The sequence below is a fragment of the Apium graveolens genome, chromosome 2 (assembly GCF_009905375.1).
Source record: "Apium graveolens cultivar Ventura chromosome 2, ASM990537v1, whole genome shotgun sequence".
Lineage (NCBI taxonomy): Eukaryota > Viridiplantae > Streptophyta > Magnoliopsida > Apiales > Apiaceae > Apium > Apium graveolens.
In genome coordinates this window covers 245,282,423-245,354,511 of record NC_133648.1, presented here as the reverse complement: position 1 = coordinate 245,354,511, position 72,089 = coordinate 245,282,423, and the positions used below count along the sequence as shown (strand labels likewise).

Genomic DNA, 72,089 nt, shown 5'->3' with positions numbered 1-72,089 from the left:
GCGTGTTCCACATATCAATGTTAAGGAAGTGTAATTCGGATGCCAGACAAATAGGGGCATATGAGTGCATAGACATGCAACCAGACGTAACCTATATGGAGCAACCAGGAAGGGTTATAGAGTGAAAAGGAACAAGTGCTTAGGAGAAGGATTATCAAACTAGGCAGATTTTGGTGGTAGGACCACAATGTGGGAAAATTTACTCGAGAGTTAGAAAGTGCAATGCTAAGAGAGTATCCCTATTCATTTTCTATCTGATTCCGGGACGGAATCCTTTTAAGGAGGGGAGACTGTAATAACCCCAATTTTTGGAAATTTTTGAAACCCTTATGAATAGTGTTTTTGCTGAATGAGAAAACTTTTCATGCCACACTATGTAGGGGTTCTGTTATGGATATTCTAAGATCGTATTAGTATTCCATAAAGTAAATAAGTGTATGTAAAGATCGTCAGAATCCAATTCCGAACACTTTGATTTTTCTCGAAAATCCACCAGATACCGAAAGAATTGAGTATAAGGTAACATGATTAAAGGGATTTAAATTCAAGGATTATAAGAGAGGATTATAAAAAGGAATATAATGTATTGAGAAAGGTTAAGGAAACCCAAGTAATAAGATCCCGGGTATGATCCCTCAAACGATCAACGAGAAAGAGAGTTAAGCGAACCGTAAAATAAATAAACGTCCAAGGGGCAAGCACATGCAAGTAACATGAGAAGGAAGCTTCTAATATAAGCTAAAACATGTGGTTAGAAGCAAGGTGACATCATCACACCACAAGAATGAGACATGTGGCAAAGTAGTGATGCAAGCAATGACATAAGCAAGTGAAAACAAGATATTTAGCCAATAATTAACCACAACCATGCATTCTTTGCACAAATATCAAGGCAAGACAAGCAAGCAAAAGCTCTCCCCCATTTCTTTCTTCTTCCATTAGGCCTTTTCAAGAAATGAAGAAATAGATTTTCAAAACTCAAGTTCTAGGCCATGGAAAATTACAAGGTTTGTTTCCTTGGATCCTATATTTCATAACTTAGTTATACAATGAGTTTAAGATCAAGATTCCATGGTTTGCATAGCTAATCCACTCATCAAAGATGATGATGAATAGTAGTGAATAGTAACTTACTTTGATTTTCTTGATTTTCATGAAAGCTTAAGGTTGATTAAGCATAGATCAAGGTTCCTAGAGGCTTGTTAGTGACTACCCACTCTCCAAGGAAGGTATAAACTCTTGAACCCTTAGTTTTAAGTTTGGTTTGTTTGGATGATAATAGTGCTTAGATGAATGGGTTTAGTTTGATGTTGATGGATGTTGGATTGTTGTTGAATTGGTGATGATTCGGTGTAGTTTAAACTTTGGAAATCGTTAGGTTATAGCCGTCGTAACGTCCGATTTTCTTTGGACTGTTTTTGTGCATAGCATTAGGACCCGAGAACCCCCTGTTAGATTATGACCACTGCCATGTTTAGATAGCTCATGTTACGAGTTTCGTTTTGATATGTAGTTCGTTCGATTCCGATGCACGGTTTAGGAGAAACGACCGTTTCAAGTAACGGCGTTTCGCGAACGAAACTTTTCCCCTCGCCTTACTTTGAAACATAGGTTAAAGACCAAAAAGGGTTAATTAATGTATGAAACAATTATGGTAAGTGTGTTAGGCAGTTGGTAAGACACTCGCGAAGGAATCGCTTTAAAACTCGTAAAGGTTAGTGGAGCCGAGGGTACCCGAGTGACTTAAGCGAATCAGTGAGCGCAAAACAAGCGTTAGAGTCTAAGTTAGTTAAAGTATAGATTTACAAGTGACTTTGGTTTAATTCCAACTTACTTGTTGCTTATAGGTTACCAGACTCGTCCCGAGCCATTCGTAACCCCCAGTCGCTTAGGCAAGTTTTCTACCCGCTATACTGTTGTTGTGATGTAAATATATGTATATGCATTATCTTGTGATATTGCATGATTGTTATTAGCAAATTTTGCGATATATTGGAGCATGCTAATATGGTATATATGCATGTCTGTTTCGTAATCTGGTTATCTATCTGTTGATTTCAATGCTTATAGTTGCATAATACCTATGCTAGAAATAAGCAAGTAGTTGCGTATACCCTTAGTATAGGGGATAAAAGGTGAACATATTTCTAAACCGGGAGTCGATGTTCCCGAGTATATTATATATATATATATATTTATTTATATATATATATATGGATATAGTTTTTAAAACTATTAATCGAATAAGGTTTATTCGATAACTTTAACTTTATTTTATTATTGAATATTATTTTGAATATTATTCGAAGGCGTATGACTCCTTTATATTAAATGAATATTATTTTGAATATTCATTCGAGGACTTATGACTCCTTTTACTTTATTAATGAATATTATTTTGAATATTCATTCGGGGACTTATGACTCCTTTTATTTATTTATCTGAATATTATTTGAATATTCATTCGAGGGCTTATGACTCTTTTATATTATTTATTGAATATTATTTGAATATTCATTCGAGGGCTTATGACTCAGTTTATATTATTTAATGAATATTATTTGAACATTCATTTGAGGATCTATGACTCCGATTATTTGCTGAAATATATTCTTTATTTTATTAAAGAATAAGGTGTTAATAATCAAACTTATTTTCGATTATTCAAATAAAGATAATACTTTCATATAAGTATATCTTTGGTTATTTAATACTCGTTTCAAGTATAAGTTTTAATACTTCTACTTCAATTATTTTTATAAAGATTATTCTTTATGGGAATATTATTTAAATAATAATATTCAGTCATTTTCTAAATATTCTGGGGACTGATTTACTTCATTAAATCAGCTTTACTCCAAACACTCTTTAAAGTATTTTCGAGTCTTCAAAATGATTTTTAAAAGTCAGAGTGGATCCCAAAACTCTTTTTTTATATTTAAGATCTTCCTTTTAAGGGGATTTAAATACTCGCTCAAAACCTGGGGAATCCGGCTCTGTGGTGTATTTTATATTCGCAACGAGGTTGCAGTTTTGGTAAATGAATTGATTACTTGCCCAACGTTCGGGAAGTAAGCCCATCTAATTGAGTCGGCATAAGCGACAGGCCGGGGTACGGTCTATTATTGTGTAAGTGGCTGGGTGGCAGTCCATCAACGCGTGAGGGGCCGGGTAACGGTCTAGCGCGAGGTCCTAATGCGGCCAGGGTGATGACCGGTGAGGAATTCATCCATCTACAGTAGAAAAGGTTACTTATTGGTATCTTTGCCTGATCAGCAAGATATCTGGTTTATGCCAAAATTCTTTTCCTTTCCAAAATTCATTGGATGTTTCAAACTCTGTTCATACTTTACATAACAGAGGTTCCAGGAAATGTTTTAGAGATATATATATGTGGATATATATATATCGGGACTAAATAAAGTATCTCATAACTTTTTCATTCAATAATATTTCAAAGATTGAATCTATTCAAGTCTTATCTTGTGGTCTCATCAGTGGGATGAACTTTTGAAACTAATTATAACTTGAACGGTGGTAGTTCAAGTAGTATTTGGGAAAGATATAAGTATATTGGGGTATCTTGTAACTTCATCTTTTAAACTTATATCTAATTAATAATTGTCTTATGAATGACAAAGATTTTCAGAAAAATATTGAGACAAGGTTAGATATATGAGATCACTTTGCAACGATATTTTTTTTATACAGTTATACACTGGGACTTTGTGTATATTGTGCATGGAAGAGGACTTCCAATATTTTGAAAAGTATATATGTATATATATACTGAATATTTTGCGACTTCATCGCATTAAGATATCAACTTGGTTCATTTCTTTTGACCAAGACTTTCATGAGTACTATGAGAAGGCTCATATATTGTTAATCATTATACATATTATTTTGGTGGGCTTGCTGCTCACCCTTGCTTTCTTCTTTCATCACACAACATCAGATAGACAAGATGAACCGGACCAAGCTCCCGATTCGCAAGAGGTTAGGAGACGTTCCGCAGTTTTCTAGAAGCACTGATGCCGCCATAGCTGAGGTAGGAACTACCAATAGGCTAGGCTTTCAACTTTTGATGTATCAGATTATGTATATTTATGAATTGTAATAATGGCAAAGAAATGTAAATTTATTCAGAAACCTGTTTAAGGTGTATTGGCATATAATTGTGGAATAAAACGACTTGTGATTATTTTTGGATATTCATCTCTGAGACTATAACTTGTGGTGTGTGTGTTTATTGTGGGGTCACAGTACAGAGTAGTTGATTATTTATTAAGATTGGGTGTTGTTAAGGGAAATGGAACTCGTGACAACCCGGATCCCCGACCCCAGATTTGGGGGTGTTACACCCTACATAGTGTGGCATGAAAAGTTTTCTCATTCAGCTAAAACCCTATTCATAAGGGTTACAGAAAGTTGAAAATTTTGGGGGTTATTACAGTCTCCCCTCCTTAAAAGGATTCCGTCCCGGAATCAAATAGAAAACAAATGGGGGTACTTTTCTAGCATTGCGCTCTCTAGTTCCCAAGTTGATTCTTCCACATTATGATTCTGCCATAGCACTCTGACTAGCTTGATTACTTTGTTCCGAAGCACCTGCTCCTTCTTATTGATTATCCTTACTGGCTTCTCCACGTAAGTCAGATCTGGTTGCATATCCACCTGCTCGTACTCCACTATGTGTCTGGCATCCCGATGATACTTCCTTAGCATTGACACATGGAACACATTATGAACTTGTTGCGAGTTAGGGGGTTAGGCTAGCTCGTAAGCTAACTTTCCAATCCGTCTTAATATCTCAAAAGGTCCAGTGTATCTTGGGCTTAGTTTTCCTTTCTTTCCGAACCTCATTAATCCCTTCCAAGGGGATACCTTTAGCAGTACTAAGTCCCCGACTTCATATTCCTTGTCCTTTCGGGCTAGGTCTGCATATTTCTTCTGTCTGTCTTGGGCTGCTACAAGCCGTCCTCTGATAAGATCCACTATGTCTTTGGTCCTTTGGACCACTTCGGGTCCGAGCATCTTCCGCTCTCCTACTTCATCCCAGTATAAGGGAGATCGACACCTTCTTCCGCACATGGCCTCATAAGGCGGCATTCCGATGCTAGCATGAAAGCTATTGTTATAAGAAAACTCGATCAACGACAAGTGGTCATCCCAACTTCCTTTAAGGTCTATTGCACAGACTCTCAACATATCCTCCAGTGTCTGGATGGTCCTTTCACTCTGCCCATCCGTCTGGGGATGGTACGCGGTACTCATATTTAACTTGGTCCCCACACATTCTTGAAAGCTCCTCCAAAATCTGGAGTTGAACCTGGGGTCTCGGTCTGAGACAATGGACGCTGGGACTCCATGTCGCGTCACTATTTCCTTAAGGTAAATGTCCACCAGTCTATCGACTGTGTATCTCTCATTGATAGGAATGAAATGAGCTGACTTTGTCAGTCGGTCTATAATTACCCATATGGCGTCATGATTGGCTTTCGTCCTTGGCAAGCCTACAACAAAATCCATCGCTATCTGTTCCCATTTCCATTCGGGAATCTCCAGGGGTCGTAAAAGTCCACTGGGTCTCTGGTGCTCTGCCTTTACCCTTTGGCAAGTCAAACATTTGTTTACCCATTCTGCTACGTCCCTCTTCATGTTGGGCCACCAGTAATATTCCTTCAAATCCCTATACATCTTGGTACTTCCCGGGTGAATGGAATACCTTGAACTATGGCTTTCATCCAAAATCTCATCTTTAAGTTCTTGAACATTCGGAACCCAAATCCGGTAGGAGTACCTCATTATCCCTTTATCATCTTTCTCAGTATGGATCTCCTCTCCAGTCATTGACTCTCTGCCTTCATTCATTATTTTCTCTTGGCACAATCTGATCTTTTCCAATAACTCTGGCTGCATTGAGATCTCAAAAAGCTTTTCAGTTCCGGTTCCGGTTACCTTTACTTCTATTTCCATTCTCTCAAAATCCCTTATCAATTCTTCCGAAGTCGTTATCATTCTGAGTCTTTCCTTTCTACTAAGGGCGTCAGCCACCACATTGGCTTTCCCCGGATGATAGAGAATCTCACAATCATTGTCCTTGATTAGTTCTAACCATCTCCTCTGGCACATGTTGAGCTCTTTCTGCGTAAATATGTACTTGAGGCTCTTATGGTCTGTGAAAATCTCGCACTTCTCTCCATACAAGTAGTGCCTCCAAATTTTTAAGGCAAATACTATTGCCGCGAGCTCAAGGTCATGAGTAGGATATCTAATCTCGTATTCCTTCAGTTGTCTCGACGCATACGCAATCACTTTACCGTGCTGCATAAGCACACACCCTAATCCTTTGTGCGATGCGTCACTATATATCACAAAATCTCCTTTTCCGTCCGGCAATGCCAACACCGGGGCCGTTACCAACCTTTTCTTTAATTCCTGAAAACTGTTCTCGCATTTCTCCGTCCATTCAAACTTCTCTGTCTTACGAGTAAGTCGTGTCAAAGGGGCTGCGATCTTCGCAAAGTCCTGTACAAATCTACGATAGTAGCCGGCCAATCCTATGAAACTCCTTACCTCTGTGGGTGTGGTTGGCCTTTCCCAATTTGAGACCGCCTCTATCTTGGAGGGGTCGACCAATACTCCTTCTTTATTGATCACATGTCCTAAAAACTGTACTTCATTCCGCCAGAATTCACACTTCGAGAATTTGGCATATAACTGTTCCTCTCTGAGTATTCCTAGAGCTATCCTCAAATGCTCTGCATGTTCTGCCTCAGTCCTTGAGTAGATCAAAATATCATCGATAAAAACTATCACACACTTGTCCAAGTACTTCTTAAATACTCTATTCATTAAATCCGTGAAAGCCGCTGGGGCGTTGGTTAATCCAAAGGACATTACCAAGAACTCATAATGCCCATATCTGGTACGGAACGCTGTCTTGGAAATATCTTCGGGTTTAATCTTTAGTTGGTGATATCCAGTTCTCAGGTCGATCTTGGAAAAATAAACAACATCCTTTAGCTGGTCGAACAGACCGTCTATTCTAGGTAATGGGTACCTGTTCTTTATGGTTAGCTTGTTCAACTCTCGATAGTCGATGCACAGCCTCATGCTCCCATCTTTCTTCTTAATAAATAAAACTGGTGCTCCCCACGGAGACACACTGGGTCTTATCATACCCTTATCCAAGAGTTCCTGTAATTGGATAGCTAATTCCTTCATTTCTAACGGGGCTAACCGGTAAGGTGCTTTTGAAACTGGCGCCGTCCCGGGGGCCACTGCAATAGCAAATTCAATCACTCTATCGGGTGGTAATCCGGAAGGTCTTGTGGGAATACATCTTTAAATTCGTTGACTACTGGAATATCTTGTAAGTTGGGCACCTCCTTCTGCGTGTCCACCACATAGGCTAGGTAGGCCTCATTTCCTTTTCGTAGCATCCTTCTGGCCTGGGCCATAGTCAAAAATTTCTGCGTCTGCCTCTTTCCTCTAAATATAACTTCTTTCTTCCCTGAGATATTTAACTTAACTTTCTTCCCTTTACAGTCTATCTGAGCATCATTGCTAGATAGCCAGTCCATTCCCAAAATTACATCAAACTCCCCTAATTTAAAAGGAATCAGATCAACACTAAAAGATTGCTCCCCTATGCCTATCTCACAGGCGGGGTGAATCTGGTTAACATGAATAATTTCATGATTGGCTATTTCTACTTGTAAGGGTTCTATCAAGGGTTCAGCTTTAAGTCTTAATTTACGCGCAAAGTCCCTTGATATAAAAGATTTAGTTGCTCCCGAATCAAATAAAACGTTTGCACTGACTGAATTTAGAGAAAGGGTACCTGCTATCACATCTGAATCTTTCATAGCATCCTGGACTGTCATGTTGAAAGTCCTTGCAGTAGGTGGCTTATTGGAGGCAGCCCTGCTTGCTCCCGAAGCTGCTGGTTTGTTCATTGGGCATTCCCTCTTCCAATGACCCGGGCGTCCACACTGATGACAAGTGGTGGTTGGAATGACGGCAGGGGTTGATGATGGGCACTTAGTTGAATAGTGACCTTCCCGACCGCACTTAAAGCAGGTTACTGGCTTTCCTTTACACTCCCCAGTGTGCATCCTTCCACATGTGTTACAGGCTGGCAATGGGGGTCGAGACTGGTTGGAATAGGACATTCTTGACTTCTGGCCGCTCTGGCTCACACTCACGCTCATTGGCCGCTTAAACCCAGTGTTCTTTCCCGGTAGGGACACTGCCCCTCGATTAAATCTAGTTGGGAAGCTTCTTCCTGCGGAACCTCCACCCATGCTCATACTTTTCCTCTTTATTCCCTTCTTCTCTCTTTCCTTCTGCATCTGTTCACTTCCGGCTTCTACAATCATTGCCTTTTGCACCAGAGTGGCATAGTCCGTAAGCTCAAGGATTGCCACCCTATTCTGAATCCACGGTTTCAGTCCCTGCTGAAACCTCCTAGCTTTCTTTTCCTCGGTGCTCACAAATTCCGGCACAAACCTTGATAACTCAGTAAATTTCGCTTCGTACTCTGCTATAGATAAATTATTCTGCTTTAGCTCCAAGAACTTGAGCTCCATCTGGTTTTCCATAAACCTCGGAAAATACTTTCCCAGAAATAACTGACTGAACCTCTCCCAGGTTATGATAGCATCTGTCTCCATGTTTTTCTTGGCCTCCCACCAGTAGTTAGCCTCTCCTTTCAGAAGGTAGGTAGCAAATACAGTCTTCTGTGCCTCATCGGTACTCAGAATCTCAAAGGATTTCTCCATTTCCTTTAACCATGCCCTTGCCTCAATTGGGTCGGCTGATCCGTGGAACTCAGGGGGCTTAAGGGACTTAAAAGCCCTGAAAGTTTGCCACAGCATTGTTATTTCCTTGAGGGGGTGGGTTGGGTTGACGTTCCAAATTCTGCCTTAGGAGTTGCATGAACTGGCCCATGAGATCCATGCCTGGGTTTGGTACTGGTTGCTCAACCTCAGTTTCTCCTTCTTCAGCCTCTATCTCAAATCCCTCAACATCATATGTTTCCTCTTCCTCTTCATACAGGGAGTCATCCTGTTCCACATAATCCTCATCTTCCTCTTCACTGTGTTCCTGGTTTCTATTGTCCTGATTATGGCTTCCCTGGTCCTCAGATCCAGGGTTCGCCCTAGTTCCAATCTTTCTTGGCGGCATGATTCTGATAATAAAAAAAATTATTAGGAAATTCAACGTTAGGTCACAATCATATACAACATTGTGCCTTGCACAGCTCTTATAATGGGGAGAACGTATATCGCAATTCTATTATTTTATGAAAGTTCTAATACGAAGTGCAGTAATAATAATGATAAAAACAGTGATCTCGTCACTAAGGAACTGAACCGAAGGAAACAAATATATACATAATGTGAGAAATACATAGTTTGATCTGGTCAAAAGTACAACAGTACTACAGCCATCTGTCCCAAAAGTGATACACAAGAGTCTATCTGTCTAGTCAGAAAAAGGGATGCTATATACAAGTTAACTATCCCGGAAAATTGGCTCTTACTAAGGCCTCGGCTAACTAGACAGCTAGACTATTCCATCGTCAATCCTGAATCACACACCGGAGCGGGTCAGCTCCCATACCCTTTCCATCGCACGACGGAAGATATAGTCGGCCTGCCGCCTGGAGATCCTACCATGCCTGTCCCCCTGGAGAGATATGAGTCTCGCTCGGGACGTGAGCTCTATCCCCGTAAGCTCCCTCCTTAAGGATCGGGGTATAGAAGCCCTAGTCTCATAAGCTCGGGTACGCCTACCCGCCCTCTCCGCATCCAACTCCCTCCTGGCCTCATCCAGTCGGGCCTCAGCAACAGCCACTCGGGTCCTTAGTACATCCTGAACATAGCCATGGGCTAACAAAGACTGCCTGTGGGCAGGGTCGAGGGGTGGTGAATCCGGAGCCGCTGGGGGCACCTCCTCAGTCTTCCTAGGCTCGGAAGTATGGGTCTCTGAGTTGTCATCATAGGTGCTCCAGGATGGTAGTGGCGGGGTAGAGGCTCTGACCACAGGGAGTGCGGGTAAAGGGGTACCAGTGTACACTACCATAGCTCCGACACGCTCCTCAGCCACTGGGACCTCATCCAGGTCCTCCTCGTCTAAAATAGTAATGACCTCCGTCTCTGACTCCTCTGAGGGGTCCTCCTCATCCTCCTCCATCTCAGGCTCCTCCTGATCCTCGACATCTAGCAGTGCCTCATCATGCTCACGCTCGAACATCTCAGGGTCCACTATCTCAGGCGCCTACACATTAAACGAGCTAAGTTACTATCATGATACTTATAAGGGTTCCCGTAAGGGTTTTAACTGTCAGCACTACTTTAAGTAGTCCGACCATGAACTTGGCAAGAGTTCTTATTATCTTTGTGAGTTTGTTATTATATCGTCGCATCATTTCTGAGGTTTATAACGCTTGGCTCTGATACCATTTCTGTAACACCCCCAGATCCGGGGTTAGGGATCCGGGTCGTAACGGTCTTTCTTTCCACAATATCACTTCACTTAATTAATAATAAATAACCTTATGTTGTGACCCCACACTAACACACACCACAACCCGTTATAGTCTCAGAGATGAAATTGAAATAAGTACAAGTCCTTGAATCCACAATTAAAAGTTATTACAACCCAAAATGATTACTTGATAAATTTACAGTTAATTTCCATTATCTGCCACAAGTTATAATTATACATAATTTGATTCTCAAAAGTAGAATGCGTGATCTACCAATAGATCTACCTCTGCAGCTATAGCAGCTACAACATCAACGGGAAGACGCGGGACGCTTCCCACGCGCTTGCGCTGGGTCTGCTGGAGTCTGGCCATCTTTCCTAACTGTTGTTGTGTGATGAAGAAATAAAGCAAGAGTGAGCCTTACAGCTCACAAGATAATATATAGTGATAACAATAATACAAGTATCTAAATGGATACTTACTAGAATCTTTTATCATGTGTAAGATAATTACTTACTAGATATAAGTAAAAACAAGGGATGAAGTTACCAAATACTTCACTATACTTATATCAATTATAAAGTTACTTGAACTACCACTGTTCAAAGTATAACGAGCTTTCAACAGTTCATCATATAGATGAGACTACAAGACAGATTTGAATAGATTAAATCGTTAAAGTAGTATTGAAGGAAATGAAGTTATGATATACTTCATTAAGTTCCGATATATATATCCACATATACATCTTCCTTATACAGTCCCTGAAAACCTCTGTCATGTAAAGTATGAACAGAGTTTGTAACATCCAATGAATTTTTGGAAGGGAAAAAGAATTGTGGCATAAACCCGATATCTTGCTGATCAGGCAAAAATACCAATAAGTAACCTTTTCTACTAGTAGATGGACGAATTCCCCACTGGTCATCACCCTGGTCGCAATAGGACCTTATGCTTGACTGCCACTCAGCCACTTATGCATTTGATGGACTCCCACTGAGCCACTTACACTATCATGGACACCCACTGAGCCCATGTTGCTTATGCCGACTCGATAGATGGACTTACTTCCCGAACGTTGGGTAAGTAATCAATTCATTTACCAAAACTGCAACCTTGTTGCGAATATAAAATACACCATAGAGCCGGATCCCTCAGGTTTTGAGCGAGTATTTAAATCCCCTTTTTAAAAGGAAGATCTTAAATATAAAAATGAGTTTTGGGATCCGCTCTAACTTTTAAAAATCATTTTGAAGACTCGAAAACACTTTAAAGAGTGTTTGGAGTAATGCTGATTTAATGAAGTAAATCAGTCCCAATATATTTAGAAAATGTCTGAATATTATTATTTAAATAATATTCCCATAAAGAATAATCTTTATACAAATAATTGAAGTAGAAGTTGTAAGACTTATACTTGAAATGAGTATTAAATAACAAAAGATATACTTATACGAAAGTACTATCTTTATTTGAATAATCGAAAATAAGTTTGATTATCGAAACATTATTCTTTAATAAAATAAAGAATATTATTAAATAACAAGCGGAGTCATAATACCTCGAATGAATATTATAAATAATATTCATTAAATAAAATAACGGAATCATACATCCTCAAATGAATATTCAAATAATATTCAATAATAAAATAAAGGAGTCATAAGTCCTCGGATGAATATTTGAAATAATAATCAATAATAAAATAAAGGAGTCATAAGTCCTCGGATGAATATTTGAAATAATATTCAATAATAAAATAAAGGAGTCATAAGTCCTCGGATGAATATTTGAAATAATATTCAATAATAAAATAAAGGAGTCATAAGTACTCGGATGAATATTTGAAATAATATTCAATAATAAAATAAAGTTAAAGTTATCGAATAAACCTTATTCGATTAATAGTTTTGAAAACTATAACCATATATATATAAAAATATATATATTATACTCGGGAACATCGACTCCCGGTTTAGAAATATGTTCACCTTTTGATCCCCTATACTAAGGGTAAACTCAATACCGCTTATTTCTAGCATAGGTATTATGCAACTGTAAGCATTTTAACCAACAGATATATAATCCAAGAATATGAAACATGCATGCATATATACCATATCACATGCTACAATATATCGCAAGAACTTGCTAATAACAAATATGCATTTATCGCAAGATCATGCATATACACATATACATCACAACAACAGTATAACGGGTAGAAAACTTGCCTGAGCGACTGGGGATGATAAAAGGCTCGGGACGAGTCTGGTAACCTATAAACAACAAGTAAGTTGGAATTAAACCAAAGTCACTTGTAAATCTATACTTTAACTAACTTAGACTCTAACGCTTGTTTTGCGCTTACTGATTCTCTTAAGTCACTCGAGTACCCTCGGCTCCACCATTTTTAATAATTTAACCATTACGAGTTTTAAGGCGATTCCTTCGCGAGTGTCTTACCAACTGCCTAACACTCTTACCATAATTGTTTCATACACTAATTAACCCCTTTTGGTCTCTAACCTATGTTTCAAAGTAAGGCGAGGGGAAAAGTTTCGTTCGTAAAACGCCATTACTTGAAACGGTCGTTTCTCCTAAACCGTACATCGGAATCAAACGAACTACATATCAAAACGAAGCTCGTAACATGAACTATCTAAACATGGCAATGGTCATAATCTAGCAGGGAGTTCTCGGGTCCAAATGTTATGAACAAAAGCAGTCTAAAGTAAATCGGACATTACGACGGCTAGGTTTACGCGATTTCCCAAATTTAAACCATTCAAAAACCATCACAATTCAACCTCAATCCATTCATACAACCAAAGTCCATCCTTATCACATCATAACAGCCCCAATCAATTCAATATTAATATTTATACTTATGCTTAAGCTTGAATTTAACTATACTTAAGTTCTTTTAACCAAAACAACAAGATTCACCATTCCATTTCACTACCACTCCAACCCAAACTCTAAACCACAAGCATTAAGCTACTATATCATCATAACAATCAAAATCATCTTATTATACAAAGGAATCTAGGGTTTGGAGATGATATACCTTCCTTGAAGTGGTGGGAGTAGCTAGGAAGCCTTAAGAAGCCTTGAGAAGTCTTAGGGATTCTTGGATCTTAAAGGAAAACAAGAAAAAATCAAGTTAAAAACTTTGAAATCACTATTCATTGTCTTCTTCATTGATTTCTTGAAGAAGATTGAGAAAGAATTGAAGGCTTAAACTCATAATATAGCCATAACTATGCATAAGGATGACTAGGGAATTATCTTACCAATTTAGGAAGTCTTGATCTTGAGTTTTGAAATTTCTTTCTCTTTGAAATAGTAAAAAGCCGAGAGCATGAAGAAAATAAAATGCCTTGTGTTCTTGTTTTGATGAAAAATGAATTGTTTGGCTTGGTTGGTTGAATATTTGATTTGTTTTTGGTTAATTACCAATTTAACCTTGGTTTTGTGTGGTTAACAATCCACCACATTTCCTTCCTTCTTATGTCATGCTTATGTCATGCTATGATGTCATCTTCCCCTCCTTGTCCTCTTCCCATTGGTTGGATGACATCATCCCCACTAATCTCTTTGATTAACTTCCTAATTGTTTGCCTAATGACCGCTGATCTGTTATACGGTTCGCTTAACTTTCGTTTTCGTTTATCGTTTGAGGGATCATACCCGGGATCTTATTACTTAGGTTCCCTTAACCTTTCTCAATATATTATATTCCTTTTATGATCCTCTCTTATAATCCTTTTTATCCTGTTACCTTATACTCAATTCTTTCCGTATCCAATGGATTTCCGGAAAAAATCAAAGTGTTCGGAATTGGATTCTGATGATCTTTACATACACTTATATACCATGTAGAGTACTAATAAAATCTCAGAATATCCATAACAGAACCCCTACATAGTGTGGCATGAAAAGTTTTCTTATTCAGCTAAAACACTATTCATAAGGGTTACAAAAAGTTGAAAATTTTGGGGGTTATTACATGGATCCTTTGGCCTCATTAAGTTTGTTAACATTTGCAGCGGATTTAACATCAGAGTTTATGTTAACATTTTTCTTATCAGAATTTACAGTATCAGACTTTGCAACAGAAATTATACTAGAAGGAATAATGCTAACTTTCTTTAAAAAAGATTTTATTTGATAATAATCATAGTACAAACTATGATATTCCTTACAAGTATAAATGGAATGCCATAAACTACCACAATGAAAACAAGGATTTTGTGGTTTAAACCTAACAGATTGACTCTTAACTCCTGATTTAGGAGGTAAAGAGTTGATACTCTTATTCTTCCTGCATAAAGAAGCCAGATGGTTAGAATTTCCACAGTTATAGCATTTTTCTCTAGGAGCATTAGGAATATGCATATAATTATTGCTTTTATTCATACCTTCCTTTCCATTCCTATTTTTCCTTGGTGGCTTTACCTTGTTTACATTCTTAATCTCTTTCAGCTTATACTTAAGCTGCTTCTTTGTCATTAATCCTATGTTAACTTCAATTGGCTGATTAGTCTTTTTAACAATAATTAGCTTAATTTTTTCAGTTCCTGTTTCACTTTTATCATCTCCATAACCTAAGCCCTCTTTCCAGTTTCCACTACTTAGCAAATTTGAGTTGTTCTGCCAGAGTTAGTCCAAGTCCTGATAATCTCTCTTTCCTTTTCTAACTCAGTTTTTAGAGATTGATTCAATTTTATAACTTCATCTCTAACATAAAAAGCATAATCTCTTTCTTTCTGAGTTTGATGGAACATAACTAACTCGTTTTCTAAATAGTCATTCCTTTTCTTAAAAGCCAGATTTTCAGAAGTTAACCTATCACATGTTAAAGTCTGATCTCTATAGCTAATCAATATGGTTTTAAGATAAGATCTCAACTCAGTAATATAATCATTATGAAAATCATAAGTTGTTTGAGGTACCTTTAAATTAGCAGCTTCAGAACTGCTATCAACATTTGCCATCAAGGCATAGTTCACCTCATTCTCAGAATCTGAAGTGCCTTCACTTTGTCACCTTTTCCTTTCTTGCAATTAGGAGATATGTGGCCTTTCTCACCACAATTGTAGCATTTAACATTTGAGTAATCTCCTCTATCAGACTTTCCAGCTTTGCCTTCAGATTTTCTGAATCCCTTCTTATCAGAACTTTCATTTTTCCTGGAAAACTTTTTTCTCCTTCTGAATTTCCTGTAGTCTATCTTTGTGATACCCTTCACTATAAGAGCACACAATTTCATCATCTCTTCATCAGCATTTGTAATAACCCCAAAAACTTTGGACTTTTTGTAACCCTTATGAATAGAGATTTTGCTAATTAAGAAAACTTTTCATGCCACACTTTGTACGGGTTCTTTTATTGATATTCTGAGATCTTATTAGTACTCTATATGGTATATAAGTGTATGTAAAGATCGTCAGAATCCAAATTCGAACACTTTGATTTTTCCCGAAAACCCATAAGATACAGAAAGAATTAAGTATAAGGTAACATGATTAAAAGGATTTTAATTAAAGGATTATAAGAGAGGATCATGAAAGGAATATAAAATATTGAGAAAGGTTTAAGGGAACCTAAGTAATGAGATCCCGGGTATGATCCCTCAAACGATAAACAAGAATGAAAGCTAAGCGAACCCTATAACAAATCAGCGATCATTAGCCAAGTAATTAGGAGTTAATCAAAGAGGTTAGTGGATGATGATGTCATCACACCAACAAGAAGAAGACAAGTGTGGGAAGATGACATAAGTGAATGACATAAGCATGACAAAATGGGAAGGATTTGTTGGTTGATTGTAAGCCACACAATTTTTACCGTGGTAACAATTTAATTAACAACAAAAGGAAGCAACCAAGCCAAAAAGAATTCATAACACAAAAACACAAGTTGATCTTTTATTTTCCAAACAAGAAGCTCTGGGCTTCTTCTCTTTTCCAAGAAGAAAAAAATCCAAATTCAAGTTCCAAACTTTGATAATTTGTGAGGTAATTATCCAAGGTTCCTTAAGCATAGATATAGCTATCCTATGAATCTAAGCTTCCATTTCCTTCACAATCTCTTCCAATAATTCATGGAAGAAGAGGGTGAATAGTGTTTTCAAGATCTTAAAGATTTTGATCTTGTGTTTTTGTTTAGATATAACTTTGGTAAGGACTTTCAAGGGTGATTCCAAGCTCCTTAGTTACTTTTACTCACCAAGGAAGGTATAATCTCATACCCTAGCCATACTTTTGTATATTAAGAGTTTTTATGATTGATATGGTTCATGAGAAGCATGATTCTTGTATACTTAGAGTGTGGTTGGAATTGTAATAAGTTTGAAGTTGTAAATCTTGATTATTGGTTAATGAACTTAAGTATAGCTTTTAGTTCATGATTGAGAGTAGTATAAATTAGAAATCTTGAGATGTTGGGGCTGTTGTAGTAAATTATGGATGGAGTTTGGTTGAAGTAATGATTTTGGGTTGATTGTGGATTGATTTGGAGTGATATAAATTTGGCAATCGCGTAAACATAGCCGTCGTAATGCCCGATTTACCTTAGACTGCTTTTGTTCTTAACATCAGGACCCGTGAACTCACTGTTAGGTTTGGATCATTGCCATGATTAAATAGTTCATATTGTGAGCTTCGTTTTGATATGTGGTTCGCTTGGATCCGATGTACGGTTTAGGAGAAATGACCGTTTTAAGTAACGGCGTTTCGCGAACGAACCATTACCCCTCGCCTTACTTTGAAACCTTGGTTAAGGCCCTTAAATGCCTAATTGGAATATGAAACAATTATGTAAAGTGGTTTAGTCAGTTGGTAGGGGACTCGCGAAAGAATCGCCTTAAAATTCTTAATGGTAAATTTATTAAAAATGGTGGAGCCGAGGGTACTCGAGCGACTTAAGTGAATCGTTAAGCGCAAAAGCGGATGTTAGGGTCTAATGGGTTAAAGTATAGATTCTTAAGCGACTTTGGTTTAATTCCAACTTATATGATGTTTATAGATTACCAGACTCGTCTCAGGCCTTTTATCACCCCCAGTCGCTCATGCAAGTTTTCTACCCGTTATACTCTTGTTGTGATGTATATATGTATATGCATTATCTTGCGATAAGTGCATGATTGTTATTAGCAAATTTTGTGATATATTGGAGCATGCTGATATGGAATATATGCATGCCTGTTTCGTAATCTTGATATTTAATTGTTGATTCAAATGCTTATAAGTTGCATAATACCTATGTTAGAGATAAGCAGTAGTTGCGTATACCCTTAGTAAAGGGGACCCAAAGGTGAACATTTTCTAAACCGGGAGTCGATGTTCCCGAGTATATTATATATATATATATATTTATATATATATATATATAGTTTTCAAAACTATTAATCGAATAAGGTTTATTCGATAACTTTATTTTATTTAATAAATATTATTTTGAATATTCATTCGAGGACTTATGACTCCGGTTATTTTATTAAATAATATTCTTTATTTTATTAAAGAATAATGTTTCGATAATCAAACTTATTTTCGATTATTCAAATAAAGATCGTACTTTCGTATAAGTATATCTTTAGTTATTTAATATATATTTCAAGTATGAGTTTTAAAATTTCTACTTCAATTATTTTTGTAAAGATTATTCTTTATGAGAATATTATTTAAATAATAATATTCAGATATTTTCTAATATATTGGGACTGATTTATTTTATTAAATCAGCATTACTCCAAACATTCTTAAAAATGTTTTCGAGTCTTCAAAATGATTTTTATGAGTTAGGGCGGATCCCAAAACTCATTTTTATATTTAAGATCCTCCCTTCGAAGGGGATTTAAATACTCGCTCAAAACTTGAGGGATCTGGCTCTGTGGTGTATTTTATATTCGCAACAAGGTTGCTGTTTTGATAAATGAATTGATTACTTACCCAACATTCGGGAAGTAAGTCCATCTAATTGAGTCGGCATAAGCGACAGGCCGGGATATGGTCTATCAAAGTGTAAATGGCTGGGTGGCAGCCCATCAATGCGTAAGAGGCCGGGTGGCGGTCCAGCACAAGGTTCTAATGAGGCCAGGGTGATGACCGGTGGGGGATTCATCCATCTACTAGTAGAAAAGGTTACTTATTGGTATATTTTCCTGATCAGCAAGATATCGGGTTTATGCCAAAATTCTTTTTTCTTTTCAAATTCATTGGATATTACAACTCTGTTCATACTTTACATGACAGAGGTTTTTAGGAAATGTATGAGAGATATATGTATGGATATATATTGGGACTTAATGAAGTATCTCGTAACTTCATTTCATTCAATAATATTTCAAAGATTGAATCTATTCAGGTCTTATCTTGTAGTATCATCTGTGTGATGAACTTTTGAAACTAATTATACCTTGAACGGTGGTAGTTCAAGTAGTATTCGGAAAAGATATAAGTATATTGGAGTATCTTGTAACTTCATCTTTTCAACTTATATCTGGTTAATGATTATCTTATGTATGACAAAGATTTTGAGAAAAACGTTGAGACAAGGTTAGATATATGAGATCACCTTGCAACGATATTTTTATACAGTTATAGACTGGAACTCTGTGTATATTATGCATGGAAGAGGATTACAAAGATTTTGAAAAGTATATATACATATATACTGATTATTTTGCGACTTGGTCGCGTTAAGATATCAAACTTGGTTCATTTTTTACTTGACCAAGACTTTCATGAGTACTATGAGAATGCTCATATATTGTTAATTATTATGCATATTATTTTGGTGGGCTTGTTGCTCACCCTTGCTTCTTCTTTCATCACACAATAACAGATAGACAAGATGAACATGACCAAGCTCCCAATTTGTGAGCAGATAGGAAACGTTCCGCAGTTTCCTGTAGGCGTTGATGCCACTGTAGCTGAGGTGGGAACTACCAATAGGCTAGGTTTTCAACTGTTGATGTACCATACTTATGTATATTATGAATTGTAATAATGGCAAAGAATATGTAAATTTATTCAGAAACCCTTTTAAGGTGTAATGGTTTATAATTATGGAATAAAATGACTTGTGTTATTTTTTGTATTCATCTCTGAGACTATAGCTTATGGTGTGTGTGTATATTGTGGGGTCACAGTACGCAGTAGTTGGTTGTTTATAAAGATTGAGTGTTATTAAGGGTAATGGAACTCGTGACAACCCGAATCCCCAACCCCGGATTTGGGGGTGTTATAGAAATGGTATCAGAGCCAAGCGTTATAAACCTCAGAGATGATGTGACATTAAAATAATAAGTTCACTAAGATAATAAGAACTCTTGCCAAGTTCATAGTCGGACTACCTAATGTAGTACTGACAGTTAAAACCCATATGGGAACCCTTATAAGTATCGTGATAGAAGCGTAGTTCGTTATCGTATATGGTAGCGGGACTCCGAACCCTGAGGTTGAGGAGCAACAGTGCGATGATGTTTTATTACTTATTGGAGATCAGATTATGGATCCGATAGAGCGCCTTAACAAGGGACCGGATGATGTTCATATTGAGGATGTAGCGGTTGAGGATATTGTCCTAGAAAGGATTATTGCTAAGGAGGATCTCGGGAAGGATCCTAACAAGACTGAATAGGCGATCGCTAATGAATTAATGACCATAGTCAGAGTGACTACCAGAGATAGGATTGGCAGTTACTATCGTAGGTTCGTTCAAGTTTGCAAAGATAGTAGCCCCTTTAACGCAACTACTCGTAAGACTGAGAAGTTCGAATGGACAGAGAAATGCGAGAACAGATTTTAAGAACTGAAGCAAAGATTGGTGACGCCCCCTATGATGGCGTTGCTGGATGAAAAAGTAGATTTTATGATGTGTAGTGATGCTTCGCATAAGGAATTAGGGTGCTTCTTATATAGCACGACAAGGTAATCGCGTACGCGTCAAGACAATTAAGGAAATATAAAATTCGATATCCCCACCCATGAGCTTGGGCTCGTGGCAATAGTTTGCCCTAAAGATTTGAGGCACTACTTGTATGGAGAGAAGTGCGAGATTTACATAAGCCGTAAGTGCTCTAGTATATTTTCACGCAGAAAGAGCTCAACATGCGCCAGAGGAGGTGGTTAGAGCTAATCAAGGATTACAATTAAGAGATTCTTTATCATCTAGGGAAAGCCAAAATGGTGGCTAATGCCCTTAGTATAAAAAAGAGAATCAAGATAAAAATGTCTTTGGGAGAGTTGATAAGAGATTTTGAAAAAAAAATGGAAATAGAAGTGAAGGTAACTGGAGCCGGTACTGAAAAGCTGTTTGAGATTGTAATGCAGCCCGAATTTTTGGAGAAGATCATATGGTGCCAAGAAAAAAATGATGAATGAAGGCAGAAAGCCAATGACTGGAGAAGAGATTAATACTGAGAAAGATGATAAGGGAATAATGAGGTATTCCCACATAATTTGGGTTCCAAATGTTCAAGGGCTTAAGGACGAGATCTTAGATGAAAGCCATAGTTCGAGGAATAAGATTTAGGGCAAACCCTGAATGTGATAGTCAGGGAGGTCGCCATCAAGAAAGAAAGAACCCATAATATAATGAAAAAATAATAAGGATTTTAACGTATAAGATAACCCTGATTATGGGAGAAGGATGAAACATTTTATACTGAAAAAACAGAAGTCGAGCAAGATAAGGAGACCCGAGATGGTACTCCTATAAGGAAATTCATGGACCTGTCTAAACAGAACTTATACTTTTATTCCCAACCACCACCTTGAGGAAACAATGTGGTAGGAAATTCTTTCATGACCTTTAAGTCGCTACGCTCTCAGAGTTCCAAGGAAATAGCTGACCCAGTCGAGGCAAGAGCCTGGCTAAAGGAAATACAGGAATCATTTGAGATTCTAAATGATTGACGAATCACAAAAGACTGTTTTTGTCACTTACCCTCCTAAGAGAGAGGCCACCCGCTGGTGAAAGACCAAGAGAGGGACGGAGCCAGAGGTTAGAAAAAACTGATTAAAGTTCGGTCAATTGTTTTCAGGAAAGTAATTCCCAAGGTTATGGAGATAGTGTAAAAGCGTTAGAGCCAGAACAAAGGCGGACGAGTATGATGAATTATGAAGCTAAGTTGTAAAAGTTGTCAAGATTCGTTCTGATGACAAGAATCCCAGAACGACGTGATATTTGAAGTCAATGATTAGTGGGTTCGTAAAATGATTGTAATAGAAAAGAAAATAAAAAGAAACAGAAGTGGAAAGGAAAATAAAGACAATAGAGTTTGAGGAATGATAAGGGAGTTGGGTATGAGAAAACCCTAAAGACTCGTAGCAATAGAAATAGAAAAGTATGTAATCGTCAGGATGAGGGTGATTCACCATGAGTTAAAGTTGATGGTTGAAGGCATAAGAGATACATATAGTTTATCCCCTGTAAGTTGGGAGGATTCGAGGAAACTTTGAGATAGATCGATTGATTAATAAGGAAACACAGATGGACTGAGGAGACATGAAAGCAAGAAATTAGGAAATTGGATGAAGGAAGTGACCTTCAAGAATGTGAAGTGTATGGAAGACATGTGACTTGATACCTAGAAAAGGAGACGCCAGGTATAAAAGATATCCCAATATTAAGATGACTGTTGAGATAAATAAAGAGGTAAATGAGTAGTTAGAACTAAAAGGTTCACGTTGAACATGACCAATATCTTCTAGAACATCCCTGTTATCATTACTAAATCAGGCAAGAAAAGCGGATAACCGTTGTTATCTTTTGGAGGCCATATTGATTGACCTTATTTTGAATAAGGATGCTATTGTGAAATTTGGTATAGACTATCGAGATGAGAATGATTAAATAAGATAATCTATCAAGGATATATGACTTGATTTATCCATGGAAGGATGCATGTACCTTTTTAAAGGTGGAATCGAGGATAGAATCTCGGTAACTTAAAATGAATCCTAGGGGAATGCATAAAAGTTGGCATTTCACCCTTAATAGGGATAGTATGAGTTTTGACAGTATGAATTGGAAAGGATTAAGGTAACAACAACCTTTAAGGATCAGTGGAGAAATTTTTCAGAACTCTATAGACAATGATTCTAGTATTAGTAAATGGTATCTTGATATGCCCTGTACCTATGGTGTACATGATGAAGGATTTAAGGATAACCTTAGAGGTTTTATAAGCAGAAAGGTAATATTCAAAGTTCTCAAGAATAGAAATTTTGATAAAGGAAATATGACGTAATTATAATAATACCAGGTGGGGCACGTGTTGAACCATAAGAAAGTACAGATCGACCCAATGAGGGTCGAGATTGGTGAAAACAAGAAGGACCTAAGATAAGAGACGTCCTAAGTATGATCGAGAGTCAGTCGTGACAATGTTCACATCTAAAGACTAAGGCAATAACTTATGGAAAAATGGTGATATTTTTTTTTCTTTCTCACCAAAGCTTAAGGAAGAGCATTTTCACACAGGCGGTGATTGGAAATGAGGAAGAAAATTTAGTTGGAGATCGTTCAAAAGACATTGATTGTAAGGAAATATTACTAATAGGAAAGGCCAATGAGGTGGCCGACACTCTAAGTGTAAGAGAGCAATTATAGCCGCTCGTGCCAGAGGAATACAGTGATGATGGTTAAAGCTGTGAAGGTTGTATTATGCTGTGAAAGATTGACATTCCTTCTGATGATTGTACGATACACAATTGTAATAGTAGATTGGTAAAGATTTAATTCATGTAAACGCCGTGAGTAGGATATCTATCTTAGAAGGTACTATCTTGAGATAAGTCAGGACCATGTTACAGGAGGACTAAATGAACCTTTGAGCTTCATGTTTCCTAATAAAGACATATGGTTAATAATGGTATTAACCTGCTATCGTTGCTTTTATTGAAACTCTTCTGCAATGTTATCTACTTCATGTCACGAATGTACGTCAGGATCTGGAGTGTTCTTCATATATCATGAATGGTGATTATGTTAACTCCTTAAAAGATTTTGATACGGCAGATATGGACTCCGTATGATTAGATATTAAGTTTCCAAAAGCGAATGACTATAGTAGGTCATCGATGGACCATAGTAATGCAGCAATGATTCTGCGAGTAATGAGTCGATTACAACCGTAAGAGTTGTATTAGAATGGATGTTGAGATTGAGTACCACTAATCGGGTCATGGTGATGTATAAGTTATCATTGATAGACTAATTAAGTCGATTATCTACCTATTGAATATTTATTCCTTCTTATGAATAGAGAGTCGTATTACTATACGAGGAAGGTTTCAGTGCAAGCATAGAATTCTAGTAACGATGATGTCTAGAATGAAATCCCAGATTCGATTTTCGCTGTCGAGGAAGTTTCAACGGTGATTGTTTATAAGCTCGAGCGAGAGCATGGGTCTATAGGATGATGGACGAAATAGTAAATATTTAGGCACATGAATTGCGATGTTATAATACTTGATGTTGATATATATACACATATGTTTTGTTCTCCTATGACAAACCTCTATATTTCAGAGGTAGATTCCAAGCCAGATATTTGTGGCAGTATTTTTTTCATATACAATTCTTTTCAATTCATTCTTTTCTCTCCTTTTCATTTTGTATAAGCTGAGAGGAACAACCCTTCCAGAAGGGGAGGTATTGCCGAATGACTATCTATCTGTGTGATAGAAGCCTAGTAGGATACCATATGTTGTTTAATTGCCTGTCAAGTACTAAAGGCTGGCCACCTTCTGTACTAACTATGCAATAGAACAAGTGTTCATGATCATAGTGATCTCTCAATAAATTCCTTTACTTCTACATGAAGGACCAAGCTTTCGAAGATGGAGGCAGCTAGAGATGAAGTGGTACCAAGTATGGTGGTATTCGGAATGGAAATGCATTCATGATACTAAGGTTGACGCATTTATTAAAAGGTTATAAAACTCTAGCGAGAAAAGGTATATCTAGAATAGTATTCTGTATGGAAGATAGTAACGATTATGAACGGGAAAAGAGTGGGTATTGAGAAGCAAAAGCTATAATGCTAGAAGCTATGATGAGAGTCTGTGCAATAGACTTGAAAGAATTTGGAATGATCACTTAACGCGGATTGAGTATTCTCACGATAATAGATCGTATGCCAGGTATCGAGATGTCGCCTTATGAGATCCTTGAGGAAAGACAATGTCGATCTCCCTTATGTTAGGATGAAGTTGTAGGGCGCAAGATGCTCGTACTAGCAGCGGTCCAAAGGACCAAGGATACAATATATCTAATCAAAAGACGGCTGGTAGTAGCCCAAGATGGACATAAGAAGTATGTTGATTTAACACAAAAGGACAAGAAATAGGAAGTAGGGGACCTAGTGTTGTTATAGGTATTCCCTTGGAAAGGATTGATGAGGTTCGGAAAGAAAGGAAAGCTAAGTCCACGATTTATTAGACCCTTGGAGATATTAAGACGTATTGGGAAGTTAGCATATGAGCCAGCCCTACCCACGAACCTGTAACAAGTTCATAACGTGTTCCACATATCAATGTGAAGGAAGTGTAATCTGGATGCCAGACAAATAGGGGCATAGGAGCGCATAGACAGGTAACCTGACATAACTTACGTGGAGAAACCAGTGAAGATTATGGATAAGAAGGAGCAGGTGCTTCGGAACAAAGTGATCATGCTAGTTAGAGTGCTATGGCAGAATCATAATGTGGAAGAATCAACTTGGGAACTAGAAGAGCGCAATGCTAGAAAAGTACCCCCATTTGTTTTCTATCTGATTCCGGGACGGAATCCTTTTAAGGAGGGGAGACTGTAATAACCCCAAAAATTTTAGACTTTTTGTAACCCTTATGAATAGTGATTTTGCTGATTATGCTGAATAAGAAAACTTTTCATGCCACACTTTGTAGGAGTTCTTTTATTGATATTCTGAGATCTTATTAGTACTCTATATGGTATATAAGTGTATGTAAAGATCATCATAATCCAAATTCGAACACTTTGATTTTTCCCGAAAACCCACAAGATACAGAAAGAATTAAGTATAAGGTAACATGATTAAAATGATTTTAATTCAAGGATTATAAGAGAGGATCATGAAAGGAATATAAAATATTGAGAAAGGTTTAAGGGAACCTAAGTAATGAGATCCCGGGTATGATCCCTCAAACAATAAACGAGAACGAAAGTTAAGCGAACCCTATAACAGATCAGCTATCATTAGCCAAGTAATTAGGAGTTAATCAAAGAGGTTAGTGGATGATGATGTCATCACACCAACAAGAAGAAGACAAGTGTGGGAAGATGACTTAAGTGAATGATATAAGCATGACAAAATGGGAAGGATTTGTTGATTGATTGTAAGCCACACAATTTTTACCATGGTAATAGTTTAATTAACAACAAAAGGAAGCAACCAAGCCAAAAACAATTCATAACACAAAAACACAAGTTGACTTTTTATTTTCCAAACAAGAAGCTCTCGGCTTATTCTCTTTTCCAAGAAGAAAAAAATCCAAATTCAAGTTCCAAGCTTTGATAATTTGTGAGGTAATTATCAAAGGTTCCTTAAGCATAGATATAGCTATCCTATGAATCTAAGCTTCCATTTCCTTCACAATCTCTTCCAATAATTCATGGAAGAAGAGGGTGAATAGTGTTTTCAAGATCTTAAAGATTTTGATCTTGTGTTTTGTTTAGATATAGCTTTGGTAAGGATTTTCAAGGGTGATTCCAAGCTCCTTAGTTACTTTTACTCACCAAGGAAGGTATAATCTCATACCCTAGCCCTACTTTTGTATATTTAGAGTTTTTATGATTGATATGGTTCATGAGAAGCATGATTCTTGTATACTTAGAGTGTGGTTGGAATTGTAATAAGTTTGAAGTTGTAAATCTTGATTATTGGTTAATGAACTTAAGTATAGCTTTTAGTTCATGATTGAGAGTAGTATAAATTGGAAATCTTGAGATATTGGGGCTGTTGTAGTAAATTATGGATGGACTTTGGTTGAATTAATGATTGTGGGTTGATTGTGGATTGATTTGGAGTGGTATAAATTTGGTAATCGCGTAAGCATAGCCGTCGTAATACCCGATTTACCTTAGACTGCTTTTGTTCTTAACATCAGGACCCGTGAACTCACTGTTAGGTTTGGAACATTGCCATTATTAGATAGTTCATATTGCGAGCTTCGTTTTGATATGTGGTTCGCTTGAATCTGATGTACGGTTTAGGAGAAACGACCGTTTTAAGTAACGGCGTTTCGCGAACGAACCATTACCCCTCACCTTACTTTGAAACCTTTGTTAAGGCCCTTAAATGCCTAATTGGAGTATGAAACAATTATTTAAAGTGGTTTAGGCAGTTGGTAGGGGACTCACGAAAGAATCGCCTTAAAATTCTTAATGGTTAATTTATTAAAAATGGTGGAGCTGAGGGTACCTGAGCGATTTAAATGAATCGTTAAGCGCAAAAGCGAACGTTAGAGTCTAATGGGTTAAAGTATAGATTCTTAAGCGACTTTGGTTTAATTCCAACTTATATGATGTTTATAGGTTACCAGACTCGTCCCAGGCCTTTTATCACCCCCAGTCGCTCAGGCAAGTTTTCTACCCGTTATACTGTTGTTGTGATGTATATATGTATATGTATTATCTTGCGATAAGTGCATGATTGTTATTAGCAAATTTTGTGATATATTGGAGCATGCTGATATGGTATATATGCATGCCTGTTTCGTAATCTTGATATTTAATTGTTGATTCAAATTCTTATAAGTTGCATAATACCTATGCTAGAGATAAGCAGTAGTTGCGTATACCCTTAGTATAGGGGACCCAAAGGTGAACATTTTCTAAACCGGGAGTCGATGTTCCCGAGTATATTATATATATATATATATTTATATATATATAGATATAGTTTTCAAAACTATTAATCGAATAAGGTTTATTCGATAACTTTATTTTATTTAATGAATATTATTTTGAATATTCATTCGAGGACTTATGACTCCGCTTATTTTATTAAATAATATTCTTTATGTTATTAAAGAATAATGTTTCGATAATCATACTTATTTTCGATTATTCAAATAAATATCGTACTTTCGTATAAGTATATCTTTAGTTATTTAATATATATTTCAAGTATGAGTTTTAGAACTTCTACTTCAATTATTTTTGTAAAGATTATTTTTTATGAGAATATTATTTAAATAATAATATTCAGATATTTTCTAATATATTGGGACTGATTTATTTTATTAAATCAGCATTACTCCAAACATTCTTAAAAATATTTTCGAGTCTTCAAAATAATTTTTAAAAGTTAGGGCGGATCCCAAAACTCATTTTTATATTTAAGATCCTCCTTTCAAAGAGGATTTAAATACTCGCTCAAAATCTGAGGGATCCGGCTCTGTGGTATATTTTATATTCGCAACAAGGTTGCTGTTTTGATAAATGAATTGATTACTTACACAACGTTCGGGAAGTAAGTCCATCTAATTGAGTTGGCATAAGCGACAGGCCGGGGTACGGTCTATCAAAGTGTAAGTGGCTAGGTGGCAGCCCATCAACGCGTAAGAGGCCGGGTGGCGGTCCAGCACAAGGTCCGAATGAGGCCAGGGTGATGACCGGTGGGGGATTCATCCATCTACTAGTAGAAAAAGTTACTTATTGGTATCTTTGCGTGATCAGCAAGATATCGGGTTTATGCCAAAATTCTTTTCTTTCCAAATTCATTGAATATTACAACTCTGTTCATACTTTACATGACAGAGGTTTTCAGGAAATGTATGAGAGATATCTGTATGAATATATATCGAGACTTAATGAAGTATCTCGTAACTTCATTTCATTCAATAATATTTCAAAGGTTGAATCTATTCAGGTCTTATCTTGTAGTATCATCTGTGTGATGAACTTTTGAAACTAATTATACCTTGAATGGTGGTAGTTCAAGTAGTATTCAGAAAAGATATAAGTATATTAGAGTATCTTGTAACTTTATCCTTTCAACTTATATCTGGTTAATGATTATCTTATGTATGACAAAGATTTTCAGAAAAATGTTGAGACAAGGTTAGATATATGAGATCACCTTGCAACGATATTTTTATACAGTTATAGACTAGAACTCTGTGTATATTATGCATGGAAGAGGATTTCAAAGATTTTGAAAAGTATATATACATATATACTGATTATTTTGCGACTTGGTCGCGTTAAGATATCAAACTTGGTTCATTTTTTACTTGACCAAGACTTTCATAAGTACTATGAGAATGCTCATATATTGTTAATTATTATGCATATTATTTCGGTGGGCTTGTTGCTCACCCTTGCTTCTTCTTTCATCACACAACAATAGATAGACAAGATGAACAGGACCAAGCTCCCAATTTGTGAGCGGATAGGAAACGTTCCGCAGTTTCCTGTAGGCGTTGATGCCACTGTAGCTGAGGTGGGAACTACCAATAGGCTAGGTTTTCAACTGTTGATGTACCATACTTATGTATATTATGAATTGTAATAATGGCAAAGAATATGTAAATTTATTCAGAAACCCTTTTAAGGTGTAATGGTTTATAATTGTGGAATAAAATGACTTGTGTTATTATTGGTATTCATCTCTGAGACTATAACTTGTGGTGTGTGTGTATATTGTGGGGTCACAGTACGCAGTAGTTGGTTGTTTATAAAGATTGAGTGTTATTAAGGGAAATGGAACTCGTGACAACCCGGATCCCCGATCCTGGATTTGGGGGTGTTACTGTTAGGGCGAAAACACGCGCTAATAATACACGCAAGTATACGCGTTCACAAGTAATATAGAATACTTTCTAGTTCCTTCCCACAGAGACTCGGACTAATTATTGTTCAATTAAACTCACTCACCAATGTATGATTACTTGTCAATGTTAAGACACTAACACTTAGAATTGTTAACTAAGTATTAACTACAATTAACTACTAAAATTAACCACTTAATTAACGCTTCGAATTAACAATATTAAAATACTCATGAGATCACAACTTCATTACTACTTCCTTCAATAGTCATTATTATTACCCTTAGAATGCAACAGTGATGAAATTAATCGAATAACACAAAACTGATAAAAGCCAACTTTCATTCGAGCCCGGTTTTTCTAATTTTTTTGTGGTTTTGGATAGGTTATTAACTTCTAAGGGTTCCTGTAACAGCAAATCATGGGTTGCCTCCCACGCGGCGCTTCTTTTTCGTCATTAGCTTGACTTTGCGTACCTTCCTCAAGTTGACAATAAAACGGCACTAACCACTTCTCGGTTTGCCGTGTCCCCATAGTAGTGCTTCAAACGCTGACCATTAACCTTGAATGCTTGGTCCGGATCATTCTCAAAAATCTCCACCGCTCCATGTGGAAACACAGTTTTGACAATAAAAGGCCCAGACCACCTTGATTTCAACTTTCCAGGAAAAAGTCAGAGACGAGAGTTGAATAACAGAACTTGTTGCCCCGGCATGAATAACTTAGGATGTAGCTTCCTATCGTGCCACCTCTTCACCTTTTCCTTGTACATTTTGTTATTCTCGAACGCTTGAAGTCGAAATTCATCAAGTTCATTAAGCTGAAGCATTCGTTTCTTTCCAGCTGCATCTAGATCCAGGTTCAACTTTTTCAACGCCCAATAAGCCTTATGCTCAAGCTCCGCAGGTAAATGACATCCCTTACCATACACCAGTTGAAACGGGGACATACCAAGTGGAGTTTTGTATGCTGTTCGGTAAGCCCAAACAGCTTCATCGAGCTTTAAAGACCAATCCTTCCTTGATGGACAAACAACCTTTTATAGAATGCGCTTGATCTCTCTGTTAGACACTTCCGCTTGACCATTTGTTTGTGGATGATAGGCAGTAGCAGCTCGATGATTCACATTATAATGCTGCATCATAGAAGTGAATTTACGGTTGCAGAAATACGACCCTTCATCACTTATGATTACCCGAGGCGTTCCAAACCTTGTGAAAATCTGTTTATGAAGAAAATTTAACACTGCCTTTGCATCATTTGTCGGTAGGGCTTTGACTTCTACCCATTTTGAGACATAATCGACTGCCAGCAAGATGTACTGATTATTGCAGGACGAGACAAAAGGCCCCATGAAATCGATTCCCCAAACATCAAAGACCTCGACTTCAAGCATCACATTTAACGGCATCACATCCTTTCTCGTCAAATTTCCCACTCTTTGGCAACGATCACACCTTAAAACAGACTGATGAGAATCCTTAAACAAAGTAGGCCAGAAAAAACCTGCTTGCAGAATATGAGCTATCGTCTTCTCACCACCATAGTGTCCACCATAAACTGTGGAGTGGCAGTCTCATAATATCCCCTCCGTCTCACAGAACGAGATACATCTCCTGATGATCTGGTCAGCTCCCTGTCTAAAAAATATGGTTCATCCCACATATACCACTTCACCTCTTGCAGAAACTTCTTCTTTTGAGCTGAGATCAAATTAGGAGGCATTATATTGCTGACAAGATAGTTTACAATATCTGCAAACCATGGCTCTTCCTCCTGAACTGCGAACAACTGCTCATCCGAAAAAGATTCATTGATCAATGTCTTATCCTGTGAAGTAGACTCGGGATTCTCCAATCTAGAGAGATGGTCAGCTACTTGATTCTCCGTACCTTTTCGATCCTTGATCTCTAACTCAAATTCCTGAAGTAAGAGCACCCAACGAATGAGTCTCGGCTTCGAATCCTTCTTGGAAACCAAATAGCGAATGGCCGCATGATCAGTGAATACTGTCACTTTTGTCCCAAGCAAATAAGATCGAAATTTCTCAAAACCATAGACTATAGCCAAGAGCTCCTTCTCAGTAGTGGTGTAGTTCATTTGGGCCCCATTTAAGGTCTTACTAGCATAGTAGACCACATGAAAGAGATTATTCTTGCACTGCCCAAGAACTGCACCTACCGCATAATCACTTGCATCACACAACATCTCAAAAGGCTCTGTCCAATCTGGTGCTGTAATAACTAGCGCATTGATTAAACTCTTCTTCAGAGTCTCGAATGTCGTCAAACATTCATCATCAAATTTGAAAGGAACATCTTTTTCAAGCAAGTTGCACAACGGCTTAGATATCTTTGAAAAGTCCTTGATGAACCGCCGATAAAAACCCGTATGACCAAGAAAACTACGGATTCCTTTCACAGAAATAGGTGGTGGAAGATTTTCAATGACTCCCACCTTGGCTTTATCCACCTCAAGACCCTTGCTAGAGACCTTATGCCCAAGAATAATGCCTTCACGCACCATAAAATGACATTTTTTCCAATTGAGCACCAAATTAGTTTCCACACACCTTTTGAGCACGACACGAAGATTATTCAAACATTCATCATACGAATGTCCAAAGACGAAGAAGTCGTCCATGAACACCTCAACATTATTTCCAATCATGTCAGAGAATATAGCCATCATACATCTCTGAAAAGTGGCCGGTGCGCCACATAACCTAAACGAAACTCTGCGAAAAGCAAACGTGCCAAATGGACAAGTGAAGGTAGTCTTTTCTTGATCCTCTGGTGCAATACAAATTTGATTATACCCTGAGTAGCCATCCAGAAGACAATAATACTCATGACCAGCCAACCTGTCAAGCATCTGATCAATAAATGAAAGAGGGAAGTGATCCTTCCTCGTGGCCTTGTTCAACTTTCGGTAATCCATGCATACTCTCCATCCCGTAACTGTTCGAGTGGGGATGAGCTCATTCTTCTCATTTGCTACCACAGTGTTACCTTCTTTCTTAGGCACACATTGTACGGGGCTCACCCAAGAACTGTCAGAAATAGAATAAATGATGCCTGCATCCAGCCATTTCAGAATTTCTTTCTTCACCACCTCCTTCATGATAGGATTAAGTCTGCGCTGCTGCTCAACAGTTGACTTACTACCCTCCTCTAGCAGAATCTTATGCATACAATATGAAGGGTTGATCCCTTTGATGTCTGCTATGGTCCATCCAATAGTTGATTTGAATTCTCTCAAAATCCTTAAGAGCTTGTCTTCCTCACTACCTGAAAGGTCAGATGCAATAATAACAGGTAAAGTAGATGCATCACCTAATAAAGCATACCTCAAGTGTTCAGGTAATGGCTTGAGCTCCAAGGTAGGTGCTTCCTCTATTGATGGTTTGAGCTTTCCTTCAGCATTCTTGAGGTCAGAAGTACCAAGAGATTCAAACGGCATGTCCAGCTTTCGCCTCCAGGGAGAAGCATTCAGATATTGTAATTACTCATTGCCATCTTCATCATCACTGTCAAAATCCCCCACTAAGGCCTTTTCTAATGCATCAGACATTAGCATATGATCGAGTTCCGAAGTAACCGCATAATCAATCACATCCACTTTTAAGCACTCCTCATCTTCTGTAGGGAATTTCATTGCTTTGAATACATTGAAGGTCACATCCTGATCCTGCACCCGCATAGTAAGTTCACCTTTCTGCACATCTATCAAGGTACGGCCAGTAGTCAAGAAAGGTCTTCCCAAGATTATGGGAATCTTCTTATCTTCCTCGAAATCTAGAATAACAAAGTCTGCAGGAAAGAAGAGCTTATCCACCTTGACTAGCACATCCCCCACGATGCCCCTTGGGTAAGTAATAGAACGATCAGCCAATTGTAGACACATGTAGGTGGGTTTTGGGTCAGGAAAATTCGACTTTTTAAAGATCGACAACGGCATCAGATTGATGCTTGCTCCCAAATCACAAAGGCACTTGTCAAACGACAACTTGCCAATGGTGCAAGGAATGGTGAAGCTACCTGGATCTTTAAGCTTTAGAGGTAACTTTTGCTGCAGTATAGCGCTGCATTCTTCCGTTAGAGCAACGGTCTCAAGGTCATCCAGTTTCACCTTCCTTGAAAGAATACTCTTCATAAACTTCGCATAACTAGGCATTTGCTCTAGAGCCTCAGCGAAAGGTATATTGATGTGAAGTTTCTTGAACACCTCCAGAAACTTACTGAACTACTTATCCAGCTTTTGTTGCTGCAATCTCTTAGGGAAAGGTGGTGGAGGATAGAGCTGTTTCTCCCCTGTATTACCCTCAGGCAGAGTGTGTTCAACAGTAGTCTTCCTTGGTTCCTCTGCTTTCTCCTTTTGCTTAACTTCTTCATCTCTAACTTCAGCTTCTCCTTCTTTTGCCTTTTCAGCATCCGCAACTTTCCCAGACCTTAAGGTAATAGCCTTGACTTGCTCTTTAGCTTCCTTCCTGCCAGGTACTTCCGTGTCACTGGGAAGTGTTCCAGGTTGACGATTGAGCACTGCATTAGCTATTTGACCTATTTGATTTTCCAAGGTCTTGATAGAAACCGCCTGACTCTTGCATAACAGCTTAAGTTCCTCAAAATCAGCACTAGTAGGTACAGCTGCACTTCCCTGTTGAGGATATGATTGCCTTTGAGCATATTGCTGCGGTTGCTAGAATCCAGGTGGATTGAACTGTTTACTCACACCTTGCTGATATGGTGGCTGAATAGCATTCTGATTATTACCCCAGCTGAAATTTGGATGATTTCTGTTGTTAGGATGATACGTAGCTGGCACAGGCTGCTGTTGTCGCTGATAATTGTTCACATACTGAACAGATTCGTTGACGAGAGAACACTGATCTGTAGCATGAGAACCTGCACAAAGCTCACAGACCATAGCTATTTGATTGACTCCATAGGTAGCTAGAGAATCGACCTTCATAGACAGCGCTTGGAGCTGCGCTGCAATAGCGGTGGCTGCATCGACTTCCAGAATACCTGCTACCTTCCCAGGCATCATCCTCTGAGTTGGGTTTTGATGCTCATTTGCAGCCATAGTCTCGATAAGATTATAAGCCTCAATATAGCTTTTGGCCCACAAGGCGCCTCCAGCTGTTGCATCGAGCATGGGCCGAGATTGGGCCCCCAAACCATTATAGAAACCAGTGATCACCATCCAATCGGGCATTCCATGATGTGGACACTTTCTCAACATTTCCTTGTAGCTTTCCCAAGCTTCGCACATAGATTCTGTAGGTTGCTGCGCAAACTGAGTAAGAGCACTCCGCATAGCAGCAGTGTTTGCCATCGGATAAAACTTCACCAGAAACTTTTGCGCAAGATCTTGCCAAGTAGTGATGGACCCAGCTGGTTCAGAATGTAACCAGTCCTTAGATTTGTCCCTCAGTGAGAATGGGAAAGCCTCAGCTTGATAGTTTCATCAGTCACACCATTATACTTGAAAGTACTGCAGATCTCGACAAAATTCCTTATGTGCATGTTGGGGTCTTCAGTCGCAGCTCCTCCAAAAGAAACAGAATTATGCACCATCTAAATAGTGCTCGGCTTGATTTCAAATGTGTTAGCTTGAATAGCCGGATGAAGAATGCTTGACTGAATGTCATCAATTTTAGGCCGAGAAAAGTCCATAAGAGCTGGATTGGCCTGAACAATACGATCACCCATGATTACTGGCTCTTTCTGCTCACTTCCTGAATCCGAATCTTCAAAATCTATCTTCTCCGGAATATCAAGAACTTCGTCTGTATTTTCAGCTGTATCTAAAGTCCTCTTGTGAGTACGAGAACGAGTTTTCATAAACGCTCGCTAAAGTACCTGAAACACAACCAGAAATAATAACAAATACGTCTTAATCACTGAGTCCTAACGACCAATGATGGTAAGTACATAAACTAAACAAATACGTGGAGTCCCCGGCAGCGGCGCCAAAAACTTGTTAGGGTGAAAACACGCGCTAATAATACACGCAAGTATACACGTTCGCAAGTAATATAGAATACTTTCTAGTTCGTTCCCACAGAGACTCAGACTAATTATTGTTCAATTAAACTCACTCACCAATGTATGATTACTTCTCAATGTTAAGAGACTAACACTTAGAATTGTTAACTAAATATTAACTACAATTAACTACTAAAATTAACCACTTAATTAACGCTTCGAATTAACAATATTAAAACACTCATGAGATCACAACTTCATTACTACTTCCTTCAATAGTCATTATTATTACCCTTAGCATGCAACAGTGATGATATTAATTGAATAACACGAAACTGATAAAAGCCAACTTTCATTGTACTAATACCATTCTATCAAACATCCATAATTAAGATAGAAGTTAAATAGGCATCAATTATGTTGAGTCCCTATATGTCTACAGAAATTGATAACATAACGATTTAAGCACAAGTTATTCCTTTTGATTACACAGGGCGAATAAAACGGTTAGAGTTACCCACTAATCATGCAACATCATACATGAACCTATGCTAGCATGGCAAGTTCTAAATCTCGAGATCCACCATCGCTTCACAAGAGATTAACACCCTATCTTATATGTTCGCAACGCACATAAGACGAATACGCACAACCAATACTAGATATCATACAATCATCACTCACTAAGGTATTAAACAACTAACTAAGGAATTACATAGTAAATCCGTTACGACCCCATGATCACGATTAGCCCATGATAGCACTTATCGTCATCATGGGTTCATATGAAAACATGATAAATAAACACAAGAGAATAATAACTAAACTAATTATATTAAACCAGAGTACGTCACAAGAGTAAATAGGTTCAAAGGAAAGAAAACTAGCATCCAACGTTATAACGAAATAAAGAATCACAAGAAAATATGCTTCCTCTTCGTTGCGGTGTGCTAAAACGGTCTTCTTCCTTATCTCCTTCGCTCCTTGCTTAATACAACAATCCAACCTTGTGAAAACGTCTCTAAATCTACTTATATAATAGTCCTATAAAACTCAGATTACATAGAAGTTGGAAGCCAAACAGAAGTAGAAGTCTTAAAACAATTTATATTTTTTTCCGACCCTGCGCGGCCGCTCAGCATAGCTGAGCGGGCGCTCAGGACCCTACTGGAAAATTCCTGAGTTTGCTCTGTTTCTTCGCTGTAATCTGCCCCTTTCTTTCCTCTCACAATGCTGAACACATGCCAAGGCTTATTCTTGATGATTACTCCTCCGAAATGCAACTATTACCCTAAAATGCACAAACACTAGAAAAACGCATTAAATACACAAAATACTTGATTTCAAGACACCAATTTAAGCTATTTTAAGACGTTCTAAGTGGTATAAAATGCCACTTATCAGTTACAGCATCCATCTCAGATAGACTTTCAGAATCTGAATCCTCATCACTATCAGAACTTGTTGACTCAGTATTAGACTTTGTGATGAGAGCCTTTCCTTTGCCTTTCTTTGAGACAGCCACTTTGGGGGATTCCTCCTCAGCCTTAAGAACAACTGTTCTTGACTTTCTCCCATGCCTCTTGCTTCTTTGATCCATCTCAAGTTCATGAGTTTTGAGCATACCATAAATTTCATCAAGATTAGTTTCAACAAGAGCATAGTTGTCTCTTATAGTAGTTGCCTTCAAATCCCAACTTTCAGGAAGAGCTAAAAGGAATTTAAGATTAGTATCTTCAAGATCATATTCCTTATCCACCAGTGACAGATCATTCAAAAGTTTGACAAATCTGTCATATAAACAAGTTAATGACTCATCAGGTTTTGAGTCAAAGTGCTCATACTCTTGAGTGAGTATAGTCCTCCTGTTCTTCTTAATTGAATCAGGTCCCTGGCATCTTGTCTCCAAGATATCCCATATCTCTTTTGCAGTCTTGTAGTTAATTACCCTGTTTGACATGACATTATCAATGGCACTATGCAGCAAATGCCTTACCTTTGCATCCTTGGAAATAGATGAGATATCTTCAGCTGTATATTTACTTTTCTCCTTTGGTACAATATGTGCTGGCTGATCTGCAACTACAACAGAGAGCTTGGTTGGCTTATGTGGTCCTTCATTAATTCTGTCAAGGTATTCTGGTTTTGTAGCTTCCAGAAACATAGTCATCCTCACTTTCCATATGGGATACTCCGAAGGTTTCAGTATGGGAACCCTAATAGTCTCATATCGATTATGCATTTGAGTCTTTGGGGTTTCTTCAGTTTTGGTGGGCTTGGTTGGAGTTTTCTCTTCTTCAGACATGATTGTTTTGGATCTTTACTGTATATGTGTTAACAGACTGTTCCGATACCACTTGTTAGGTCACACACACTGTATAAGGGGGTTGAATACAATGTCTAGTACAATCAAATCGAATTAAGAACACAAGTATGAAACACGGAATAATCTTATTAATGAAACGGTATTACAATGGAACTGTTCTCTCTTAGTGATGAACAAATATCACGAGAGCTGCTAGGGTTACAATGAATAATATTCTCGATTAAGATAACACTTATAGTATAAACCCTATGCTGTGTTTATATAGACACATAGTTACAAGATAATATTCTAATTGATATCTAACATAAGTCTGCATCCTAATATATCAACTAGTTATCTTTTCTTCCAAATATTCTATTCTTCATAGAATTCTTCTCCATGCATATCTCTTCTTGTGTTTGCCTTAATCTTCTTTCCTTCAATCAACCACCTTCCTTATCTGAACGTCTTCTTAAGTCCTGATATTATCTCCTGATAAATATCTTCTGATATCTTAAGTTCTGATAACTTAAGTTCTGATAACTTAAGTTCTGATATCTTAAGCTCTGACTTCAGTATAAGTACTGGCTTCTAGTTAAGTCCTGATTTGTCCTGTTAGTTAACATCTGAAAACTAAATACAAATCATTATTAGACATGACATCACAAATATATCTAACATATACAGACAAACTGCTAATTCTTTTCTTAAAACACCAATAACCTTAAACCAAACCTGTCTCAAGAAAATCACTACCTTACCTTTAGACAAGCCTTCACTCAAAATCAATTTCAAGTCTGTTGGGAATAAACCTAGAAAAGTCAAGCCTACAGAAAAAGTAGAAGTCACTGAAAGGTCTCTCTGGAATTGTTTCAAACAAAATGAATTTCTACCCTTGAATTGGTGCATCTCAGATGAAGATTACTTTCAAAAATTAGCTGAAGAAATAGTTAGAGTTTGGGTTGTATCCTTAAAAGAAGTCAAAATTTATTATGAAGATGGGTCCTTCACTTTCCTTGGTTTTACTTTGATGGATTCTCTCTCTCCCAGAGAAATCAAGAGAGTGATAAGCTTGCTAAAGGACAAAGATACTGCTACAAGAGCATGAAGATCAGTTTTGGCTGAGTGGTTGTTTGAAAGGGAAGAAAGAAGAAAAAGAAATGAGGCTGAATATGAGGAAAGAAAAAGAAAATATGATGAAGAGATTGAAATGTTTATGAAAAGATCAGAAGATTTCAAGGCTAAAGGAATGAACAGAATTTCAAAAGATGGAAAGTTTTTCAACATCAAAGCTGGCCAATTCTCAAGATTTAGAATTAATTTACTAGATAGTGGTTATCCAAAGGAAGCCAGGATCAAACTAGTAGAAGCTCTAAGTGGGACACCTAGTGTAGAAGAACTTGAAATTCTTGTTCAGTTAAGGGATATCCTTAGAGAAGAAACAGAAGCAAAAACAGTTTTTACCTGATGCTTATAACCACTTAGACTCTGTAAATCTTCTGATGTATAAAAGTTGTAATTTTGTCAATTTTTATGTTTTTATCATAACTTCCATCAAAACTTAGGGTTAGTCTTGTTAACAGGCATGAATTTGTGTGAAACAATCTTCTCACAAATTGGGGGAGATTGTTGTGCAAGACATGCCTGTACTTTAACAAGACTAAGTTAAATTGACAACCCTAAGTAACTTGTATTGTAATTTAAGTTTGCAGTTTGTATTTGTAACATTAAAGTCTGTAAAAATGTCAAAGAGCAGACTGGAGTCTTTTTTCTTTAAACAGCATCAAGCCTAAGAATTTTATCTGGAAGAAGATCAAGAAGATCATGCCTCAGAAGAATTATGAAGAAGCTTGGAGTTGAATTAATCTGTTTCGGGAAAAATGTTCTAAGTCAAGATCTCTATAAGTCACAGATTTAGTGTTATAGAGAAGTCATTTAAGAACTCCAAATGACTTATCGAGAATTCAGGAAAGCTATTAGAGAACTCAGAGATATCGACAAGCCAAATTGAAGACATGAAGATTGGAGATATCGACAAGTCATTTCCTCACTAGAGAACTCAGAGTTATCGACAAGTCAACGTTCATTAGAGAACTCTGAGTTATCGATAAGTCAAATTCCACTAGAGAACTTAAAGATATCGATAAGACAAAATTCACTAGAGAACTATGAGTTATCGACAAGTCAAATTTGACTAGAGAACTCTGAGTTATTTGACTTGTCGATAACTCTGAGTTATCGATAACTCAATAATCCACTAGAGAACTAAGAGATATCGATAAGTCAAAGTGAAGATATGAAGACTAGAGATCTCGATAAGCCAAATTCTCTTATAGAGAACTCAAAGACCTCTACAACTCAAATTTACAATGGAGTATTAGAGATCTCGATAAACCAATATACTTATGGAGATGTCAAGTTCTTTATAGACCAAATTGGAGATCTCGAGGTAAAATCTCAAAGTACAATTTGCAGACCAGTTCAATGTCCATATTAAATTGGTAGTACATGGGATTATAAGCAAAATATTTGGATAAAATTCCTATATGTATATAATATAATAATGATACAGTTTGATTTTTTTTATTTAGAGCTATTTAAATTGAAAAAATAATATGACTAGTTGAAATATATATTGTTATTTTTATGTGTATTTACGAAATATAATTATTTTTTAATTTTGACAATAAATTTTATCTTGGTTCAATAGTACACGAATGACATTTATTATTATTTTAATTTTTTTTATCCTGAGATAAATTATACTGATGAATTTCAACTAATTATATATAGTTTGATTTTAATTTTTTTTAAGCAGGACAAATATATATATTTTGTTAAAATCAAATGAATAATATATATTATTGGTTTTAACTGATCGAGTTTTTTTTTTTTTTTTTTTTTTTTTTTATCGTAGGTAACCCGCAGCCGCTACCCTTCGGGTGCGCACTGGGTAAACCCTACGGGCTCACGCAATAGCCTGCAAACCACGTGAACCAAGGTAAACCGCATTTAAGCGACAAGCTCTGACTCAGGAGGCATAATCATAAATTCTCCTCCCGTGGGATTCGAACCTCTGACCAAGAGGATAGTTTTCCTCTCTTTAACCAGCTGAGCCAACCCTTGCGGGCAACTGATCGAGTTTTATTTTGATTATATTTTGTTTTACCGTGAATTGGTTCTATATATTTTTAGCCTGGATGAATAGTAAATACTATTTTATTTTACCCTAATGCTATTATTCTGATCGATTAATTACCAGTTCAATAATATAAGATTTTTAGCAGAATCACTGCTACCTCCGTACCTAAATACTTTTCTTGTTTGTTTTGAACACGTTTGTCAATGCACACTTTTGATTGTTAATATCTTTAATTTCGTATTAGTATTAAATATAAAAACTTCATTATATTAAAGTACTCATAAATACGAACCCAACAATATCACTCATGACTATATTTGATCTTATAGATTAGACGTAAATTAGTAGTCAAACGCTTACCATGAATTTTGTAAAAAGTCAAAACGGAAAACATTTTTTAGGATGGAGAAAGTAGTAAATAATATTTTGTTTTAACCCGAAATCCATTACACCGGCTAAATTCAACTAATTATATGTAATCTGATTTTAAATTAATTTTAATTTTGACCACTAGTATAATTTTTATTTAGTCAAGATAAATAGTATATTTTAGTTTTTCTTATTTCAATGTCATTAAACCAACGAAAAAATTATCTTTACTTAAGTTTTAAAAAAGTATCATTAGTAGCATAAATACAAAAGAAATCTCGTGTTGAACCCAAATACGGTACCAACTAACCGATAACAAATTTTTAATATCTAAGGGTCCATATTAAATTGGTAGTACATGGATCATAACTAACAAACATATTATATGAGTAATGCTACATATAAAAAAAATCCCAAATTTTGTTTCAAAATGACACGTGTTATCTTTTTCATTGTGGAATTTATATTAATACACGTCGAGTTCATCTTATTTATAAGTAATCATCCAAAATCACGAGAACAACTCATCATTCAGGAACCGTTTCGGAAACGGTTTTTGAGGAATTATCATTTCTCTTATTATATAATAAGGATATAATTAGTTTTGTTTTAAATTTAATGTCACGAAAAGTCGGAAGGTTAGAGTGATAATGGAGTGTCATTTATTAATTATATATATATTTAAAAAAAATACTAAAGATCCTAAATACTATTACAATTTTTTTACCAAATTCTTTATAAATGGTAACTTTTCTTATTATAATATAAAATTTCACGAATTAAATTTTGATACGTGTTATATCAAGTCATTTTATAATATTTTGATACAAATTTTAAATTATCTAACATTAGTCTACATATAAGAAAAATCTTTTATTTGTGCATTCCCCTTAAATATAAGAAAAATCTTTTATTTGTGCATTCCCCTAGTCATCTGAAGTAAGTTTACGGTTTTATTTATATTGGCTATATTACTCTGCTGTGCTACCGTCTATTTATTGACAATTGAGTGGGTATATTACTGCGGTGATGTAAAAGTAAGCACCAACGGGCAACAATGATGTAAAACTAAAATTGCAAGTTCTCGAAAATAAAAAAAATTACAGCACCCATAAATTGCTACAATCACATTCTAGAGAACATGATAAATATGCCAAGGGATGTAAACTAATACCAGGCCAACAGGTAGCTAGCTCCTCTTCGAGTTTTGAAACTTGTCAAAACTAAGGTAAATGCCCTACTGTGTTTAACTTAGAAAAGATTTATATAATTGTCAGAATACTTAAAATTAGGTTGCAGGTCGGATGGACATGCAGTGCAAATGCTGAAGTTGGAACATGCGTAGAGAAAGTCCACAAAGTTGTCAAAGTTCACTCAAGAGATGCCATTAAATTTCTCTTCTTTTTTTGCTAAATAATGCCATTATATTTCTACTTAAGATCTTTCAGATAATTATATACAAGTTCGTATTTGAAGATGACACGAAGATTTCTCAAACCTATCATCACCAAGAACATTACTCCAAATTCTGAAGTTAAAGCTGATACTCCATTATCCCCCGCTGGGCAGTTGTATCAGTCGACGGAACTCAACTGCTCAATCATATATCTCTTAGGCTCCAACACGCTAATCGATGTAGATGCTGTTAAATTTGGGTTGGTTGATTCTTTTGTCAAGCACCCTCGTTTCTCCAGTTTGCTGGTAAGCAAAACTCGTCATTTTTTAGATTTTCCCCACTAAAAAGTTCGTAAGAGAAATCAAAGTTCCGTCATACTTGTAAAAATATTTCCTTAAGCCAATTTTTGAGTCCTTCAATATGTTTGTAGGGACTTCAACAATCCACAGATAATTAATACTAGTAATAGTTGTACTAGCTATTAATATGATTTTGTTTTGAAGGTAAATGATAAGAATGGTGGGCAAATGAGTTGGAGAAGAACAAAAGTAGACATTCATCAGCATGTCTATACTCCGGAATTGGATCCGAATATGGAGTCACCTGATACGTATGTTGAAGATTACATATCAAATCTCACTGATACGAAATTGGATCTTGCAAAGCCATTATGGGAGCTACATGTTTTAAATGTAAAGACATCGGATGCTAATGCAACTGCCGTACTTAAATTTCATCATTCAATTGGGGATGCAATTTCTTTCACATCTCTCCTTTTAGCTAGTAGCAGAAAAGCTTCTGATCTTGAATTATTGCCAAGTCTTCCAAAGACCAAGAGGCCAACTAGCTTCTGGAACAATGGTCATGGTTTTTGGGGGCCTATTTATACAATTTGTACCATGATTGTTATGGCTTTTAACACTTTTGTGGATATTATGCATATTTTTGCTACTGCTTTGTTCTTGAAAGACACGGACACTCCCATTAAAGGCATTCCAAAGACTGTAGGATTGAGTCGTAAAAGAATTGTGCACAGAATTGTTAGTTTTCGTGATATAGAGCTCGTGAAATCAGCACTGAACACGGTATGGATATAATGTTAGTTTAGATCAGCTTATGCTAGATGCTCTGTACTCTGTGGTCTATACAGAACACACTAATGTTATTTTGTTGATGATGTTTTAGACTGTTAATGATGTCTTGCTAGGAATAACAATGGCTGCCCTGTCTCGCTATCTCAATAGGAAATATGGTAAGTTTGCTCAATTAGATGAATACTCGCACAATTTAACTCCCATCTCTATGTTTAACACAACCAGCACATTCCTAATCTTAAGTAGCATTGTATTGTTTAGCACCAGTTACTTGTGGGAATGGAAAGGGGCAAGATGTAGCAAGGAAAAATTACAAGAATCTGCCAGCAAATGCTCGTCTCCGAGCACTTCTGGCATTTAATATTAGACCATCCCCAGGACTTATGGTAAATTCACATAATGCTTAAGATGTTTAGTCTTTCCTTTTGATGTGCATTTAAGAAAATGCTAATGTGTTTGTCTGCAAACAGCCATTGGCCGAGATGATGAAAAAGGAGTCGAAAGTGAAGTGGGGTAACCTGGTTACTTCTGTTGTAACTCCGATTACAGTTGCTGTACTGGATGATCCTTTAGATTATGTTCGCAAGGCCAAGGCCGTTGTTGATAGAAAGAAGCTCTCCTTTGGACCTATATGTTCCTACTCTATAGGTCGATTTACACTCAAGTATTTCGGAGTTAAGGTATTTCATAGTTGCATATTAAAGCCTATTGTCACGCATTTTGTACGCTCAATTATAAATATTTTACAAGAATTTTCTTAATTATGTTTGTTATAATGAACAGCAACTTTCTGCTATGTGCTACAAAATTGCATCAAACACGACAATGACATTCTCAAATGTTGTCGGTCCGCAAGAAGAAATCAGTTTCTACGGCCATCATTTGTCATATATCGCTCCTAGTGCCTATGGACATCCACAGGTAAGTATATGCATTGAAAACCTGATGCTAGGAGTCCCTAAAATATTTATAAAGTAGTGTTTCTAATCATGAACAAATGTTCATTCGTACCTGAATACATTTTCACAAGTAGAAATAATTTTTGACAAAACCGGTCACTGTGGAAAAGTGTTCATTAGTACGTGAATATATTTTTCACATGTATAAATCATTTTCAACAAAATCGATTTGTCTGTCAGAAATGAACATTTTTCTTGTTGTGTATGATTTTGTCAGTCAGAAATGTACGTTTTTAATGTAGTGTATCTGGAAATGTACGTTTTTCATGTAGTGTATCTCATAACAAGAACACGTATATTTGCTGAAGCAGTAATAAATTTATGATGGTTCTGTTGGAACAGGCATTGACGGTACATTGGCAAAGCTACGGAGAGAAAATAGTATTTGTGTTAACATTGGATCCGAATGTGATACCGGATTATAACAATCTTTGTGCTGATTTCGAATCATCACTTAAACTCATCAAGGATGCTATTATCCAAAGTGGAGTGGGCGTCTGTGCATGCTAAAACCGGGCAAAAGAGTTAGGACCAAGCCCCGAGGACTGAGAATCAGCAATATTTGCTGTATCAAAAATAATTGTACGTGTCTGCATGCTTTTATTACATTATATGCATGTCTGCACTGCAGCATTTGGTCCATCCTGCAAAATTTATAAGATTTCATACTTCAAGAACATGAAGTATTTAAGTTTAGTTGGTACAAAATTCATTGCTTTGTCAGTAATAACAAGTGTTGGCATAGCGATCGAGCTCATATACTCTTTTTGCGGCAGGTTAGGAATTCGACTCTTGCGTGTGTTTGCAGTCAATTAACACAAAATAAATAAATAATAATAATAATAATATTGAATGAGAATAATGGGGATCATATTACTGCAACAAATAGGTTTTAAAATAAACAGAAAAACGGTCAACTATAGGAAAACATGAGTACTCCTGAATAGCAAATATCCCAAACCCCAACCCCTCCCACACCCTATATTATGTATCTAAAGTATGACAGTAATGAACTACTTCATTCATATTGCACAGCATATGAGGTATGATAAATGCTCTGAGGGCACATGTAGCCAAACAGTTCTTCATACTGCTGCATGTAAAATGCAGTAATATCACTTGTTTCATCTAGCTGTTTGGTAGCAGATATGATCATATAAATGGACTGTTAAGAGTAGTTGAAACCAACCGTAAGCTGGACAAACCATTATTACTCTGCTCAGAGCCTGCTTAGAGCAAGTCCAATCTAATGTTATAAATGGTAATATTTTTATAATTTAAAATCAAATACTATAATTGTTTTTTTTTTTGACAAATGCAGAAAGTTCTCATTAAATTGAATGTAGTACAGTCGAGACAAACCTCCAACTGTCGATACAACCAGGTGATAAAACAAATAACATACTAAAAACAATTAGATGATTTGTTTTCTGATCGTTTAACACATAGATTTAAAAATTCTTGAAATTAAAAACGAAATCAAAGATATTCCAAGCGATCCAAATTGCAGCAGCATCTCTAAAAATAGGAACATCGCAATTGACCATATCACATAAAAACTATGGTTAGCCCAGTGTTCAGAAACACTAATCGCATAAAATGAGATTGGAGAAGCGGCACCCCAGCTATTTACATGTCGGACACCAGCTATAGACATGCCGAAAGCACCCCAACTATCTACATGCCGGATACCAGCTATAGACATGCCGAAAGTATAAACCCATGAAAGATGAACAATCTTTAGTTGTGAAATGTGAGCTCTTGCAATAATCACCACCGTCCCAGATCCGATGCAGGCTTTGCAAATCACCAAAAATATCAATAAATTCGTTCTCAACAGATCCATCACCAGATAAACCCAAGCATGACTAAATAAAAACATAACAAACAATCCAAAAGGAGAGACAAAACACACACTCCAAGAGGAGACACACACAAACACCCAAAAAATTGGGTTTTATTAAAAGGAAATAAACGAGAATAACAGAGAATAAAGGGGTTGGGGCTTTCCACCGCAGAAAACCAGTGGAAGCCCCTCGATTTACTTGAAAATAGACAAACCCTAACAGAGAGGATGAAAGAAAAATACTACTACTACTATAAATTTTAATTTCAAAGGGATTCTATTTTTGAATACAAATATTCATATATAAGGTTGTTCACGAACCGAGCCGAGCCGAGTTTTGATCGAATAGAGCCGAACTTTATTTTTTTTCCAGACGAATTGAGCCGAGCTTTCTTACCGAACAAAAATTATGTTCAAGCTCGAACTCGTTAACTAACGAGTCGAACACGAGCTTGTTCGCGAACATAAACGAGCCGAGCCGAGCCGAGCCAAAAAAAAAATTCTGGTCAACCAATATTTAACTATGAAAATAGCTTATCAAATATTTTTTTTTGAAACTTTGGTTATATTCTTAAAATATATATATCTTGACATCCATACGGTTGGATCGATGAAAAATATTTTTAAAAAAATCAAAACACCAATTCATAAACAAACACTAGCGGTAATAGTCAAACTAATGTTTGACTGTTAAAATAACAAACCAAATAAAATTATCTTGAATTGAAACTTTGGTTATATCATTAAAATATATATATCTTGACATCCATACGGTTGGATCGATGAAAAATATTTTCAAAAAAGTCGAGACACCAATACAAGACTAAACACTAGTTAGCTCTACTAGTCAAACTAATACTTGACTGTTAAAATAACAAACCGAATAAAATTATTTTGATATGTAACTTTGGTTATATCAATAAAATATATATATATATATTATGACATCCATATGGTTGGATCGATATAAAATATTTTGAAAATAATAAAAACAACAAATTAGGACTAAACACTAGTTAGCGGTAATAGTCAAACTAATACTTGACTATTAAAATAACAAACAAAATAAAATTATATTGATTTGAAACTTTGGTTATATCACTAAAATATATATATATATATATATCTTCACATCCATAGGGTTGGATCGGTGAAAAATATTTTTAAATAAGTCGAGACACAAATACAGGACTAAACAGTAGTAAACGGTACTAGTCAAACTAATACTTGACTGTTAAAATAGCAAATCAAATAAAATTATTTTGATCTGTAATTTTGGTTATATCAATAAAAGAATATATTATGACATCCATATGGTTGGATCGATATAAAGTATTTTGAAAATAATAAAAACAACAAATCAAGACTAAACACTAGTTAGCGGTAATAGTCAAACTAATGCTTGACTGTTAAAATAACAAACCAAATAAAATTATATTGATTTGAAACTTTGGTTATATCACTAATATATATATATATATATATATATATATATCTTCACATCCATACGGTTGGGTCGATGAAAAATATTTTTAAATAAGTCGAGACACCAATACAGGACTAAACACTATTTAGTGGTAGTAGTCAAACTAATGCTTGATCGTTAAAATAACAAACCAAATAAAATTATCTTGATTTAAAACTTTGGTTATATCACTAAAATATATTTATATTGACATCTATACGGTTGGATCGATGCAAAATATTTTTAAAAAAGTCGAGACACTAATACATGACTAAACACTAATATAATTTTAAATTAATTAAAATTAAAATAAAAATTTCTAAATCGTGTCAAAATATAGCATTTATGGTATGCAAAATGATCGTTGAAAGATGAAAAAAAGTACCGTGAAATCGGGTTTTTTAAAAAATCTTACGGTTTGACCAGAAAAATCAAATTAAATTATTTAAGTAAATAAACCCCTTTCTTGGCCCAATCCAACTAATACTAGCCCACTTTCCTTGCCCAGCCCAACCCCTAATCTAAGTCACTAACCCTAAATTTCTAAAATTCTACATCCCTAAAAGGCTAAAAGAACAGCTCGATCCCGCCTCTTCTTCTCATCTCTCTAACTCTTAAAAAACAGCAGCTCGATCCTTACAGAAGTTATAGATCCTTGCAGAAATAAGAGCCGTATTCAAATAATCCCTAAAAATGCCGAATTTGAACCATTAAGAAGTTTAGGTGAAGAAAGTCTTGGTGATGAATCTGAAGGCGGTGGTGATGAATATAATCAGCCCCAGCAGCCTGAACAAGAGGAAGTTTCAAGAAAAAGAAAAAGTGCGGTCGTTGATAGTGAAGAATCTAATCAGGAGAAGCCTTATCAGAAGTAGCAAAGAAAGAAGAAATCTCGTTGCTGGGCGCATTTGGATACTGTTATAGAGAACAACCAGGAGTTTGCAATATGTAAATTTTGCAAAAAAAAAATGATAAAAGGAAGCACAAGATGCATAACGACGTTCAACAGGCACGTGGATAAATGTTTAGCTTTGCACGGACGAACAAATCAAGCAGTCCTTCAGCTTCAACCGAGCGGTTCGAAATCTTCCGAGGTAACAGTGGGTAATTTTATTTATGATCATGCTGAGATGAGAAAAATTGTTTCTCATTATATTTTGGTAAACGAATTACCATTTAGGCACGTAGAAAGTTATATGTTTAATTTGGTGATGAAGACTGCTACTCCGTTTTGGCAAAAAATTAGCAGGCAAATGGTGAAAAAAGATTGTATTAGTACTTTTGAAATTGAAAGAAACAAATTAAGAGAAACTCTCAAATCAGCTAGAAAGATTAATATTACAACTGATATGTGGACTTCGTCGCATAAAAAACTAGGGTACATGGTTGTCACGGGTCATTGGATTGATTCGGATTGAAAACTTAACATGAGAGTTCTCAATTTTTGTGATGTCCCTCCCCCACATAGTGGTTTAGTAATTTCAGAGGCTGTATTTAAGTGTCTAAATGATTGGGGAATCATTGATAAAATTGGAACTTTGACTGTGGATAATTCTGTTGCAAATGATATTGCCCTACGATATTTGAAACAAACTTTTAGTGTTAGAAAGAAATTACCAATTGATGGGAGAATGTTTCATGCACGATGCTGTGCACATATATTGAATTTATATGTGCAAGATGGGCTAGTACCGACTAAAGAAATAGTTGATAAAATTCGGGATGGAGTGAAATATGTGGCAGCCTCGGAATCTCGTAGGATTAAGTTTGCTGAGATTTCCATGTCGTTAGGCTTGGAGTGTAAAAAGTTAATTCTAGATGTTTCAACACGTTGGAATTCGACATTTAGTATGCTTTCTTGTGCTATTGAGTTCAAAAATGCTTTTTTAATATATTCCACATCTGATTTGGGGTTCAAAGAGTATGTACCAATGACTGAGGATTGGGAAAGGGTTGAACATGTATGTTCTTTCCTAGAGGTGTTTGCTGATGTCACAAAAGTCATTTTGGGGACGGATTATTCCACTTCAAACTTCTTTTTATCAGAAATCAGGAGAGTCAAGCAAGTAATAGATCAAAAAGCTGTTCACCCTAATGTACATATTCGAACAATGGTTCGGACAATGGAATTAAAGTTTGAGAAATATTGGGGGGAAACTAATTTGATAATGTCAATTGGCGCCGTCATGGATCCAAGGTTTAAGATGAAGCTTCCAACATTTTTTTTCCCACCCTTTATCCAATTGTAACTGATTCTGAAAGGAGTTTAAGCTATTTGACAAATGCTTTGAATGAGTTGTACTTAGAATATTGTAAGGAAGCGAAAGATGCGAGTAAAGAGATGAATGAATCAAGTGTATCTTCGTCCGATGCTAGCTTTTTTAGTGCACCACGTGAGATACCACAGGGAATTAATGATATTGAGAGCTTCATTCGACAAACTGGTGGTATAATTGAGCCTACAAAGTCAGAATTGGAAGAGTATTTGAGTGAGAAAATTCTGCCTCCAAGTTCAAAATTCGATGTTCTAGCCTGGTGGAAAGGAAATTCCACAAAATTCCCTGTTTTTTCTAATATGGCATCTGATGTTTTAAGTATTCCTATTAGCACTGTGGCTTCCGAGTCGACTTTTAGCGCTAGGAGTAGAGTTATTGAACCTCACCGATCTTGTTTAAAACCTGAGATAGTTGAAGTGTTGTTGTGCGGAGCTGATTGGGTGCGTGAACTGTATGAACTGAGAAAAGCAAAAAAGGTATTAATTTAACCAGCAACGTTGCATATTTTCCATCCTTACATACTTTTTTGACAAATCTGACTTATTTTTTAAATATTTTCAGGAGAAAGACAAGGATATTGTGATCCATTTAGATTAAATGATGGAATGATGAACCTTGCGCTGTAACGGTAACTATAAGTGATCCTTTCCTGCTTCTCTGATGTTCCTTGTGATTGTTCCCTGATATATTTGTGGACCGCTCTCTGATGTTCCCTGTGATTGTTTTAAAATGTTGGAGATTCTGAATCATGTCTGCCTTTGATTATATGCATGTCTGCCTTTTCTGCTTCTCTGATGTTCCCTGTGATTATATGCATGTTTTTAAAATCTTGAATTCTGTACACAATCAGTCTCTTTGAAATAGGTTTGGAAAGAAGTCTGATGTGTAATCTAAAACAAGAAGTTTTGTGAAAACACTCTGCAAAACTTAACCTGTGTTTTAAGTATTGTCAATGTTTTTAGATTCCAGAGTTCCTACAGTCTGAGTCTTACCAGAGAAAATTTGAAATTCTTGATGCACATGCCTTGCAGACTTTTTACATAATAAAAGAGATTATAAATACAATTAGAGCTAAAAAAGAAACTAGCTAACTCTATAATACAGATTTTTAAATTACAATTGTTAGATAAGAGAACTAAAAAATAATGTAAAAAATGTTGCTAGTTCTGTCCCTTGATCCTGGTGCATGGGAGCTAGATTCATGTATTTACAACTTGCTTCTCCCAGCTCCTCTTCGGTAAATTAATTGTCAAAATAACTAGTTATCCTAATACAATATCATCTTAGAAGCTTGCAGACTCTGCTCTGCCACTGACTGCAGCCAGAGAAGCCCTGATTCTTGATTCTGTATATTGTGGTACATATATCTAGATCATGGTGATGCATTGATCTCTAACTGAGTAGTGTAAGTGTTTAGAATGTACTTGTCATAGTTTATATAATGGTTTCATTGGTTATGGATCGTTTGGTTGGGATGACAGGGGAAAAAATGTCAAAAGTAAGTTTAAACAGGTTGAATTTCATGACATTCTCCGATTAAGTATACGTGATGATCTTTCATTTCATGAACTGTGATTTATAGTCTAGATAACTCAAAAGTTTGAACTCTGAAACAAAACGAGTTAGAAATTAATTTGAGTTTTGTTTGGTTTTATTTTGCAAGGATGAACAGGTGGGAGAAGTTGAAGTTCGAGTTAGAAATACGAAGCTGCTGCAACTTTATTTTGGTTTTAACATTTTTAGATTGGAATCTCAACCCGACTAAAAGAGTATATTTGATATTATGTTGACACTCCACTTGGAAGTTGAAACTTGAAAAAATGGCAGCTTGAACCTATGTCTGTGTATTTCTTTTATATTTGTGATTGTTCTTTCCTGAACTAAGTGATGTCACACATGATTGATAACATTTTTTTATGAATTATTGGTTATGTAGTTATGATAATTGTGCTATTGTTGTGTGGTGCTTGGCTTTAAGGTTTTTCAGGAAGCACAAATTAAGCTTGTATGTTAAAGGAAAATGTAAACCAAATACTTTTCTTGCTCCTGCTGCTTCACCATCTGTAGCTTTCTTATTTTTTAAGAATTCGAAAAAATCTGCAACTTTCACAGTAGCTTAGCAATCCAGTATATATCTTGCAGTATGTCCAGAGGTGTTCAAATAAAAGGAATGTATTAAATTAAAATTTAGTATTTATCTATATAAAAATATTCAGGATATATTTTTTAATTTTTTCGAGCTTTAACGAGCGAGCTCGAGCCGAGCGAACTCGAGCCGAGCTCGAGTCGAACACCCTAAAACTCGGCTCGAGCTCGTTTTGCTTAACGAACACATTTGTCTGTTCGAGCTCGAGCTCGAGTTCGTTAATGAGCCGAGCCGAACGAGCTCTTAACGAGCCGAGCTCGAGCTTGTTCAAATACTATAAATTTTAATTTCAAAGGGATTCTATTTTTGAATACAAATATTCATATATGTATCCATACTACATCATCAGAAATCATAAATCATCATCATCATACCCAATAATACCTCCTATGGCAGTGTCTGGGAGGGTATAGCGTACGCAGCCTTACCCTTATTCCAAATAATGAAGAGGTTATTTTCTCAGAAGATTCCCGGCTTGTGTATGCACAAATATGTGTGTCCTAAATAAAAAATGCTAAACAATGATATATAAAAGTATGTAAAAGTAAGCGATACAATACCTCCGCCCACGGTTTTCTTCGCATAGGACTTACCTATTCCGTAGAAAATCATCGGCCAAAAGTAGTTGTCGTAAATCCCTTCTATTTCTCATATTGCAATCATTCTGATGCCCGAAACTAAATCTTTTCTCTAGAGATCCCGCTCCAAACTAAATGATTTGAATTTACCACCTACCTTTACAAATCCTAATTTTCCCCATTTTTCACTCCTCTATTTCTATCACCGCCAATCACACTCTCTCTCTCCATAAAGGTACTTGTATAAATCAAGTCTTCCCTCGTAGTAGTAAAATCAATCTCTCTCTGAATTATTAATTAATAAAAAACACTAATTATGCATCGCCAAAAATTAATATTGATACACAAATAATTGAAACAATCAGGATAAGGCTTCCATCAGTAATCATAAATGATATTCATTAATTTAATTTTAAATAAGATTTATCAAATTACGAGAGAAAAATAAAAATGAGTTAAATTTGAAATTATTTGATTTTAAAATGTAACTAATATTAGAGTTAAAATTATATTTTAACACTAATTTTTTTATATCAAATTATAGTAATGGATATAATCTTTTTACATCTAAAATTAGACTTGCTCTTATGTAATTAGGGGTCCTAATTCTAAACTCCACTATTAAAAAGTGATGTAATGTCACTCCTAGGTTACTATATTTTTTATGACTTAATTACAGGATATCGTAAAATGTGGGTTTTAGCCCTACATTATTAAGTCATACTTGGAATGCGTGCTCCTCATTGAGAATTTCCGAGACATTTTGAATTACTCAAAATGATAACGAGATTAATGAGATATGAGTATCTAAAGATCATTCCTTGAAAGTGAAAATATTGCTAAGAAACCTTATATCCCTTATTGAAATGAAAAAGGGGCTTCCATTGCTTTATATAGTACAATACTCTTGTTATGTCTAAATGTGCTACTTAGGTATTACTCCATCCTCTACGTGCATGCAACTGGTGGAAATCAAGGGATTTCGAGGCTAATTCGCATGCAAAGGCCGCATGGGCGATGTGCGGACACGAATGTAACAGAAAATTGGGTCGTCTAATCACGGCTAGTTTTGCTAATTCTTATTTCCACCGGACTTGGGATTTAAATAATTAATTCATTTTTTATGCGGATAATTATAATTGACTTGATAGACTATTAATTCGAGTCGGTTACGAGTTAATAATTAATTAGTTAACGCGGTTTAATTAATTAGTGGAGTAGCACACAAGTTTTGTAATCTTTATATATACATCCTTAAGTCGTAGGGTTTTATTCATTCAAAATAAAACCTAGCCGCTTTCTCTCTTCTCTCTGTATTCGTCGGTGATAGTTTTTTGCTCGGTTCAAACTCGCTAATAGTAACGCTCTGCTTCACTGCAACGCTTTTTATCCTGAGAGGAAATTCGCTCACACATATGGTGAGAGCTAATACACTTTAAGGAGATAGTCACGTACTGGACTCGGGTTTTTGGTTCATGTCTCCTCTTTCTTTCGTTCACTGTTTTAAATACACTGATCTGATATTCACACACACAAACGTGATTACTTTTGTTTGCTTGTTCTTCGCAGATTGTACAACAATCTTAAAGCGTATTAACTTTACATTTGTGATTACTTACGTGATTACTTGTTTGTTTGAGTGACAGGTCTATGGACAATCAAACTTTGAACAACGCGATGAATACGGTGGCTAATCCCAACGCACAGATCGCTGGATCTGATGGCATTCACTAGCAGGCGCCTAACCCTAATGCATAGATCAGAGTATCTGATGGGGTCAGACACCTGTTAGATATGTGTAATATCTAGAATATATCGTGTAATTATTTTTATCAATAAATAAATATTCTGTGATTATTATGTGGATTTTTGGTAAATTATCTGTTAAGTGGTATCTGTGTTTAGATATTTAAATATTATAAAATTTGATCATTTTAATTTTTATATGTCCAAAATAAAGTGTAGATAATTGTGGTATTTTTATATTAATTTTTATGTTGTTATATGATTTTATAGATGATTTATGGATTTAATAAATTATTTTTCCGAGTATTTATAAATTATTTTGTATAATCGGGAACCAACCGACTTCAACCATTTTTACGTTTTTACAACCCGAAAGTCTCGGGAAAACTCCTTCCTAACCTAGTTACAATATTCCGAGCATTTTCCATGTTTTGACATTTTCGATCCGGAGTACGGTTTTCCTTGTGCGGATCCAGGCGCAAAATTTTTGATACAATATTCATTTCGGTAAATTGATAAAACCCGTATTTTCGAGAAATGAGATATTTTGATTAAATTATTATATTATCTTCTCGTAATTTGTGTAACCAAAGCTCTAAGACCAAGTCTGTATTTATAAAATGCATAGTTTTGGATAATTATCCTAAAACCGGTACCGATTTGGATCTTTTTTATCAAATAAACATTATATTTTATATACGATATGATCCAACGGAGTACCAATATTCCGTAAATATAAATAGCTTTTACCGTATTTTATTTTGTTCAGAAAATCAGTTGTAGTCAGTTAAATATATAATTTCTAGAGAAAAACAGTATATTCATAATAGTTTCTCAGAATCAAACACAAGTTTCAAGGTGTTATTGATATCCGATTTTGAAGCTCGAGTAACCAAAACAGAGGTATTAAGGAGTACTATCAGATTCTATAAGCCATAACACTACATAATCATTTGGTAATTTTCTATACTTTTATTTATTTTCGAATTATTTTGGATTAAATTATGAATTTTTGATTTTAATGTTGTTTGTATGATTTCATGCTTGCATGTTGTAGATAATTTAAATCTGATCATTTTGTTATACCATATTAGTCATTTGGAGTTCAATAACATGCTCAAATCTGTGTTTTAATTTCGAATTATGAAATTAGGGTTTATCGACAGGTTGGATATTTTCAATTGAAATTTGGGGGTTTTTGCTCTCGAGGTCATTAGATTGATTGGTTGGTATGGATGTGTAGAGCTTGAAAAGAGGAGCTGATTGGTGGTGGTTTCATGAACAGACGATACCGGAATCGAGCTGGCCGGAGAAAAGAAGAACTCGTCATCCGACTAGTTTTCTTCGAGTTATTCTGGCCAACTCAGGGGTTATCTGTTTGATTTGATTGCATGGTTGTGTTCCTGGTGATTAGAAGATGTGATCTGGAGCTTGTGGTGGTGTGAGTGTACCTGGATCGCCTTCTCCGGTGAGTCAGGGTGTTTTCCGGCGAAGTTCGACGATGAACTTTGCAAAATTGAATTTCAGTCCCTGAGGTTTTGAAAACGAAACAATTTAGTCCCTGTAGTTTGTAAAAGTTTCAAAAATAGGATTCCTGTTTTGAAAATTTATAAAAATCATATTTTCAATTTAATTTAATTTCTAAAATTCGATTTTAATTATTAAAAATTTTAAAAATCATTATTTTAATTCCAAGAATTATTTTTAATTCAAAAATAAATGTGAATTATTTAATTAATTAATTTTAGTTGATAATTAATTAGTTAATTGGTCAATTAATTTGAATACTATTTGATTAATTTATTTAATTAATTATTAATTAATTTTAATTGAATATTTAATTAGATTTAATTATTTCTTTTGATTTAAAAATTCTGAAAAATAATTTCGAGCTTTAAAATATTATTTTAAATTATTTTCAAGGCTCGATAATTATTATAAAATGATTTTGAAGCTAGATTCGGGTAATCGAACCCTGTTAATTGTTCATAAATGATTTAACGACCCATTTTAATTCCGAAAAATATTTAAAAATTTATAGTAAATACCTGAAAAATCATTTTAACCCCGAATCTTCTTTGAAAAAGTATTTTTATCCAATATCTTACGTGCTATGTGTTATATGTGATATGATTGGTGTACGATATGCTTGTATGTATATTGTTTAGCTGTTATAATCGTAACTTTCAATTCGTAAATCGGATTTGGGTGAAACGAAGGGTAGATAGAAGCTTATCAAGTGAGAATAAGTATTAATAGATACTTATGATGTATGAGCAGAAGAAGCGAGACGTAGGAAAGGAAAGCAAGTAGTCGGTGTGTAAGGTCCCGTAAAAGGGCTATTTTAAGCTAGAAGGGGGGTTGAATAGCTTAATTACCAATTTAAAAATTTTATGGCATTTTAAAATAATTTATCCCTTTTTAAAACTTTACGGAGTGGTTATGCAGTTTATATGTGCGGAAAAATAAAGTGCAAGGAAAGAAATACCACACAACGATTTTATCCTAGTTCGCGATGGTGCAACCTCTAATAGATTCGCTCACCCCTACTCAGTCCCTGAGCTCCTCTCCTGGACTCGGGATTTTCCCCTATAGTAAACTCGCTCCTTTAGTAGGCGGAGAAGCCTTTACACCCTTACAAGTATTTTTCTTGGTGCATAACACAAGGGTCACCACCTCAAAATAAATGTAATACCTACACAACTTATCTTAGATAATAACTCCCCGCTATTTCTTTAAAGTTGATGTAGAACCTTTGTGTGGACTTGGCTTCCTTAGCTTTTGTCGGTCTTGGATCTTAGTGATCTGGTCTTGGGTCTTTCCTCTTCCTCACAGTGCGAAGACTACTAACTCCTCGTTAGTACATCTAAGACTTAGGTCTTACAACGAGAATCACCTCACGTCACTTCACCTCACTACAAAACTAATAAGACAATCCACGAAATAAACCAGTAGAGAAAGGTTTGTTTTGAACTAGTATGTTACAGTACTAGCCCACAAGTAATATAATATCCAAATAAGAATATTAAAACAAATTAGTTATACTTGACTTAGGATAATACAAGATGGTCAAGTATATTTATAATTACTCCTTTATAGATTAAATTAGATAGGTGGGGTAATATGAGAAGTCTTTTTATATAAAGCACTTATGGCTTATGACTTCTTTAGTATTCTTCTTCTTTCAATTATGTATTTATAGATCGGAGAATACTTTTAATTACAACCTCATAATTGTAATTTTACCTTTAAGTATATCAACTTAAGATTTTAAGGTATACCTGTATATTGACGATTATAAGGTCAAAGTATACTCTTTTAACTTCAAGCACAGTTTATAAAATTTATGAGTCTTATCCAAGATCCAAATAAGTTAAGTGCAAGTAATTGGCTTAAGATTGTGCTTTCAAAGTTTTGACGAATAATTACGAGTATTTTATAGATATCGTAGTATAACCCCACGGAACACTAAAGATGTTTAAAGGGACTTATACGATATGACTCGTAATTGTTTATATACATGATATATGTTAGCCAAGATCCAATTAAATAGCATGAAACTAATTGGCTAACTCGTGGATTTGATTTGTCCTTAAATTTAATGGATGATTACGAAATGTTTATAGATCAAGTTATAATCCCCCGAAATACTAAAGATGTTAGAAGGGATTAAAACTATGCTTCATAATAATTTGTGTGCACGAATGTGTTAGCCAAGATCCAATTAAATAAAGTGCAAGTAATTGTCTAACTCGTGAACTGAATCCGTTTTGATATTTGACAAATTATGAAGTGTTTATAGATCGAGTTATAATCCCCCGAAACACTAAAGATGTTAGAAGGGATTTAACTTTACTTCGTAATATTTTATGTGCATGAATATTTTGGCACTTTGGTCGAACTTGGGAAGCCCTTATGGAAGCCGGGAAGTGGTAGTGGATGAGCTCACTTGGTGGGATAAATCTTGGTTGGGTGAAGCTAAGCTTGGATTTTAAAAACCTTGTATATATGTAAGTATATAGAAGAGAAAGAAAGTTTTTGAGAAGAAGTGTGTGTATAGAATTTGAAAGAGATGAAGAGAAGCACCTTTTTAAAAAATCCCATCAAATTTGGCTCTTTAGCTTGAAGAAAATGGGTTGGGGTGGGGGTTTATTTATAGGAGAAGTTGGGTGGATTGAATAGTGGAGATTTGAGGAAAATAGATGGTGGATGATGTATGTCACTTGGATTGATGACATGGAAAGCAAAGTGTGTTTATTTGCAACTTGCCATATGAGACAAATAACTTTATGGGTTCAAAAACTCAGCTGATAAATTTGAATAAATATATATTTTCCTTTTCTTTTAATCATTGTTTAATAACTTAATTAAGGATTAAACACCATTAATTATGACCACCTTAAAAACTCCTAAATAAATAACATAAAAAATATGATAATTACTTTAATAATATAAAATGATGTCCTGAAATTTTTGGTCAACCTTGGTCAATGGTAGCTAGGTCAAACGTGGTCAACTATGGGACCAACTGCCTCGATTTTTGTGCCTGGACAAAAATTCTCTCAATGTTATGAAATTTTTACCAAACTTATAAAATACCATTTAAATGTTCCGTACCAAATTTCAAGTCATTATAGTATGTTGAAGTATTTTATCTAAAATAGAACTGTTCAGTCAGCCTTTTCTTTTGAGTAAAAATATCATTGGTCTTGAAATGAAGGAGATGGATCTTTTGACCAAAGTTTTGATTTGAATAAATATTTAAAATATATTTCCTAATATATAAAATATATTTAGATGATTGGAAATGTGTTTGAGTATTTTTGAATAATTTTCTCCGAGAAATTCTGATTTTACGAAACGGGATAAAATTACTGTAAGTATATAAAAATGAGTTGCAGAACTGATATTAATATTCCAATCATGAATATTAATACTCTTTGAATAAAAACTCTTTTGATATATGAAGAGATATATTTTTGAGCGAAGAGTAAAATATTTTTGATATAGCACGAGACCTCTAAAGAATATTTCTGATATATTCCTTATTCGAGCATGTTGCCATCCTGTTGCAACATAGATCTAAGAAATATCATATCTTGATGTTTCTTCTTTGATCATACTGCCTTAGAGATATATAACGACCCGTATATTGTTATTATTATGTGTAATTATGGAATATGATTACTAGTGTATGGAATTGAATTGCGTGGGTAATTAATGAATTATATGAATTTGTATCATTGTTAAAAATGGTGTTATTGCAGTTTTATTTCCATAAATACTTGGATTGTATCTAAAATTGTTTTTATGACTTTATAATTTCAATAATTATTTTTAGGACTTTATAAAATTAAGAAATCAAAATTTCATTAATTATTTATTTTTATATGATTTTCTGAGTGTGTTTAATGTTAAAATTCATATTTAATTATGGAAATCTTCAAAAATTATGAAACTCATATTTCATTAAGTTCGTATTATTCTGAGAATTTTAAAATTATTTTGAGAATTTTCGGAGTTAGTTTCAACCGCGCGTCGATTCATTTAATTGGTAAAAACAAGTATAAATTGCATTTCAGAAATTATTTTAAAATTACGAAATTTGTATTTTTATAAACTTCGAGATATTTGTAACATTTTAAGACTAATTTTTGTGATTTTCTGAATTTAATTAAGTGCAGCTCAGTTCGTTGTCTGTGAATGCGGGTCCGATGTGCGGTTCAAAAATGATTAAAAGAAATCCTGGAAATTTTATTTTAGTAACTCTTAATTGTTCCAAAAATTTTAAAGTTATTTTAGTGAATCTTTCGAATTGGTTTATCGTAAATTGGATCGTTAAATTATAAGTTTGGGTCAAGTCAGTAATGCTCGCGTTCGGGTTTTTAGCTAAAATGATAAAAAAATCGGAAAGGAACAGATAAATACAATCGAGCTTATCTCTACAACTCTGTTCTCTTCCCCTCATCGATCTCTAATCTCTTGAATCTCTCTTGTTCCTCTCATTCTTCTCTCTCGCGTTCCTTCTCTCTCCCCTCACTCTCTCTTTCCCTTTCTCCCCGTTTCTTCTTCCCTGTTCTTGGTTTCTCCGCCGATTTTCGGCGTGACGCGGTGGGTAAGTCTGATAAATCAGTTGGCTTGATTTTGGGTTACAGCCGTGTGTGTGCGTGTGTATAGCTGTGTGTGTGCGTGTGTATAGCCGTGTGTATGTGTGCGTTTTGGATGTGGAAGTTGTGTGGGTGTTTTTTTGTTTCCTGTGTCGTGGTTGCTCTGTCCGGTTACTTAATTGGGTGTGTATATATATGTATCTGTGTATATATTGCCGATGGTTCAGTTATTGGTTCTGTGCATTTCTCGAGTAATTCGATCTTTCAATTTCTTGTGTAGTTCAGATAATTGCTTAGCTGTGATGAAAATTTTGGATGAAATTTTGTGATTCTCGAAGTATTATTTTTGGATTATTTGGTGATTTTATCGGTGGAATTCGTATAGGACACCCGTAATAAACGGGCACCCACGAATTTCGCCGTCGTCAGCAATGAACATTAGTGAGCTCACGATGGACTGTGATGACGCGGTTCAGAGTCCTAATGTAAATAAATAATAATAAATAAATTAGTTGTAAACTTAATGTCAAAGAGAAAAGCATAATATTATTATTATAGCCATATCGGTGTTTGGATTGTGAATTGGACTGATTGTGGATTAATGATATTGTGAATTTGGTTGTTGGTTTGCCGTCGAGTTGTTCGACGGGTAGGCCGATAAACAGAAGAGGTGCTGCCCGAATTTTTGGAAATTAAATTCATAAATGCGGGACATACCTTGTAATTATCGAAACGTCGAGTGAATATACATAAGTATATTCATATATTTTGTGTCGAACCTGATTGTATGTAGTGGTAAATTGTTTTTCCAAAACCAATAACCCTAATTTCATAAAATAACTAGTATATGTATTTTCGGGAAACGAACACCGAACCGATTTTCAAGAATGTGAACCCTAAATTGATGCGTGTATTGTAATAATGTATATAAGTACGAGTCGGGATTTTCTATCGAAGGGTAGATGTGTTATTGAGGATATGTCAAGCATACCTAGATGTCTAACGTAGAGTACTTCGGCTCTGTAGGTTCTAGTTGAAGGACTCCAGAAGTGATATCGAACTAAAGATAACCTAGTGGACAGTCGTTGAGCTCAGTAGGGTTTTAACCAAAGAACCTGAGTATTGAAGTCGAATCCAAGGTGATTTAGTGGTTAGACGATAAAGCCTAATCGTCCGAGTCAGATCAGAGTCGATCAGTGATAGTTGCAAAGCTCTGCAAGGCAAGTACCCCTAACCATTCTTTTATGGTTCAGTATATGTGAATAGCTAATGTGTTAATCTCATAATGGAACAGAAACGTTTTAAGTTTCTTATCCCCTGTATTTGAAAATGTTGTTTAAAACTATGTTTTGGGGGAAAAGTAACTTCTGAAAACACCTATCTCTAAACGTGATTAAAATGTAAGGAAGTTTTGAATAGTGTGTCGTCCCAGAATGGTTTTAAAAAGAGATAGGTGACAGTGATTTTGGAAACTGGATAAAGAGACTGTTTAATCCACCTATGTCGTGGAAGGTTTTGATCCACCTATGTCGTGGAACTTTGGAAAGAGGCAAAAAAGGGAATTCGATTAATCTATTGGAGTTGCGTAAGAGGCCCGTTATTCGGTAACGACCCAACATGTGGTTGCATAAGTGGCTAATTGGGTTGGGCATTCTATTTAACCGATTAGTCCAGCATGGGGGAAAGACCTAGCTAGTCTTTTCCCAAGTTCTGGAACACATTCTTATTCTGGATGGCCGCTAGTCGCTGTCCGATGAGGGTAGACTGATCAGCTATCTTCACCCGTTAAACGTCCAATAGATTTGATTGATTCAGTTTTGAAATTGTTTAACAAATCAACGTGTTTGAGACTGATGATTTTGTGGTTCCAGTAACAGAAGAAATTATTGTGGGTCCCCGTAACGGGACAAATGGTTTTATGGTTCCTATAATGGAACGGGAGGTTTGAAAATGAAAATAGCATGCTAAAAGAATTGAACTCTGATATTTATACACAACAAACGACTGATATTGTTATTTCTCGGAGCATGTTAGTTCTAATATCGAGTTATGAATGTTTACTTGTTTTCTAACAATCTATGAATTTTGTTCCTATCCCTGCTTTATCATAAACTATTTTACTTGTTATTCATATAGTGGTACTGCTGAGCAATTGATTGCTTACCCTTGCAGAATGTTTTTTTATGAATTGCAGATGCCTAGGAGATTCTTTCGCGGTAGTCAGGGCAAAGTTCCAGTTCCTTTCGCGTCAGGCTCCTCTGAGGTAGTTGTGTTCAGACCAGATGAGGTCTGTTGAGTTGCTGCATTAAATTAGTGGTCAGGATTTTGTAAGGTAATTTGGGTTGTGTTAGTTGAGTAACCTAAGTCATACTTAAACCTGGTAAAGGTCTTGGAAAGGGGGTCATAATTGTGGATTATTAATGTTTTGGGACATATTATATTTAGTATTATGGTTGTTGGTGACGTCAACTCCTGACCCCGGGGTTGAGGCCGTCACAGTTGGTATCAGAGCTATAGGTTTGAGTCCCTGATTTGGGTTATGAGTGGAGTCAAAAGAGTGTAGAAGGGTATATATATAGATGTGCGTCAACAACTCAATCAGAGGAGCGAGTCTATAAGTTCAGTCAAGGGTTTCGGAAGCGTAAACCTGACTTTTGTTGAGGATTGACTGGAACTGCCCTTGTTTAGAGTACTTTTTCTTCGTATATGTATTATTAGTAATGTTCGATAGAGATTTCTAGATTCCCTCTCGAGAATTCGAGTCTGATTGAGAGAATTCAGCTTCTGAGCAGACCTTTGATGTGTTAGCTGAAGAGACGCCAACGTTATTTCTAAATATCACATTTTCTGTGTCAAGGAATGTTATTGGACTGATTGTGTGACCTTGGTGAGTTCGGATAGCGTGATAATAGTCAGGGGCTGTTATGACGACTAAGTTTGGTAGTGAATGTGGATTAGAACGGGAGGTGATATCTTTGAACTCTTTTAGTTCTTCCCTGAAATATATTTATCTCCAGAGTAATTGTTTCTTATTCCATAAGTTGTTTATCTTTCTTGTGAGAAAGTTGTGAACCCGAGGTAAGCTACTTAGGGTTCTGTTGATGTCCTTACAAATTAGATTCTTTCTTTTCTATTTGTGAATTTCTTATCTGAATATTATTTATTTCCTCGGTGATTTTTTTTTCCGGTTGATTGGGGCAAATAATGCATATGAATTGACCATTTGTCTATGTGACAAAAGGGTCTGGTGGGACGCCACCGAGTTATGTGTTGTGACCGTATGGTACTAAGACTGGCCATCTTATGTACTTGTATGGTTGCTCCCGGTCATACCTACATCTTCCTCATTGTTTCTTCTTATTCGATTCCCTCGAGCTGGAAATTTCATTTGATTTTCTATAGTAATGAATTTCTGCGATTAGATGGTCCTCATTATTGAAAGCAAGTAAGAGTCTGTTGACAAAAATGAGAGTCCTATATCAGAATATTATTTAAAATAATGTTAACCACAAGAGTTTAGGACTTAATGATGGAGTTATAGCCTTGGGAGAGTAAATCAGTGGTTGAGGAATTATTTGTGGGTAATAAGAAATCCTCCTTAGAAGAATGATTGGTTGGAATTGGACTATGGTGCCTAGAAGAGTGCAGTGTTCCTTAAGCCGACCTGATATACCGGTTGATCTATGCAATTGGTGGTTGATATAGCCAGCCAAGTTCCGTAGTGTAGCAGATTAGTGTTGATGTGGTAATGAAGCAATGACGGAAAGTTAGTCAGTTGCTGTTGTCTTAAGAAGCCATGCTACGATGACTAGTTTCTTTATATTTCTATTTTTCTGTACTATTGTTGATTCTGCTACTGTCATTGTTTCTATTGTTGCTAATGCTGGTAATCTAAATTTCTTTTGTAAATGGACCCCGATATTAAAGACATGGGTACTGTGATTGGGCAGCATTTTCTTGATACAGGTGCACCGTTTAAACGGTGATACCTTTTGTCAAATATTTTTGTTATTGAATAAACTCATTTATATATTTCAGGAAGATGCCACCCAAGAAAGCTACCCAGTCTAAAGGAAATAGTAATAGTTTTACGGAGAGTCCAAATATAAATGAAATCCTAGACTTGTTGCGTCAGCAGCAGCAACAACAGTTGCAGTTAATCCTACAAGTTCAGCAACAGCAACTACTGTTGCAGCAGCAACAGCAAGGAGTGAACTGAAGTGTTAGTTTTAAATCTTTTCAAAATGTTAACCCTCCTGAATTTAAAGGTGAACCTAATCCAGTAGCTGCTGGAGCATGGTTAAAAGAGATGGAGAAAGCTTTCAATCTCGTTCAAGTAAGTGAGAATCTTAAGACTGATTATGCGAGCTATTTCTTGAAAAATGAAGCAAATTACTGGTGGGAGTCAACCAGAGCATTAGAAGAAGAAGGCCCTGTTCCATGGGCTAGCTTTACTGAGTTATTTTTGGAAAAGTATTTTCCTGACTATGTGAGGAATCAAATGGAGATTGAGTTTCTAGAACCGAAGCAAGGTGACAGAAGTGTAGCTGAGTATGAGACTAAGTTCACAGAGTTGGCTAGATTTGTACGAGATAATGTGTGCTCTGAAGCTTAGAAGGCAAGGAGGTTTCAACAAGGATCGAAGCCTGAAATTCTTAGTGGAGTGGTAGCATTGCAACTCAAGACGTATCCTTCCGTAGTTCAGGCCGCCTTAGTAATTGAATTTGATCAGAAGTTAGTCGCTAGAGAAAAAGAAGATAAGAATCGAAAGATTGATGATATGGAAGAAGCATTAGGTCAAGAAGGATCCAGTCAGAAGTCTCATAAAAAGGTCGGAAAGAGTAAGAATAAAGAATTTAGAGAGAAAAGTATTTCTTTAAATAGAACTAGTAACACCTCAGCTAGCTTTAATCAGGCCAATTCGATTAAATCGCCTATATCGGAGTGTAAGCAATGTGGTAAGAGGCATGGTGGAAGGTGTAAGACAAATACTGAATGTTTTAGGTGTAGTCAGAAGGGACATTATGCGTCAGAATGTAAGGTGGAAAATCCGGAAGTCGTCTGTTATAACTGTGGCAAGGTAGGGCATGTTGCCAAGAATTGTAGAAGTACTTCCCGAAATAGCATGGGAGATAGTGTATCAAAAGGTTTGACGTCTAGTACAGCCAAGGCTAAGACTTGTAATATGATTAAAAGTTCAGCTGCTCAAGATCGTGATAAGGACCCAGAACAATGATTGATTATCAGAAGAAGCAAATAATAATATCTGTGGAAGCTAACAATAGGATGAGTATCCAAGGGTCATAGTGAGAAGGTGATTCGGACAATATAAGATATGTGGAGAGTATATATAATGGGTCTAAAAACGGAACTGCAGTAATCACCTACCATAGATTGAGTTTTCTATGATAATAGTTATCATGTTAGTAAGAGAATGCTACTTTGCAAAGTGTTGTATGGACATAAGCTTGGTCCTCACTATATTGAGATAAAGTGGGAATAGAGATAGTATTAAGTCCTGAACTAATGCAGTACATCCAGAGTGTGGTGGTGTTGACTCAGAAAAGAGTTGAAACAACTCAGGATAGACAAAGAGAGAAAGCGGATTTGCACCGAGAGAATATTAATATATAGAATGAAGATCATGGTATGGGAAAAAGTTGTACCTTGGAAGAGATTGGTTAAGTTTGAATAGAAGGGACAAGTAAAGTCCTAGTTGTATTGAACCATTCGAGGCATAAAGCAATATAGGTAAAGTTGTCTATAAGTTGGTATCATCGCCGCAGTCGCAGTATATATATAAATAATATGTTATACGTGTCAATGTTAAGGCGATATATACCTGATTTGAACCAAGTCGTTGATTGAGAGTCAAGGGGCTCTCATCTGAATTTGTTTTGCGTGGAGCGATCGATTCGAATTCTAGTTTGTTAAAAAGCGAATCCCTTATAATGAGTTTATGTCTATATTGAGTATGGTTTGAATAGATCCTTGAATAGAAGAGCCTATTTAAAAGTTGGAGTCAGAATTGCTTGACAAAAATCCTCACTTATTTAGTTAAGTCAGATTCTGAGGACATAATCTTTTTAAGGGAGGAAGGAGATATAACGACCCGTATATTGTTATTATTATGTGTAATTATGGAATAAATAATTAAATAAAATATTTGTGTGGGTTCATTCAGTGGGTTATTACTCTATCACTATGTGTATGTGATTACTAGTGTATGAAATTGAATTGCGTGGGTAATTAATGAATTGTATGATTTTGTATCGTTGCTAAAAATGGTGTTATTGCAGTTTTATTTTCATAAATAATTGGATTGTCTCTAAAATTGTTTTTATGACTTTATAATTTCAATAATTATTTTAGGGACTTTATAAAATTGAGAAATCAATATTTCATTAATTATTTATTTTTAAATGATTTTTTGAGTGTGTTTAATGGTAAAATCCATATTTAATTAGGAAAATCTTCAAAAATTATGAAACTCATATTTTATTAAGTTCGTATTATTCTGAGAATTTTAAAATTATTTTGGGAATTTTCGGAGTTAGTTTCAACCGCGCGTCGATTCATTTAATTGATAAAAACAGGTATAAATTGCATTTCAGAAATTATTTTAAAATTACGAAATTTATGTTTTTATAAACTTCGGGATATTTGTAACATTTTAAGACTATTTTTTGTGATATTCTGAATTTATTTAAGTGCAGCTCGGTTCGTTGTCTGTGAATGCGGGTCCAATGTGCGGTTCAAAAATGATTAAAAGAAATCCTGGAAATTTTATTTTAGTAACTCTTAATTGTTCCGAAAATTTTAAAGTTATTTTAGTAAATCTTTCGAATTGGTTTATCGTAAATTGGATCATTAAATTATAAGTTTGGGTCAAGTCAGTAATGCTCGCGTTCGGGTTTTTAGCTAAAATGATAAAAAAATCGGAAAGGAATAGATAAATACAATTGAGCTTATCTCTACAGCTCTGTTCTCTTCCCCTCATCGATCTCTAATCTCTTGAATCTCTCTTGTTCCTCTCATTCTTCTCTCTCGCGTTCCTTCTCTCTCCCCTCACTCTCTCTTTCCCTTTCTCCCCGTTTCTTCTTCCCTGTTCTTGGTTTCTCCGCCGATTTCCGGCGTGACGCGGTGGGTAAGTGTGATAAATTAGTTGGCTTGCTTTTGGGTTACAGCCGTGTGTGTGCGTGTGTATAGCTGTGTGTGTGCGTGTGTATAGCCGTGGGTATGTGTGCGTTCTGGATGTGCAAGTTGTGTGGGTGTTTCTGTGTTTCCGGTGCCGTGGTTGCTCTGTCCGGTTACTTAATTGGGCGTGTATATATATGTATCTGTGTATATATTTCCAATGGTTCAATTATTGGTTCTGTGCATTTCTCGAGTAATTCGATCTTTCAATTTCTTGTGCAGTTCGGATAATTGCTTAGCTGTGATGAAAATTTTGGATGAAATTTTGTGATTCTCGAAGTATTATTTATGGATTATTTGGTGATTTCATCCGTGTAATTCGTGTAGGACACCCGTAATAAAGGGGCACCTACGAATTTCGCTGTCGTCAGCAATGAACATTAGTGAGTTGACGATGGACTGTGATGACGCGGTTCTGAGTCCTAATGTAAATAAATAATAATAAATAAAGTAGTTATAATCTTAATTTCAAAGCAAAAAGCAGAATATTATTATTATAGTCGTACCGGTGTTTGGATTGTGAATTGGACTGAGTATGGATTAATGATATTGTGAATTTGGTTGTTGGTTTGACGTTGAGTTGTTCGACGGGTAGGCCGATAAACAGAAGAGGTGCTGCCCGAATTTTTTGAAATTAAATTCGAAAATGCGGGACATACCCTATAATTATCGGAACGTCGAGTGAATATAGATAAGTATATTCATATGTTTTGTGTCGAACCTGATTGTATGTAGTGGTAAATTGTTTTTCCAAAACCACTAACCCTAATTTCATAAAATAACTAGTATACGTATTTTCGGGAAACGAACACCGAACCGATTTTCGAGAATGTGAACCCTAAATTGATGCGTGTATTGTAATAATGTATATAAGAACGAGTCGGGATTTGCTATCGAAGGGTAGATGTGTTATTGAGGATATGTCAAGCATACCTAGACGTCTAACGTAATATATTTCGGCTCTGTAGGTTCTAGTTGAAGGACTGCAGAAGTGATATCGAACTAAAGATAACCTAGTGGACAATCGTCGAGCTCAGTAAGGTTTTAACCAAAGAACCTGAGTATTGAAGTCGAATCCAAGGTGATTTAGTGGTTAGACGATAAAGCCATAGCGTCCGAGTCAGATCAGAGTCGATCAGTGATAGTTGCAAAGCTCTGCAAGGCAAGTAACCCTGACCATTCTTTTATGGTTCAGTATATGTGAATAGCTAATGTTTTAATCTCATAATGGAACAGAAACGTTTTAAGTTACGTTTCCCCTGTATTTGAAAATGTTGTTTAAAACTATGTTTTGGGGAAAAGTAACTTATGAAAACACCTATCTCTAAACGTGATTAAAATGAAAGGAAGTTTTGAATAGTGTGTTGTGACAGAATGGTTTTAAAAAGAGATAGGTGACATTGATTTTGGAGACTGGATAAAGAGACTGTTTAATCCACCTATGTCTTGGAAGGTTTTCATCCACCTATGTTGTGGAACTTTGGTAAGAGGCAAAAAAGGGAATTCTATTAATCTATTGGAGTTGCGTAAGAGGCCCATTATTTGGTAACGGCCCGACATGTGGTTGCGTAAGTGGCTAATTGGGTTGGGCATTCTATTTAACCGATTAGTCCAGTGTGGGGGAAAGACCTAGCTAGTCTTTTCCCAAGTTCCGGAACACATTCTTATTCTGGATGGCCGTTAGTCGCTGTCCGGTGAGGGTAGACTGATCAGCTATCTTCACCCGTTAAACGTCCAATAGATTTGATTGATTCAGTTTTGAAATTGTTTAACAAATTTGAGAAAGATGATTTTGTGGTTCCAGTAACAGAACAAATGATTGTGGGTCCCCGTAACGGGACAAATGGTTTTATGGTTCCTGTAATGGAACGGGAGGTTTGAAAATGAAAATAGCATGCTTAAAGAATTGAACTCTGGTATTTATACACAACACACGACTGATATTGTTGTTTCTCGGAGCATGTTAGTTCTAATATCGAGTTATTAATGTCTTGTTTTCTAACAAGCTATGAATTCTGTTCCTATCACTGCTTTATCATAAACTATTTTACTTGTTATTCATATAGTGGTACTGCTGAGCAATTGATTACTCACCCTTGCAGAATGTTTTTTTATGAATTGCAGATGCCTAGAAGATTCTTTCGCGGTAGTCAGGGAAAATTTCCAGTTCCTTTCGTGTCAGGCTCCTCTGAGGTAGTTGTGTTCAGACCAGATGAGGTCTGTCGAGTTGTTGTATTAAATTAGTGGTTAGGATTTTGTAAGGTAATTTGGATTGTGTTAGTTGAGTAACCTAAGTCATACTTAAACCTGGTAAAGGTCTTGGAAAGGGGGTCGTAATTGTGTATTATTAATGTTTTGGAACATATAATGTTTAGTCTTATGGTTGTTGATGACGTCAACTCCTAACCCCGGGGTTGAGGTCGTCACAAGATATATTCCATAAAGATATAACTTTGATATTTTGCAAAACTGGAAAATCTCTTTGACATAAATGATTTTGCTAGTTTGACTTTTTGACTTTGATTTGGATTAATTAAATTCATTTCCCAATGGAGAGGATCTACGTGTTCTTAATTTTACGTTTAATCGTACAAATACCAAAATAAATAATATATCGAAGATATCCTTTCAATCTTCCCCTTTTTGGTATTTGCCAAACAAACATAAAATTAACAGTGTGTGCTTCCTTTTGGTGTATGCATCAATTTTTGAAAAATATTTTGCACATAAGACATTTAATTACTTAGAGATTTAATCTCTTTCTTGAGGTCCTATAAAATACCTTGTTATATGTATCATACAATAATATATTGAAGCACAAGATAGATCCTTATATATAAAAAAGATAGCAATGTTTTAAAATTTTAAAAATGAGGGGTCTAATTCTCTTCCCCTTTTGTTTGGTATATGCCAAAAAGAGTATGTTATTTGCATGCCAAAAGAAGAATAATAATCATATACTTTAACATTTAGAAATAGGATACTTATGCTATCAAGATATATATGAAAATACCATTTTATACATGTCGTTATTTGTTGTTTAGCAGTTTGATCAGAATGATTATAACACTTGTTATTTTACAAAGTATAGTGAATCAAGCTGATGCAGTGCTATAGAATCATTCTAACAATACGTTTTTATATAAATAGAGACATTTGTGGTTATGAACAAGCATTGATTTAAACAATTGGCATTTTTTATGGATGATTTCATTTGTAAGTGAATATATCAATTGTATTGTAATAAGAGGTAGTACTAGACATTTGTTTTAATCTATGAGTTTTATCAATTGCATTGATAGTAACCAATAGTTCTAGTGATTAACAAGCATTTTTAATAGTTAATTTCGAAAACGTGTTTGCATGTCAACGATTTCATATTGTGTATAAAACCATTTTTGTACCTTTTCAGTCTAGAAATTAACATGATACACGAATACAAGGCCTTAGTGTTTTATAATACATTCTAACTTGTCAATCACAAGTTACACATACTGACACTAATACAATCTATGTTCTTGTTACAAAGTTGGAGATCTAATACATACTATTTTGTCATTTAGATTTTTCTGGCTAATTTCATGCTACAAACTCTAACACTAATACAATCTATTTCTATTTTGGGTCCGAGTATCAGATTTATACAGTTTAGAAAACTAATACATTCTAAGAAATCCACATTTCTACACAACCTATAACAAATACAATATATCTAAATCCATAATATTCATACTCAATATCTTTTACACATTCAATTACCACAATAGGTTCAGTTGGATTGGTTTGATACTGGAACTCAATACAATAATATGGTGTGTGTGTGTGTGAAGTAGAATTATCATAGGGTGAGAATTTATACTTGTTTTACCTTATTGATTTTGACAGATTGCTTGGAAAGCCAAGTTTTGTTCCTTATATACTTTTGAGAAGCTCTTGTTGGGATTTAAGGGAATCAAATTTGCCATTTTTGACATTTGGAGTTTATCAGGGACATTTAATTTTCCTTCAAGTCGGTTAGATACAATACAAAAACCATCCTATGGTAATCCTTCAGACTTAATAATACACAGAGGTTGTAAAGGAAAATCACATATGCATTGTTAAAGTGTCTGGACATAGTAAATACAATACATTTTTCATCAATTTAAATTCATAAACT

At 35.8% G+C, this 72,089-nt stretch overlaps 2 protein-coding genes across 3 annotated transcripts; both read left to right on the top strand.

The window, feature by feature from the left end:
* The first annotated feature begins 42,216 nt into the window (after positions 1-42,216).
* Positions 42,217-45,320, top strand: LOC141706229 (wax ester synthase/diacylglycerol acyltransferase 11-like). 2 transcript variants are annotated; one of them, XM_074509039.1, is made up of 8 exons: positions 42,217-42,351; positions 42,423-42,824; positions 43,023-43,604; positions 43,705-43,771; positions 43,875-43,999; positions 44,084-44,293; positions 44,397-44,534; positions 44,915-45,320. In XM_074509039.1, exons 2-8 carry the CDS (start codon positions 42,600-42,602, stop codon positions 45,080-45,082), a joined length of 1,515 nt encoding a protein of 504 aa, XP_074365140.1. In that variant the 5' UTR covers positions 42,217-42,351; positions 42,423-42,599; the 3' UTR covers positions 45,083-45,320. The 2 variants fall into 2 exon arrangements, with proteins under 2 accessions (XP_074365140.1, XP_074365139.1); XM_074509038.1 differs by having other exon boundaries at positions 43,860-43,999.
* Positions 45,321-49,307: 3,987 nt separating this feature from the next.
* LOC141698841 (zinc finger BED domain-containing protein RICESLEEPER 2-like) lies at positions 49,308-50,753 on the top strand. The gene is made up of 3 exons (XM_074503477.1): positions 49,308-50,077; positions 50,143-50,632; positions 50,718-50,753. The coding sequence occupies exons 1-3, from the start codon at positions 49,308-49,310 to the stop codon at positions 50,751-50,753; spliced, it is 1,296 nt and encodes a 431-aa protein (XP_074359578.1).
* Positions 50,754-72,089: the final 21,336 nt, after the last annotated feature.

What these genes read in the sequence shown, in the direction of transcription:
- LOC141706229 (XM_074509038.1), top strand. Translation starts at nt 42,600, where the DNA reads ATGACACGAAGATTTCTCAAACCTATCATCACCAAGAACATTACTCCA. An exon ending in TGAAATCAGCACTGAACACG is followed by an intron (nt 43,605 to 43,704) that starts GTATGGATATAA and finishes ATGATGTTTTAG; the next exon opens with ACTGTTAATGATGTCTTGCT. An exon ending in GTGCCTATGGACATCCACAG is followed by an intron (nt 44,535 to 44,914) that starts GTAAGTATATGC and finishes CTGTTGGAACAG; the next exon opens with GCATTGACGGTACATTGGCA.
- LOC141698841 (XM_074503477.1), top strand. Translation starts at nt 49,308, where the DNA reads ATGAGAGTTCTCAATTTTTGTGATGTCCCTCCCCCACATAGTGGTTTA. An exon ending in GGCGCCGTCATGGATCCAAG is followed by an intron (nt 50,078 to 50,142) that starts GTTTAAGATGAA and finishes TGATTCTGAAAG; the next exon opens with GAGTTTAAGCTATTTGACAA. An exon ending in AACTGAGAAAAGCAAAAAAG is followed by an intron (nt 50,633 to 50,717) that starts GTATTAATTTAA and finishes AAATATTTTCAG; the next exon opens with GAGAAAGACAAGGATATTGT.